Genomic DNA, 52,360 nt, shown 5'->3' with positions numbered 1-52,360 from the left:
TGTCACCACTGATAAATCTACAATAATAGATCATTTCAATATGCATTTTTCTACAGCTGGCCATGCTTTCCACCTGGCTACCCCTAACCCGGCCAACATATCACCCCCCCAAACATCTTAGTCTTCCAGTAAAGTAGCTAGCAGACCAAACCATGTAGCTACAATTTTGTTTGTCTATAACAATTCTGTTTGTATGACTTAATTGCTATGAATAGTGGATGTCACTTGAAATAATAACGCTTTAGGGCGTGGCACGAGCAAACGACACAGACTTTGGCCAATGATCGTGGAAAACGAGTTATGTGCAGGCCAAGAGCCAATCAACCGCCAGCAATAGGCTGCGATTCACTGTGCGTGGAATCTGTAGCTGCTGCCTGTGCAAGCGAGCGAGTAGTAGGAAGTGCGTGTCTAGTAGAGTTGAAGCAAACTCTGTGGTTGAAGTAGCGAACATTGGCGTCGATGTGGATCAATATTACTAGCGGATAAATTACTCAACCATACCATAGTAGTGAGGTGGGAGTTGTACGATAGGCTACGCTTCAAGCTTTCCCGGCGGCATCTGGGAGGGAGAAAGTGCTGTGGCTTACTGGTTTTGCCGGGGACGAAACGGCGTGGGTTAGCTAAGGTGGGCCTTGCCTGGGTATATGGTTGACCAGCTAGCTAGATAGCGACTTCAAATCATATAAAATCAAGTGTTGTTAACCAACGCTAGCTAACAACTTGCACGTTTTTCGCTGTGAATAGCAATTTGACAGCATCCTGATCCGAAACTGCTTGGAGTATCACTCACACTAGCTAACGTTACAGTAGCTAAATGGGTGAGTAATCAACATCTGATTCATAACGTCATTCAGTTGTCATTTAACGTAACTATAAAATAGACATACTTCGACATAGTAGCCCACAAATGCCAGGGTAGGGTATCGTAATTAGCCAAGCTCACGTTAACTAGTAGAAACATTTCCTTTGGGAGCATCAAACCAGAAGAGCGCACTCGGTGGCTCTAGCGTTGGATTCTAAGGAGTAACGTTAGGTGGGGTGAACGTGGAGAAAACGGCCAGCTAGCGGTTCACATGCCCATCGTAGGGTATACTTGTCAGACCGAGAATCGCATTATGTAACACGGGGCATTGCTAGACAGAACCTGCATTTTTGACAGCCATAAGCTGCTGCTGTCATTTTTGGGGACGAGCTGCGTTTGTTTCAGTTTGAGCCTCCTTGTAACGTGTGGATTTTTTTTCATTGATTCCTCAACTATGTATTATTTAGTTAACATGTGGTTATGACAGCCATACTACTTGTTTACCAACATCAGTGTACTAAACTGTCTGAGGCGCAGAGATGTATATCATCCATCTCACACTGTTACGCAATAGGCCTACGCACGCGCGTACACACACACACACCGTTTTGTATTGCTGTCCTTCTGGGGACCAAATAATTGATTCCCATCCTATTTTCCTAACCGTAATTCTAATTGTAACCCTAAACCTAACTCCTATGCCTAAAATATCATTTTTCCTTATATGGACCTGCAAAATGTCCCCATTTGTCTGAATTTTCCATGTTTTACTATCCTTGTGAGGACTTCTGGTACCCACAGGATAGTTCAACAAAAACACCCAGAGACAGACTGACACAAATCAAACTGTTCATGGCCACTCTTAGTAATTGTGTGTTTGACATTTAGTAAGAAATGCGGTGACTGAGGATGCTATCTCTTGGTGTAATGTAGTTACTCCCATTTTAACCAGAATAAATGACTTCTAGTGACTTGCATCGAAACATTGAGGATGTACTGTACTCTTGTCACATCAGGGTTTTTAAGTATTCCAGAATTCTAGGGTATATGTTGAGCCTCCATTGCTGTACAAGGTGCAATCATACGGTACTAGCCTTCAGAAAATGTTACGTGATTCAGCAGAAAGGAAGTCCGATGAACCCATCCATCCACAGACAGTATCTCTATAGGATGGGTGCTCCAGCTAAGCAGAAACACACTTAGGTCATTGCATTTATCACGGTAGTTCCACCAAATTAGTACCTTTTTAGCATCCCTTTTGATATTTTAAGTAAAAATTGTGCACCAATATTGAATTTTAAGAGCTGTTAAATTGAATGAAGTGGCCTTTACCATAGGCCACATGGAACATTAAATCTGAGTGGCCAAAGTAATGCATTTTGGCACGTCCTTCTGTGCGCCCTCTGACTTCTAGGAAGATTTTACCATTGTAAAACTCTTGTTGATTTGACAGTCATTTCTGAAGATTGTTATTGATTTAGTGATTCATTTAATTGCACAACGTCTGTCCTTCATTTTAAGTTCAACCCCGTTACGTGAACTGAATTCTCATTTTAGTATGGTGAAACTATTCCTTAATTTTTCTTTTTCAAAAGTGTCATTGAACAAAAAATAGTCGAATCATAGTATATAACTCAGATGAGCTGGTATTATACTTTTTGGCAATTTTCTGGTGGAAAACTGAGCAAGTCGATCATAACGTCAACCCTGTAACCCGTAGATACAGGCAATTAAAAACAAAACAAAAAATACTGGCAGTTCTCTACTTACCCACAGTTAGATTAACTTGTGGATACCATTTCTATGTCTCTGCTTGCAGTTTGAAGAGAGGTAGTTTGGCAACGAAGTCTACAGGTACAGAAGCATGCGCTAACTTTCTTCATACCGCGTGCAGAAATGTAAACATCCATGGTATCCACGTTTTTAACTTATATTTTTATCTGACTCTGGATAGGTAGAAAAACAGCCAAATTGCCAGTTTCGCAGTATCCCTTTTTAGCGTTTTTTGGGGTTTTGAAGTTTGCATTCAATTTCCCCTTCCTGTTGCGCACAGTAAGCTTCCATTCCCCCTGTCACAAGAGGGTTTAAGGCTAATTTACTGGCCCATTTGCAGCTGTTTTGTCTCAATATCAAATTATTTCTGTGTAACAATTAAGTACCTAACTGATTGTTTCCAATTAAAATGGTCAAAAATAAACAAATAGCTTCTTGGCAAAGAGCAATTTCTCAAGCAAGAATTTAGCTAGGACTGTCTGGGAGTGGTTTGAGTGGGGAGGGGAAAACTGAAAATTAGCTGTTATTGACAGATTTTTAGAACTAACTAATTAATCAGCTGGTGATGTCACCAGGCATGCTAAAACTCCATCCCACCAAAACAGGTTTACATTTCAGGCAGTCTTTTCAAGCAGCTCTTACACTAAAAGGGGCATCATCGTCACAATTTCACAGTATTATTCCAACCACATAGTGTGGAAATGTGTATATAAAACAGTGGTAAATGTATGTTTTTGACTGCACTTTTAAGATGATCTCCAACCCTGTTAGTCAACCTTGTTTCTTTATTTGGCACGTAATGGATACAGATGAAGTCGGAAGTTTACATACACCTTGGCCAAATACATTTAAACTCAGTTTTTCATTATTCCTGACATTTAATCCTAGTAAAAATTCCCAGTCTTAGATCAGTTAAGATCACCACGTTATTTTAAGAATGTGAAATGTCAGAATAATAGTGATTTATTTCAGCTTTAATTTCTTTAATCACATTCCCAATGGGTCAGAAGTTTACATACACTATTTGGTAGCATTGCCTTTTAAATTGTTTAACTTGGGTCAAATGTTTCAGGTAGCCTTCCACAAGCTTCCCACAATAAGTTGGGTGACTTTTGTCCCATTCCTCCTGACAGAGCTGGTGTAACTGAGTCAGGTTTGTAGGCCTCCTTGCTCGCACACGCTTTTTCAGTTCTGCCCACAAATGTTCTATAGGATTGAGGTCAGGGCTTTGTGATGGCCACTCCAATAACTTGACTTTGTTGTCCTTAAGCCATTTTGCCACAAATTTGGAAGAATCCTTGGGTCATTGTCCATTTGGATGACCCATTTGCGACCAAGCTTTAACTTCCTGACTGACGTCTTGAGATGTTGCTTCAATATATTCACATCATTTCAATCCCTCATGATGCCATCTATTTTGTGAAGTGCACCAGTCCCTCCTGCAGCAAAGCACCCCCACAACATGATGCTGCCACCCCTGTGCTTTACGGTTGGGATGGTATTCTTCGGCTTGCAAGCATCTCCCTTTTTCCTCTAATATAACAATGGTCATTATGGCCAAACAGTTCTATTTTTGTTTCATCAGACCAGAGAACATTTCTCCAAAAAGTACAATCTTTGTCCCCATGTGCAGTTGCAAACCGTAGTCTGGCTTTTTTTATGGCGGTTTTGGAGCAGTGGCTTCTTCCTTGCTGAGCGGCCTTTCAGGTTATGTTGATATAGGACTTGTTTTACTGTGGATATAGATACTTTTGTTCCTGTTTCCTCCAGCATCTTTACAAGGTCCTTTGCTGTTGTTCTGGGATTGATTTGCACTTTTCACACACGTACGTTCACCTCTAGGAGACAGAATGCGTCTCCTTCCTGAGAGGTATGACGGCTGCGTGGTCCCATGGTGTTTATACTTGTGTACTATTGTTTGTACAGATGAACGTGGTACCTTCAGGCATTTGGAAATTGCTCCCAAGGATGAACCAGACTTGTGGAGGTCTACAGTTGTTTTTCTGAGGTCTTGGCTGATTTTCATTAGATTTTCCCATGATGTCAAGCAAAGAGGCACTGAGCTTGAAGGTAGGCCTTGAAATACATCCACAGGTACACCTCCAATTGACTCAAATGATGTCAATTAGCCTATCAGAAGCTTCTAAAGCCATGACATCATTTTCTGGAATTTTCCAAGCTGTTTAAAGGCACAGTCAACTTAGTGGATGTAAACATCTGACCCACTGGAATTGTGATACAGTGAAATAATCTGTCTGTAAGCAGTTGTTGGAAAAAATGACTCGTCATGCACAAAGTAGATGTCCTAACCGACTTGCCGAAACTATAGTTTGTCAACAAGAGATTTGTGGAGTGGTTGAAACACTTAGGTTGGAGTCATTAAAACTAGTTTATCTTCTCTAGGGCCAGTGGGACGATTTCGTCCCACCTACGTAACAGCCAGTGGAATCCCGTGGCGCGTTATTCAAATACCTTAGAAATGCTATTACTTCAATTTCTCAAACATATGACTATTTTACACCATTTTAAAGACAAGACTCTCGTTAATCTAACCACACTGTCCGATTTCAAAAAAGATTCTCGTAAAAAAGCGATAATATTCCGACCGGGAATCTGTGTTTTAGTACAAAGAGAGAGAAAATAAAAACATGGGATCCCCTCGTGCACGCGCCTCAGTCTCATAGTACTCTGACCGACCACTATCCAAACGCGCTAATGTTTTTCAGCCAGGGGCTGCCTCGACATCATTCAGCTTTTTCCCGGGTTCTGAGAGCCTATGGGAGCCGTAGGAAGTGTCACGTTACAGCAAAGATCCTAAGTTTTCAATAAAAAGAGTCAAGAAGCCCAAGGAATGGTCAGAGAGGGCACTTCCTGTACAGAATCTTCTCAGGTTTTTGCCTGCCATATGAGTTCTGTTATACTCACAGACACCATTCAAACAGTTTTAGAAACTTTAGGGTGTTTTCTATCCAAAGCCAATAATTATATGCATATTCTAGTTTCTGGGCAGTAGTAATAACCAGATTAAATCGGGTACGTTTTTTTTTATCCGGCCGTGTAAATACTGCCCCCTAGCCCTAACAGGTTAAGTAAACTTACGACTTCAACTGTACTTACTATAGTCATTTCTTTTTAAAATGTAACCTCCTGAGATGGGAACATGTTTTTTTATTAAGTTGAACATGCGCTCTTTATAACAATGTTGGATGAGGTTACATGACCAAAAAGGTACTCATTTAGTTGAAGGACCCATTAATCCTTTTGATTTAAGTAGATGAGTAGAATCGTCAGTAGGCTATCTTGACTCCTTGGAACAGAAAGCTAGGCCTAATGCTTATGGAGGATTGACTGGCCCTGTCATGTCTTTATGCAAACATTGCCTGTTTTTTGACGTGTTATGAGAACACCTGACTCAGGCCTCATTGGCTATAAGGAGGGACCCTGACAGATACCATAATCTGAAAGGCAAGAAAAATCCATTATAGGATGGAGGCCTGGGGGAAAAGTCTCGTTTGACTGGTTTTAAAATCTCATACGATTTTAATCCTAATCCTCACTGCACACAGGAGAACATCTGCGGAATGGGGAACGTCAGGGTCTTTGTTTTCTGTCTCTCTGTGTCACCGCACCTCCTGTTGGCCCCGTGCAGCCCAGAATCCAATTAGCTGAGCACTGTAACAGCTCCAGACACCAAAATCTCTAAATTGTTAGTTGGCCCAGCATACCAGGTGTACGGTCTAGACACAGAATGTCCATTATGATAAGGACCCATCACAAAATACTGGCGGATCCCAACATGACTTGAACTCATATTCATATTTTATTGACATGTTGGTGTTTACCCGGTGAGTATGTTGACGCAGTCGTAATGGTTTGATACCCGCTGCCTAGAGCTGGGACAATAAACCAAACATTTTAGGCGCCGGCCACTTATCGTGGACATTTTGCTGATATCGTTCATTATGATAAATGACCTATAGGACCCTACTAGAGAAATGTGCAGTTTGAAATGAAATACGTTCGCTGATATGGGTGGTTATGAACTTAATGTTCAATTTAGCGTAATGAAGATAAATCTATTTCGCATAAAAAAAAAAAAAAAAAGATTTTTGTCCATATTGCCCAACTCTACCGCTGCCACGTGTCAGCTGTGCCCTAGGTTGTGGAGCTCCTCAGGGATGAGTTCAACATCCGCTCATGTCCTGATTATACTGGGGCTCACCACTGTATGACCTCTAGACTGTCTATCATAGTGTTGTCTATAGCTACCATTTGAGAGGGAGAATGAGGAAGGGAAGTGATGATGCGGCACAGAGCTGTGTGCATTCTTATTTAGTCTAAGCCTTTTGGCTCCTCAGACTATCAGGGGAAATCTAAAATTACAAAAATTATGCATGTATTCAGGACCATTTGTCATGCGTCTCCCTTGATTTTGTAATACTGTTTGAGTCACTCCGATAGCACAAGAACAAATCATAAGCCATGGCAACATTTTTTAGAATTGAAGGAAATTGGCTTTAAAATGGCAAAATTGTCTCCGCGGCCAAGTTATATATATTTTTTTACGATTGTCAGTTTCCGACTGTGCCCGATACCACAACCCTGCCACGCCTCCCATCTAAGCCCCGTTTTGACCCAGAAACAATCCTGCTGTCTGTCTACCTTTCTGTCTTGCTGTGTAATAACGTTACTGAACATGACGGATGGTGGATTTAGTGTCGTCTACATGTCTTCTATCACACAGTAAAACGGTATATGAGGACTTGTGGGTTGCTCTACTGTATGGCCCAAGGTAGCTGTGGTCAAATCTAACATCCAGCCCTAGTGTGTGATTTTAAAAACGTTGAATAGCATAGGCTACCTTAGACCGAGGAGTAAATTGACAGGTTAGGACCAGTGCTCATTCACCTTTGCCCTTTTTCCCTCTCCCAGCAGATAACCTGAGCGACGCGTTGAAGAAGCTGAAGCTAGCCTCAGCGGACAGCGCCACAGACAGTGTGGAGAGCTGCCTGGACTGCTTGCTCAAAGCACTGGCCCACAACAGTAAGTTTGACCCACACTTCTCAGAGTAAGTGAAATACACAGTACAGGATGGAGGAAATGGAGAGCCTAGTTAGACTAAACATTCTAGTCACCAGGCTCACATTTGTTTTCGTACAAGGCCTAAGTAAGGATATCTCTGTCAGTGTTATTCACAAACCTGTCTGTCCTCCTTAGTTTGGGAAACATAACCAATACGGCTGAGAATTGCCAGTGATCTCACAATACAATATTATCACGATACTTAAGTGCCGATATGGTATGTATTACGATTTGATACTGTGATTTTATTGCGATTCGTTGTTCCAAACATATTGATCACCATGTCTGCTGTAGAGGGAAAATGGAGTGGCATGAGAAAACAAGTTTGGATCAGTCATGGATTAAGTGCTGAAAACAAATTCTCTCTATTTAAAAACAAGATGGAGAACAAGCTATGAAGGAAAAAAAATAGAGTTTTGATGCAGGTATAGCCAACTAGCGCAAAAATATTTCAGTATTGTCATAACGATGCAAAATATTGTCAGAAGTCATATCCCCATATGTAACTCTATTGAGCCCCTCCCCACCATCACTAATAACCATCTGCATGATCTGGCTCTGCCTATCAACTATCTTGTTTTTGGAGCAGTGTAATGGCCTTACTTCTGTGCTTTTAAATTCATTGAGTTGTTGGCTTTCTGCATCCTCTACTGTCTTTTTAGCTTTGTGCTCTGGTGTAGCTAGGTTTAATGTTCTACTGCACTTGGAGTGACAAGTGATGAGTGTGCAATAGTCTGTTTGGGTGAGGAGATGACCAAGAAAACCAAAAGGCACACATTTTTGCCGACGCTACCTTTAGCCTAATAGTAAAAATCCAAGTGACGGTGATAATAATTTCATTGGTTAACCCTGCAGGTCTAAGATCGCAACATCTACTAAGCTTACATATGGAATTGTTTTAAGATGGTCATAAAATGTACTGTTTAAGCTAAATATTTTATCTTTTTAAATGAAACATTACATTTGACCTTTACTGCTATAGCCCATAGAAAAGTATTGAATTACACATTTGTATATGACAAAACACAGTCAAAATGTATTGTAATGAATATGGTTTTCAAATGCCTGTCCTATATCTGAGAGAGATAAGAAAACTCAGACATTTTTAGACCCGTTTGGTCGCTTCATTTGTGGCACTTTTACCCCCTGTGCACGTGGTGCTATTTTTACAGCCTGGTACCAGGTTACCTTGAGACGACCCCTTTAAGCTTGTGTGCGTCGTAGAGAAAAATAACTGACACCTTTGTGTGTGTGTGAGAGTCTCCCCTTTGTAGCTCAAACGGTTCTGGTTTTAAAGACCATTTCCTTGTCTGGAGCCTCTTGTGTAGAAAAACGCAGCTTTTAGAAGCCTCATGTCATGGAATAGGCACACACGTTATAATGGCGGAAAGAGGGGGTTGAGCTGCAGCCACTACAAGGAACGGTAACTAGCATAAACACACAGGGAGCTTTTCAACATGTCATGTGTGACGCCTAGGGGCGGCAGGCAGCCTAGGGGCGGCAGGCAGCCTAGGGGCGGCAGGCAGCCTAGGGGCGGCAGGCAGCCTAGGGGCGGCAGGCAGCCTAGGGGTTGGAGTGCTGGTCCAGTAACCGGAAGTTTGCTAGATTGAATCCCCTAGCTGCCAAGGAATAAACTGTCGTTCTGCCCCTGAACAAGGCAGTTAACCCACTGTTCGTAGGCTGTCATTGAAAATAAGAATTTGTTCTTAACTGACTTGCCCAGTTAAATAAAGGTAAAATAAAAAAATCCAAAATTGACTAAGAGGTTATAATCATTTCAGGGCTGCACTGTCGTCCCGCTAGTAATTTGATTTATATGGGCCATTGTCTGGAGCTTGATTTAGGATGATCATAAATAACCCCAAAAATGGAATGACCTGGATGGGAAGGGATTATCTTCCTCTCCTTGCCCAATTCACCCCATGGCTTTTTTTCAATGAATCCTTCCTCGATTCCCTACAATCTTTCCTCTTTTTCAAAAAGCATTAGAGAAGGTCAGATGGGAGATACCTTGGATCTTCTCCTCCAATATGGTTGCGAAGGGGCCAAGGGGATTGGATGCAAGGAATCAATGAAAGACAAATTGAGAGAGCCCTTGTCTTTTTTCCCCAACTTTTTTTCCCTTTCTCCCCTCTTCCTCCTAGATGCTGATGCCAGTGAGAAGGTCCAGGAGATGGGTGTTCTCCCCCTGCTTCCCACCCTGCTGGCCCCACAGTCCTCCTGCACCCCCAAAGTAGCCAACATCATAGCTGAGGTGGCCAAAAATGGTGAGGCTCCCGCCACTTGGTTTCTCCACATCTCATCCTCCCCAGGAAACATCATTCTACTCACTTTTGGTTCCGCCATCTTGTCAGTAAACCACTTAAAAAAAATAAAATGTTTTATTATATTCTCAGCTTTGTGGGTCTGTCATACAGTGGCGGTTTAGCATACATCTGTATTTCTCATTTAAGTGTCATGATCTTAATTTTGATAATTGAATGGGGTTGTGATTTATCTAGTTGTGGGCTGATGGTGAAGGTTATGGATGATTCTCTTACAGATGATCAATCTTGAGACAGTCACTTATGGGTGATTATTCTATAGCTGTTTGCCGTGTAGTCTAGATTGTGGTCTAGTCCCTGTGCTCATTTCTGTTTGTCCACCCCACTCCCCAATTCTGCCTTTACCCATTCCAATGGCAACAGATGGCTTCAGTCTCTCTAACAGAAGGCACCATAGGAGACCTGTCTGTTGGTGTTGCCATCCGTCTTGCTTTCCTAGACAGTAGTCGTTTTCACACAATGTCAGCACAGTGAATCATGCATTTACTTCCTGCCATACTGTAGCTTGGTCAAGGGAAAATGCACAGCAGTGAGTGGCTCATTTTGAGATTCAGGAACTCGTGAGATTAGAGGTTAGACTGAATCAATCAACCTAAGGCATTCATAACGCTCACAGAAGCACGTACTTAATAGACATGACATAACATCTGCATAGTGTCCTATTTAAAGCTTTATACTAAGGTTGAGATTGAGCATTCAAATAAATTGATGGCTTCTTGACTTCGCTCCAATTGTAGAGAAGTCACACATTTTCTTGGCCACATGTTGGACTCAAGCAGTCATCCATTGGCAATGTGGCAGATTACAGTATGCATGGCCTCTCAACTTGCATACTGCAGTTACAGCAACAACTGGGCCATACTTACTAAGTGCTTTTAGAGTAATTTATGAGTGGGTTTCAGGGAAGGCAGGCGCAGAGTTGAAGGGAAGTGACTTGAGAGTTGGGGGAAGACAAGTCTAACATAATGAATGGATTGCTGCCTGCTGATGTGCCAGCCTGAGACTTGGCACCGATCCGCTGGCATTTTCTGTCAGAGGCCCCGGAATTGTCTATGCCCAGTCCACAGTGGAAGGCTTACTGTGTCAAAGATACTGGACTAAAATAACCTTTTTCTTGCATACCTGAGTGTTTAAGCACTTTTATTTAAAACCTAGTCCGTATTATATGAAGGTTTTCTGTATTTGGCAGAACTTTAGGGCTGCCTTAAATGTATTTCTGACAAAGATCCAGAGTTGGGTTTCATCCAGAATTATTTTTTATATGCGTTCATATAAAAATTGTCAAATGTGGATGCACTTAAGAAGCATCCAGTCTTCCATTGACTAATCAATTGGAATTTGGCACACACAGTATATTTCTGAGCAAATTGGAGGTTATAGTGAAATCCATTTTATTTCCAGTCAAACCAGCAAATTAACTGAAACGCATTCTCTCAATGACAAAATCCTCAGAAAATAACTGGTCCGCTTTTCAGTCAATTTCAACTTGATTTTAAATCATCTCCTCAATTGAGACAGAATGGACCATGAAGATGGGTGCTGAGCGGTAGGAATAGGGTGAAGTTTCCCCTAGACACTGATCATGGGTCATTAAAAAAAAAAAAAAAATCCCCCACTAATGGTTAAGATTAGGATTGGGGAAGTTTATCCCAGGTCTGTACTGTCGGGCAACTTCACCCTGGAGCCTAATTACTAATCCTGACTGCTTCCTCTCCCCTCCAGAGTTCATGCGGAGCCCCTTGTGTGGAGGCAGGCCTCATCCCTCCCCTGGTGCAGCTGCTCCACTCCAAGGACCAGGAAGTGCTGCTGCAGACGGGCCGCGCCCTGGGCAACATCTGCTATGACAGCCGTAAGTTCATCCTGCTATAGGTCTCCCTCTCATAGGCTTCTCTTATACATTTCGTATAGGTTTCCTTTAAACATTTGTCATAGGCCAGTTGGAAAAGGACCCGGAATCGGTGTATATGGGTTCTGCCATAATTATTATAATTTATGGGAAGGGGAGGTCAACTTTATAAGGAAGGGGACTGCATCTTGCCTAGGTGTAATTAAAGGGGAAGTACTGGATGGACTTTTTCTTTCAACCGGCCCTCCTCTCTTCCCTCCCCTCCCCTCCCAGAGGTGCTGAATTGCATCATGCCGTGGAAACAGGTGTCAGCGGATTCTAAACCGGCTGTTAGCATTATCTGCTCTGTTTGATGACATTGATCTGCTGAAAATCTGTTTAGTCTTAGTTTATCATAATATCATGCAATATAACCTGTTTTTCATCTGGATATATTGGAGGTGGGGAATGCTCTGGCCGTAAATTGGAATGCTCTGGCCGTAAATTGGAATGCTCTGGCCGTAAATTGGAATGCTCTGGCCGTAAATTGGAATGCTGTGAGGTGACTACCAGTATAATATTATTGTCTGTGCTTCACCCCATTATCAATATGAAATCCATATTTCATCTGTGGACTAGCAAGAGGTTTCGCGAGGCAGCTCTGTCACTATTGTCCCGTGTGGCTCAGTTGGTAGAGCATGGTGCTTGCAACGCCAGGGTTGTGGGTTCAATTCCCACAGGGGACCAGTGTAGCGACAAGTACGAAAATGTATGGATAAGGGCATCTGCTAAATGTCAAATGTTCTATTGAGAATTTCTGTTCGTTTCAAGAGGCGACAGAGTGGCAGCCATAGTCAGTCTAGCCCTGAGCTCCTGCCACATTTCTTTCCCCAGACAGACACCTCAGAGAAATGTAGGTGACTTAATCAAGACTTTTCATGACTACATTTGAGGATAAAATGTCATTGTCGGGTTTTGCTGAGTGGTTAGGTGTCTGTCTGTGTTGCGTTGAGGCCTTAATGGCAGCTGTTTCTGGGGCATTGTTTCTCCCAGACGTCTGTGGTTTGATAGAATCAGAAAAGGTTTGAGTGTGGGGGCAACTGGTGAAGCCTCTTTTGGCATGGTGGCAGAAGTGTGTGTCAGTCAGAGCTGCAGCTGTTTTCATCTCTTAATAGGGGCACCACTGAAGAAATCAGTTTAGAGGGAGTCTGTAGCTGTCTGGTTGCTCCGGGTTCTGGCCCTTTCAAAATGTAATCAACCCAGCAACAAGCCTACCACTTCAACTGCATTCATACAACTTCCAGACCTAGCAACAGAAAAACAGTGGCAGCTTTTTGTCCGTTGTCCATTAACGCCATCCAGATTCCAGCCAGTTTGTTTAGTCCTTCTCCCTGGCTTTCTCTTTGTCTCTTTCTCCTGCACTTTCTCCATCCCTCTCCTGCACTCTCTCTCTCCAGTCTATGCGCATGCGCACACACACACTTGCACTCACACTTTTTTCTTCTTCTCTGTCTTCCTCTCTCTCCCCTCCTTTCTCTTCCTGTCCATGGTTGAGTGTTGTTAAGGAAGGTTGGATGTGGGGATCGTGGTTGGCTGGTATCAGGAGACGAGAGGCGAACCAGTCTGTGCATGTCCAGGAACGGGATGACTGATCATATAACACTTCCTCTGTCAGCAAGGCAGCTATGCTCCAGACACCCCATTCTGTCTGCCACCGCCATGCACACATAACACTGTATAATGTGTTGTGTTTCTGTGTTAAAACAGCTAGTACAGACAATGATATACTGACAAGGCCCGTAACGCTTCCTCTGCTAGCTACACTCCAGACATCCCCGTTTTAGTCTGCCGTCGTCAAGCGCACACTGTGTCGATATGTTCCTGTGTTGGCTAACGCAACGCGTATACAGACGTTGTGTTGACTTTTCTATGTCCAGCGTTGGCGTACAGTCACAGGATGTGGCTTGTAACTTTCACAAAGGGAAAATACTCTTCCATTCTTTCATTTGGACAATTAGTGTCTATATCTACTTTGACAAGGACATTATCCCCACCTCTGAGTTCTAAGAAAAGTCATTAATTCCTGGTCTGTGGAAATTCAACCATAATAGGATACCAAACATTAGGAACGCCTTCCTAATATTGAGTTGCACCCCCTTTTGCCCTCAGAACAGCCTCAATTCGTCGGCGTTCATAAACTGGTGCACCTGGCACGTAGTACCATACCCCGCATTCAAAGGCACTTAAAAATGTAGTCTTACCCATTCACCCTCTGAAAGGCACACATACACAATCCATGTCTCCTCTTAATCTACACTGATTTGAAGTGACTTTAACACGTGGCATCAATAAGAGATTGTTGCTTTCACCTGGATTCACCTGGTCAATCTCGTGGAAAGATGTTCTTAATGTTTTGTACACTCGGCGTATCTATCATCAGAGCACATGGCCGTCTTCCGGCTCTGCTCTTTCATGCTACGTTATCTCTTGGCACATCAAGCACTCCTTGTCTACGCGATGTCTGCAGGCAAAGGGGATGTCCTTAAAGTTCGAACCCTAACCTCAGGAGCACCAACAAATCTCCATTTTAGTTGACCACAACTAGCATTGTTAACCACGTTTCTATCACTGGTGAGGTTGAGTCCTATTTCCTTCAATGATTTCTAAATATGACCGCCTTATTCTATGCATTTTTTTTTAAAGATTGGATTTGCATGGCTGTAGTCGATTGTTATGTCGCGCAGTATCCTACAAACGTTCTGTGATCTGTAGTAATGTGGTGCTAATTCAGGCTACTCAATGAGGCTACTCTGCTACTCTGCTAAAAAGGATTTCATAAAAACAGACTAGTCACTCGGTATGACATAACTTCAACTCCCATGGTCCCAAGGCTGTCTGGTCTTCAGTTCCCAAGATGTGGCCTTTTATTTGCACAAAGAGAACAGCCGTTTTGTCTCCTCAATTCAGCTGGGTTTCAGTCGCTCCACCTCCATCCGTTTGCTGTTCAGTCTTGCTCATTTGCATAACATGACTCAGCTAAGTTCTGTTCAGCTGGACTCTATGGTTGTTGCTACCACTGACTATACTGTGTGTGAGCTTGACAGGGATTCTGACAAGTGACAAACGATTGTCTACCAATTAAGGCTGTATATTTTATTGAGTTAATCGGAAGATTTGCTGTGATTAATCGTGACTAATTGCAAATTCAGAATTTGATCAAATTGAACTGTAATTTACTTCTTTTTTTTTAATGAATTTTAATGAAAAGCATTAAGAATATTGACGTGTCGGTTATGTCAAAAGTAACGGTAAGCAAAATCAAGGGAAATTTATAAGGCATACTTTTTTTTTAACCTCAATGTCGACTTAAGACATCACATTGTTTTTAACTGTATAGGTGATGTATTTTTAGATTTAGCTTTCAGATTACGATTAATCGCAAAAGAAAGGAGTGCACTAAAATTGACAAACTGGAGTTACATGATTAACTCTGACAGCCCTGCTGGGGGTGGACATGACCAAAAACACACTGGAATTATGTCACGACTACCAGTTCTGTATGAACTTTGGTAATGCCAGTTATTTTATTTTTTGCCTCTCCTTTTCCATGTTCTGATTAATCATTATTATTCTTTATGGTTATATTTAAATAGCATTTTTGTGATTTTTGTATTTAATTTAATTTCAATTTTTTTACTGCTTGCTTAACTTTCTCTCTTTTATTGATTTATTTTCCAGGTTGCTTGTTGTGGTTTTTCCTTTGTTGATGTCCCCCTGACCTCTTTGTTTTGCAGATGAGGGCAGGAGTGCAGTTGACCAGGCGGGAGGGGCTCAGATAGTAGCTGGACACATAAAGTCACTGTCCCAAAATACTGACCCGGACAATGGAAAGCTCTTGACTGTCTTTTGTGGCATGCTGATGAACTATAGCAATGAAAATGGTAATGACAAACTCCCCCCGGATAAGCAGAATTAACCAATCTAAACAGAGTAAACTTTTTAAAGAATTAATCTAAGAGATAACGTGAGATGTTTTATTGTCACACACACCAGATAGGTGCCGTGAAATGTGTTGTTTTACTGGGTCAGCGATAGTATTACGGCGCCCCTGGAGCAAATTAGGGTTAAGTGCCTTGCTCAAGGGCACATCGGCAGATATTTCACCTTTTCGGCTCGGGTATTCAAACCTTCGACCTTTCAGTTGCTGGCCCAATGCTCTAACCGCGAGGCTACCTGCCGCCCTACTTTGGCAGTGTTGGTGACTGTACTAAACGTAATGTTGACACCTTTTATCCAGTCTTAATGTGATGGTTAAAAATGAACGTTTTGTCTGATATTTTCAGACCTCAAACGTAATCTAATGGCGAGACGAGTCCACGTCCCAGGCCATCTGTTGTGCTTGTTTATGTGGATCACCATTAGCTTTTGCAGCTGCTATGTGCCTCAAATCCAAACTTATTGTTATTTCCATATAGCTGAATCTACACAACTGGGACTTTTTAATAGATGGTGTAGGGGCATGGACTCATTAGCTGACTGTTTTTGAGGTCTAAAAATGTCTGACTACTTTAGATTTTAGCCAATGTTCAAGTTTATATTACTCAGCCTTTACTCACCATGGTGACAGGAGGTGGTGATAAAGAGGATTGTTCGATATCTGTCCCCTGGAGTGGTCTGTCTGATTCAAGTCCACGTCCATTGCTTTCTTGCTTGAGGCCTTGGTAATTTTCCTCTTAAAGCAGTGACTGCTTGTCCTTGTAATTGGTGGTAGGTAGGTGGTGATGGTGTCCCTACAGCTTATACTGCAGCCATTTCTTCCTCTTTACACAGCACTCTCTTGTTTTCTACTTAGATTGCCTATTCTCCCACAACCCTCCTTGCAAAGCCTATATGGTCTATCCAGGTGCGAGGTCCGGCGTAATCAATATGGATCACTTCTGCTGTCAACCTTCCAGCACCTGTTCCAGTTTAATTAGGCCGCGTTCCAAATGGGACCCTATTCCCTACATAGTGCACTACTTTTGACCAGAGGATAGGGTGCCATTTTGGACTCGTGCATAGACTCACCAAAAAATATGAATCTTTCATTCAAATGAACACATTGTTTAGAACCGTTTAACTGTGCTAGCTAATTAACTAGTCTTGTTATGATGATGCAACAGTTTTGCCACTGGGGATTAGCAGTGACTCATTTTCTTTTGCAAGTCACTTTACTGTACAACTCTTAACACTGCCTTTTATGACATCATACACAGCAGGGGGGACTTCCTGCTTACAGACATCAACATCAAATCTACCAAAACATCCACTATTGACTCTTCACAATGTGCGTCCTCACTTGAAGCCTGCCCACATTGGGAAGAGACAATACTCAAGTGTCAGTCTTGCCAGATTTGAAATTGGTTGAGGTCTGTAGCAGGAGTCTACATGTAAAACATTGCAAGTTGCTGCTGTGGAACCCTCTTCAAATTGGACCATAGAAAGTTAAGTTTTGGTCTTATTTGTTCCCCAGGAGTGTATTCACCTTCCTTCTAGTCTTTTATCGTCTCCCTCCGTCTCGCGTACCATTCTTCTTTTCTTTAACGTTTCCTTTTTCTTCTTGTACCCTCTCTCTGCCCATTTTGTCAGTATTGGTATTCTCTTAAAGCCAATTTAATCAACTCTTTCTGTTATCTATCTTCTCTAGGCTCTTCTAGCTGGTTTTCCAGAGCTCACTACAACCAGGGAAATACATCTGCACTCTGATATCCTGTATTTGAAAAATATATACTGTATAGCTAGTCTACATTTAGGAAATGGTAGTTCAACTGTGCAAATTTGTTTCCTTGTTTGCATTAACTAATTTCCCTTTTTAGAAATTGCCTTTTTTATAATCCTCTTGAGACTTGATTTTAAGACGTATGGCTTTATACCTTCCATTAGCCTTTCCACTTCTAATTATATTATTGACTAGTGTGGGTGTGTGTTTTGTGGCAGAGCGATGCTGGCAGACAGATGTTTTCATAGCCCAATGTATCTCTCTACATTTTAGGGTTGAGACAATAGTACCTTAATAATTTACACACACACACACACATCAGGGTGTTTCTGTTTAGTTAATTTGCCTAATTAGCAGAAACACTGCCCACCCTGATCTTCGTGGCCTAATTCAACCGCCCAAACACTAGATGGCAGTGCTCTTACCTATCCTCTGATCTCCTCTGTGTGTCCTCTCCAGACTCCTTGCAGGCCCAGCTGATCAACATGGGGGTGATCCCCACCCTGGTGAAGCTGCTGGGGCTCCACTCAGACAACACGGCCCTTACAGAGATGTGCCTCATCGCTTTCGGAAACCTGGCTGAGCTCGGTGGGTAGTGGGACATGTTAGAGCCGATCAGAGAGGTCATTATGTATTTTGGGTATATACCAAAGAAAAGGTATTCTAAATGAATTCTGCGGTACATTGAGTAGAATACTGCTGCCACCTCGCCATTCTGGACTTGGTTCAGCTTTTATACCATGCTGTCTGGGGCCTGGGCCTTGAGCATAAAAAAATGGTCAAGCCCCGATAAAAGTTGAGCCGTGGACTCTCCTGTCAGTCACATATTTTGTAAATCCATGGACAGAACTGATTCCGGTGTGTATGTCTTTAGCCTGGTGCCAAATCTTTGATCGTTATCATACCGTACGCTCGGCATGAAAATGAATGAACACAGAAGAGTTGGGCGGCGCCCAAACCGACTGGACCAGTCATTTCATCTTGATTTAACTTTTTTTCTTCCGTCTCTGCAGAGTCCAGTAAGGAACAGTTTGCCTCCACAAACATCGCTGAGGAGCTGGTAAGCCTGTTCCGGAAGCAGGCCGAGCACGAGAAGAAGGAGATGATCTTTGAGGTCCTGGCTCCACTCGCTGAGAACGGTAATTCAAGAACTTTTTTTCTTTATCCCCACAGGGGCAATTAAGACCGGCAAGTCAGGTTACAAATATTAAATATACACTATACATTACCTTCGGAAAGTATTCAGACCCCTTGACTTTTTCCACATTTTATGTTACAGCCTCATTCTAAAATGGATTAAATAAAATACTATTATCAGCAAGCTACACACAATAACCAATAATGACAAAGCGAAAACAGGTTTTAGAATTTTTTGCAAATGTATATAAAAACAAATACCTTATTTACATAAGTATTCAGGCCCTTTGCTATGAGACTTGAAATTAAGCTCAGGTGCATCCTGTTTTCATTGATCATCCTTGAGATGTTTCTACAACTTGATTGGAGTCCACCCATGGTAAATTCAATTGATTGGACATGATTTTGAAAGGCACCCACCTGTCTATATAAGGTCCCACAGTTGGTAGTCCATGTCAGAGCAAAAACCAAGCCATGAGGTTGAAGGAATTGTCCGTGGAGCGCTGAGACAGGATTGTGTCGAGGCACAGATCTGGGGAAGGGGACCAAACATTTCTGCAATATTGAAGGTCCCCAAGAACACAATGGCCTCCATCGTTCTTAAATGGAAGAAGTTTTGAACCACCAAGACACTTCCTAGAGCTGTCCGCCCGGCCAGACTGAGCAATCGGGGGAGAAGGGCCTTGGTCAGGGAGGTGACCAAGAACCCGGTGGTCACTCTGACAGAGCTCCATAGTTCCTCTGTGGAGATGGGAGAATCTTCCAGAAGGACAAGTGGCCAGACGGAAGCCGCTTCTCAGTAAAAGGCACATGACAGCCCGCTTGGAGTTTGCCAAAAGGCACCTAAAGACTCTCAGACCATGAGAAACAAGATTCTCTGGTCTGATTAAACCAAGATTTAACTCTTTGGCCAGAATGCCAAGCTTCATGTCTGGAGGAACCTGGCACCATCCCTACGGTGAAGCATGGTGGTGGCAGCATCATGCTGTGGGGATGTTTTTCAGTGGCAGGGACTGGGAGACAGGTCAGGATCAAGGCAAAGATGAACCGAGCAAAGTACAAAGAGATCCTTGATGAAAACCTGCTCAGGACCTCAGACTGGGATGACGGTTCACCTTCCAACAGGACAATGACCCTAAGCACACAGCCAAGACAACACAAGCGTGGCTTCGGGACAAGTCTCTGAATGTCCTTAAGTGGCCCAGCCAGAGCCTGGTCTTGAACCCGATCAAACATCTCTGGAGAGACTTGAAAATAGCTGTGCAGCAACGCTCCCCATCTAACCTGACAGAGCTTGAGAGGATCTGCAGAGAAGAATTGTAGGAGCTCTCCAAATACAGCTGTGCCAAGATTGTAGCGTCATACCCAAGAAGACTCGAGGCTGTATCACTGCCAAAGGTACTTCAACAAAGTACTGAGTAAAGGGTCTGAATACTTATGTATAAATTTGCACAAAAAGAAACTTGTCATTATGGGGTATTTTGTGTAAATTTGATGGGGGGGAAAAACCAGTAGCCTTATTCTAAAATGTGTCACATAACAATGTGGAAAAAGTTAAGGGGTCTGAACACTTTCTGAATGCACCATATTTACAAAAGTATGTGGACACCCCTTCAAATGAGTGTATTCTGCTATTTCAGCCACACCTGTTGCTGACAGGTGTATAAAATCAAGCACACAGCCATGCAATCTCAATAGACCAACATTGGCAGTAGAATGGCATTATTGAAGAGCTCAGTGACTTTCTACGTGGCACCGTCATAGGATGCCACCTTTCCATCAAGTCAGTTCGTCAAATGTCTGCCCTGCTAGAGGTGCACCGGTCTACTGTAAGTGCTGTTATTGTGAAGTGGAAACGTCTAGGAGTAACAACGGATCATTCGCAAGGTGGTAGGCCACACAAGCTCACAGAACGGGACCGTTGACGTGCGTAGCGAGTACAAATCGTCTGTCCTCGGTAGTGAGTTTTGCAACTTCCACAATGCCTCTGGAAGCAACGTCAGCACAAAAATTGTTCGTCAGGAGCTTCATGAAATGGATTTCCATGGCCGAAAAGCCACACACAAGTCTAAGATCACCATGCACAATGCCAAGCTTCGGCTGGAGTGGTGTAAAGCTCACCGCCATTGGAAACTCTTTCTCTGGAGTGGTGAATCACGCTTCACCATCTGGCAGTCTGACGGATTAATCTGTGTTTGGCGGATGCCAGGAGAACGCTACCTGCCCCAATGCGTAGAGCCAACTGTCTGGGACTGTTCTTTCAATGTTCGAGCTAGGCCCCTTAGTTCCAGTGAAGGGAAATCTTAAAGCTACAGCATACAATGACATTCTAAAGGATTCTGTGCTATCACCTTTGTGGCAACAGTTTGAGGAAGGCCCTTCCCTGTTTCAGCATGACAATGCCCTGTGCACAATGCGAGGTCCATACAGAAATGGCTTGTTGAGATTGGTGTGGAAGAACTTGACCTGCCTGCACAGAGCCATGACCTCAACCCCATCGAACACCTTTGGGATGAATTGGTACACCGACTGCAAGCCAGGTCTAATCGCCTAACGTCAGTGCCCGACCTCACTAATGCTCTTGTGGCTGAATGGAAGCAAGTCCCCACAGCAATGTTCCAACATCAAGTGGAAAGCCTTCCCAGAAGAGTGGATGCTGTTATAGCCACAAAGGGAGGACCGACTCCATATTAATGCCCATGATTTTGGAATGAGATGTTCGACGAGCAGGTATCTACATACTTTTGGTCATGTAGTGTAGCTGCGAGCAGCAATAATTGTGGTTCACAGGATGACCAAAAGGAAACAAGATCAGTTGGGGAACAAAGCAAGCACTCCATCATGTAGGAACTTTGTTTTTGTGCAATCAGTGAAAGCATTACCATGTTTCTCTCAATACCACAATGATGACACAAAGTAAGTTTAGTCTAGTGCTGTAAAATCACATTTTATTGGTCACATTCACGTGATTAGCAGATGTTATTGCGGGTGTAGCGAAATGCTTGTGCTTCTAGCTCTGACAGTGCAGTAATATCTAACAAATTTTATATATTTATTTTACATTCAAGTAGGAATGAATGAAGACTATATTCATATATGGACGAGCGATGTCAGAGGAACCGACTGGATACCCTAAAATAGCATAGAATACAGTATATACATATGAGATGAGTAATGCAAGATATGTAAACATTGTTAAAGTGACTAGTGTTCCATTAAAGTGGCCAGTGATTTCTAGTCTCTTCCTATAGGCAGCAGCCTCTAATGTGCTAGTGATGGCTGTTTGGCTGTCTGATGGCCTTGAGATAGAAGCTGTTTTTCAATCTCTCGGTCCCAGCTTTGATGCACCTGTACTGACCTCGCCTTCTGGATGATAGCGGGGTGAGCAGGCGGAGCCTCGGGTGGTTGTTGTCCTTGATGATCTCTTTGGCCTTCCATCGGGTGCTGTATTTGTCCTGGAGGGTGGGTAGTTTTCCCCCGGTATTGCGTTGGGCAGACCGCACTACCCTCTGGAGAGCCTTGCGGTTGCGGGCAGTGCAGTTGCTGTAGGTTCTTTTGACTGCACCTTGTAATCATTCTTAGTCATTACTTAATGTGTTGAGTTTATATACCAATTCTGGGGTACATTTTATTCATGTTTTATGTTAAGATTTGTGAAATATTTTCAGCTTTAGTGGATTAGTATATTGCAGTCATCTTTGAATGCTGGGACTTTATTTTGTTAAACTCAGATTAAATTCTTCAGTCTACATAACAAATATGGTTTGAATATTTGTGGTTTTAGGATTGTTTAGGGGTGAATTCAGTTATGTTTAGGAATAGTGTTTATATTGTAATATGCAAATGTTATTACACTACAGGCGAGTGTGTACACCATTTCTCAAGACAGTTTGTGCTACTGGTGGCATCTATAATGACATCTATAGTTCCACCAATTGATATCGTGCAGCAACTTTATATTCAGTCAGCTTCTAGGGACATAAACGTAAGGTTTACATGCCACATTTCATGGCCCCGTGTCCATCGGTTCAGTTCTTATAGCTCTGGTGCGATATAGTTCCATCTAGTGGTGTAGCGTGGTAAACTTTAAATACAGCAACTAATCATTCTCAAATTCATTAGAGGCTAATTCGACTCATGGTTTGAGAAGAGTTTTATATTTTCTTATTCGCACATGTGCTAATGTGCATCTTTTAGGTAAAAATGTTCTCAAAAACAGACTGATTTTAAACGTCTAGTTACAAAATCTGAAGTGTTGCAAAGGAAAAGACATATCTCAGACGGGCCATTAAAAAAGATTAAGATGGGCAAAAGAACAGACACTGGACAGTGGAACTCTGCCTAGAAGGCCAGCATCCCAGAGTCTCCTCTTTACTGTTGACATTGAGACTGGTGTTTTGTGGGCACTATTTGATGAAGCTGCCAGTTGAGGACTTGTGAGGCGTCTGTTTCTCAAACTAGACACTCTAATGTACTTGTTCTCTTGCTCAGTTGTGCACCAGGGCCTCTCACTCCTTTCTATTCTGGTTAGAGCCAGTTTGCGTGTTCTGTGAAGGGAGTAGTACACAGTGTTGTATGAGATCTTCAGTTTCTTGTTAATTTCTCTCATGGAATAGCCTTCATTTCTCAGAACAAGAAGACAGTCCTTTTGTTTCTGTCCATTTTCAGCCTGTAGTCGAACCCACAAATGCTGATGCTCCAGGTCCTCAACTAGTCTAAAGAAGGCCAGTTTTATTGCTTTTTTAAAAATCAGGACAACAGTTTTCAGCTGTGCTATCAATTAGCCTTTTAAAAGGATAAACTTGGATTAGCTAACACAACAAATCTTGTGAAATAGCACAGATACAAATCAAACTGGATGGACATCAGAAATAGAGGAAGGACTAAAGACAAACAAAATAGGTTGTGTAATATGTATAAACTGAAGGTAGAAGCCTAAGTGTTATTGTTATTAGTTTACTCCAAATGGGGGAGGGGTGGTAGGGTTTGCAGGGAATAATAAATGTATATTAAAAAAAAGTGTATTTACCAAAAAATATGGGTGATTTGGATATGACGCAGACAATTACATTGATGGAAGCAACAATCTATCTGCAACATTAAAGCTGATCCACCCCTTAAAAAAAAAAAGTGTGCCATTGGAACACAGGAGGGATGGTTGCTGATAATGGGCCTAAGTAGATATTACATTAAAAAATCAGCCGTTTCCAGCTACGATTGTTAATGTTGTAAATGACTATGTCCACTATTTCTGATCAATTTTATGTTATTTTAATGGATATAAATTGCTTTTCTTTAAAAAAAAGGACAGTTTGTCCTAAAATGTCTTTTTTAATTCATTCATTTACTTTTAGATTTGTGTGTATTGTTGTGAATTGTTAGATACTACTGCACTGTTGGAGCTAGGAACACAAGCATTTTGCTACACCTGCAATAACATCTGCGACCAGTAAAATGTCATGCAAATTTAAAAGTATTTGTAGCATACACTGAGTATACCAAACATTAGGACCACCTTCCTAATATTGAGTTGCACCCCTCCCCTCCCGCCCTCAGAACAGCCTCAATTTGTTGGGCCATGGACTCTACAAAGTGTCGGAAGTGTTCCACAGGGATGCTGGCCCATGTTGACTCCAGTACTTCCCACAGTTGTCAAGTTGGCAGGATGTCCTTGGGATAGTGGACCATTCTGCCTAGTTAACACTTAGTTAGTTAACACTTCTTGATACACACAGGAAAATGTTGAGCCTGAAAAACCAGCGGCGTTGTAGTTCCTGACACAAACTGGTACACCTACTACCTACCTCGCATACTCCCTTAAAAGATCTTCGCTTGAAGAAGGAGAAAAAAGCAGCAATAGTACTGTTTTAATTTTTGGGGGGTACGCCGCAGCCAGTATACACTTCCTCAACAGTCTGAATTTGTGTAAGAACTGAAATCTGTAATACATTTTTGCCGAGGGGATTTTGCATTTGACTAGGATGTTTGATGCAGGATTTATTTCTCAAGTGAGAAAAACGTGAATGAGGACAAGTCGTCTCTTTTGAATGACGACAGGCGATTTGTTGAATAATCCCTTTTGACCATTCGCCGACGTGGACTTCTGCTACTGGTTTCGGCTTGCCTCAAACATTTTTGTTTGCTTGAACAGCCGAAACAAAACCTTGCACAAGTCCAAAACTAACAAAAATGCCGTCATAATACTGTATATGCACAAACTGTTCCTAACTGTTTCGGCTGGGAATCATGTGGACGCCTTTACTCATGGTCTTTACTTTTTGTCACTTTTCTTTCTAATTTGGGACACAGTCTATGTTTGAGTTATTTGACATTGTCAAGGATTTCTTTTTTACGAATACAGAGAATAATTGGTTTTCAAAGCTTGGCTGTGAACCACTAAGTATCAGTCTTCCACCTGTAATACAGTATGCAGAAAACATTCTCAGATCCACACACATTTACATTATGACGTCACATTCCCTTGACAACCATATTACATTACATTTAAGTCATTTAGCAGACGCTCTTATCCAGAGCGACTTACAAATTGGTGTATTCACCTTATGATATCCAGTGGAACAACCATTTTACAATAGTGCATCTAAATCTTTTAAGGGGGGGGGTTAGAAGGATTACTTTATCCTATCCTAGGTATTCCTTAAAGAGGTGGGGTTTCAGGTGTCTCCGGAAGGTGGTGATTGACTCCGCTGTCCTGGCGTCGTGAGGGAGCTTGTTCCACCATTGGGGTGCCAGAGCAGCGAACAGTTTTGACTGGGCTGAGCGGGAACTGTGCTTCCTCAGAGGTAGGGAGGCGAGCAGGCCAGAGGTGGATGAACGCAGTGCCCTTGTTTGGGTGTAGGGCCTGATCAGAGCCTGAAGGTATGGAGGTGCCGTTCCCTTCACAGCTCCGTAGGCAATCACCATGGTCTTGTAGCGGATGCGAGCTTCAACTGGAAGCCAGTGGAGAGAGCGGAGGAGCGGGGTGACGTGAGAGAACTTGGGAAGGTTGAACACCAGACGGGCTGCGGCGTTCTGGATGAGTTGTAGGGGTTTAATGGCACAGGCAGGGAGCACAGCCAACAGCGAGTTGCAGTAATCCAGACGGGAAATGACAAGTGCTTGGATTAGGACCTGCGCCGCTTCCTGTGTGAGGCAGGGTCGTACTCTGCGAATGTTGTAGAGCATGAACCTACAGGATCGGGTCACCGCCTTGATGTTAGTGGAGAACGACAGGGTGTTGTCCAGGATCACGCCAAGGTTCTTAGCACTCTGGGAGGAGGACACAAGGGAGTTGTCAACCGTGATGGCGAGATCATGGAACGGGCAGTCCTTCCCCGGGAGGAAGAGCAGCTCCGTCTTGCCGAGGTTCAGCTTGAGGTGGTGATCCGTCATCCACACTGATATGTCTGACCAACATGCCAACACAATGCATCCTGCCAACTATAGATGGCTGAATAGATAGATATATAGATGTATTTATTTTTAAATGCGAGTGAGAACTTGTGAAAGAGAATGAGGTGTATGGAAAAGGAAATGATGGCTAGGGTGCAGAAATGTAGTGTTGAATTATAATGCTAATGTTGTATTAGCATAGCTAGGGAACGCATCCCTATGGCTATTTTACATTAACCATGCTAACATGTCAGATAAGCATACAGAAAAAGTGGCGTGTGGATTTAGAAAATGTCCAGTTCAGAATTCTGAAACTCCCCTCAGCTGTATCGGTCTATCAGAAATGAATAATGTGTTGGTTGAAGTCACAGTGAGGCGAGGAAACTGCTTTTATTTAAGTATATTATGTGGAGTCATCTGTGGCCTTGGTAACTGCTTATTGGAGTGAAGTGGCTCTCGTATCCATAGCTGCTGGGCTGAGGTGTATCAAGAATGGTCCACCACCATCCTGCCAGCTTGACACAACTGGGAAACTTTGGAGTCAACATGGGCCAGCGTCCCTTTCAACACCTTGTAGAGTCCATGTCCTGACGAATTGAGGCTGTTCTGAGGGCAAAAGGGGGTGCAACTCAATATTAGGAAGGTGTTCCTAATGTTTTGTACACTTGTGTGTTAGACTGACCGTGTGTGTGCGTGCGCGTTTTGTGAGAGACAGTGTGTGCGCATGTGACAGAGGGAGAGACTCACTGACTGTTGTCATCATTCTTGGCAGCACACTGGGTTCTCCCTTTCTGCCATGTTCTTAGCCAATGTCCTGCTTAACTCTACTCCAGAGAACTTCTCCCTCTCTCTGGCACACGCATGCATACATAGACACAATACGATCCCAGACTCAAACATCTAATCTCGCTCTCCCCTCACACAAACCCTGTATCTCTTTCGCCCGTCTATGACAGTACTGATGTAGTGACCTCTTTATCATTTACATTTTAGTCATTTAGCAGACGCTCTTATCCAGAGCGACTTACAGTAGTGAATGCATACATTTTTTTCCCGTACTAATGAGTGTAGCAACAGTTAGGCAGATACCAAAACCATATTCTATTAAATTGGGCAGCTCTGATGCCAGAACACCAATATACCACCAGTGAAGCAATGTAACACCAGTGGCACAATGTGAAACCAATGACAACACAAAATTATTTCAAACAAATTGTATACATTTATTAGTAATATTTTTTTAATTACAAACAATTTCAGATTTCATAAGATGGGTTAATATGAACAATAAAATGATGGTTATTGCTCAAAGATTAAGACCAAAAGATGAAGCCTATTGACTGAAATGTCTTTCATAACAACATTGTCATACAACATATAAAACATGTCCACTAGAACATTAAACATAAACTAAAACTGTTTTCCTAACCACACTGATACGAACATTGTGTAATCAGTAAAACATGTTCATGGAATTTTTCCTGTATTGTTCTTCACGTTTGTCTTTGTGTTATGTCCATCTCTTATCATCTCTGAGCCAATCTCCATTGCTTTCTAGCTACTAACGACTTCTTTACCTGTAGCCAGATCACATCTGCCACTTTCACACAGTCAGGTGCTCCTCCAAGGACTTCCAGATACTGTGGCAAATTTGAACTGATCTTTTGTTCACTTGCAGCGGCTCTGGCATCAGACTAACAAACAATCTGGTCATCCCCATACCAGTTGATATCATCTCTTGGACTTGGCCAGTAGAACTTGTTGACACCATTCCTGTGCATGCACTTTACTTCGACATTATGTTCTTCAACCTCCAGTATAATGCCAGGGTACGGTTGTTTGTCTTAGTTCACGATACACCACTGTCCACTGTGGTGAGACTCGACATCTGGACGAAATGGAGCTGAGGTATCCAGGTCAATGACATCTGGTTGATGTGGAGGTGAGATCACGGCCATTAGTGTATCGTGAACTAAGACATTGTCGGGAGGGTGACTTCTTGGAGTCCATAACATGGGCAATCCCACACGCCTGCCGCTGCTTGGCAGAGACAACTTATGTCTCTCTATAGCCACTGCCCAAGCCTGAAGTGGGGTTTTTTCTAACACGTACAGTCCACATTTCAACATTCCCAAAAGCCAAACGGCAAAAAGCAGAGATCCAGGGACATGGTGCAACAATTATATATATATATAATTTTATTTTCTATAGATCTAACAAAAGTGCATTTTCTGATCAATTTAAAGCGTAGATTACTGGAACCGTAAAGACGGACATAATATGGTCTGCTATGTATGTTCGAGACATGTCTAGCTAGGACTCCTACCGAACGCCCAACTTCTTCCATTTATCCTAGGCTACACACTTGCCACAGTACAATGAATGGGCAAGAGGGGGAGCCATATACTAATGTAAACTAATAACAGAATGAATAGATCAATCTGGTAAGGGAAAGGGGGATACCTAGTCATTGGTACAACTGACTGCATTCAAACAAAATGTGGCTTCTGCATTTAACCCGATGCCGTTGATTAAGACGGGGGGATGCCTTAATCGGTGCCGGGGGAGCAGTTGTTGGGGGTTAACTAACTTAAGGGGAGAACGGCAGATTTTTCCACCTTGCCGGCTCTGGGATTCGAACCAGCGACCTTTCGGTTAGTGTCCCAATAATCTTAACCGCTAGGTAAGTATAACTCATAAGTACACAATATTTCATCTGTTATCGCAGTCGCCATTCCAATTCATCCCAAAGGTGTTCGATGGAGTGGAGGTCAGGGCTCTGTGCAGGCCCGTCAAGTTCTTCCACACCGATCTCGACAAACCATTTCTGTATGGACCTCGCTTTGTGCACAGGGCTGAAACAGGGAAGGGCCTTCCCCAAACCTGTTGCCACAAAGTTGGAAACACAGAATGGTCTAGAATGTCATTGTATGCTATGGAGTTAAGGTGCCTAGCCTGAACCATGAAAAACAGCCCCATTTTTGTATCCCAGTCATGTGAAATCCATATATTAGGGCCTCATGAATTCATTTCAATTGACTGATTTCCTTATGAACTTTAACTCAGTAAAATCTTTGAAATTGTTGCATTTTTATATTTTTGTTCTGTGTGTTCTCTCTCGTTTTTAAGACACCTACTTATTCAAGGGTTTTTACTATTTTGTAGAATAATAGTGAAGACATCAAAATTATTAAATGACACATATGTAGTAACCAAAAAAGTGTTAAACAAATCTAAATATATGAGATTCTTCAAAGTAGCCGCTTTGCACTCTCTTGGCATTCAATTAACAGGTGTGCCTTAAAGTTAATTTATCTCCTGAATGCGTTTTAGCCAATCAGTTGTGTTGTGACAGGGTAGGGGTGGTATACAGAAGATAGCCCTATTTGGTAAAAGACCAAGTCCATATTATGTCAAGAACAGCTCAAATAAGCAAAGAGAAACAATAGTCCATTATTTTTTTAAGACATGAAGGTCAGTAAATATTTTTTTTTAAAGTTCAGTCACAAAAACCATCAAGCACTATGAGGCGGGAGGGGCGGCAGGTAGCCTAGTGGTTAGAGCATTGGACTAGTAACCGGAAGGTTGCAAGATCAAATCCCGAGCTGACAAGGTAAAAATCTGTCGCTCTTCCCCTGAACAAGGCACTGTTCCTAGGCCGTCATTGAAAGTAAGATTTTGTTCTTAACTGACTTGCCTAGTTAAATAAAGGTAAAATGAAACTGGCTCATGAGGACCGCCACAGGAAAGGAAGACCCAGAGTTACCTTTGCAGAGGATAAATTCATTAGAGTTAACTGACTCAGAAATTGCAGTCCAAATAAATGCTTCAGAGTTAAAGTAACAAACACATCTCAACATCAACTGTTCAGAGGAGACTGCGTGAATCAGGCCTTCATGGTTGAATTGCTGCAAAGAAACCACTACTAAAGGACACCAATAAGAAGAGACTTGCTTGGGCCAAGAAACACAAACAGTGGACATTAGACCGGTGGAAATGTATCCTTTTGGTCTGATTAGTCCAAATAGGAGATTTTTGGTTCCAACCACTGTGTCTTTGTGAGAACGGATGATCTCCGCATGTGTATTTCCCACCGTAAAGCATGGAGGAGGCGGTGTGGGGGTGCTTTTCTGGTGACACTGTCTGTGATTGATTTATTTAGAAGTCAAGGCGCTACCACAGCATTCTGCAGCGATACGCCATCCCATCTGTTTTGCGCTTAGTGGGACTATCATTTGTTTCTCAACAGGACAATGACCCAACACACCTCCAGGCTGTGTAAGGGCTATTTGACCGAAGAGAGTGATGGGGTGCTGCGTCAGATGACTTGGCCTCCACAATCCCCTGACCTCATCCAAATTGAGATGGTTTGGGATGAGTTGGACCGCAGAGTGCAGGAAAAGCAGCCAACAAGTGCTCAGCTTATGTGGGAACTCCTTCAAGATTGTTGGAAAAGCATTCCAGGTGAAGCTGGTTGAGAGAATGCCGAGTGTGCAAAGCTGTCATGAAGGCGAAGGGTGGCTATTTGAAGGATCTCAAATAAACAAATCAAAATATTTTAACAGTTTTTGATTCTGTGTTATTTAATAGTTTTGATGTCTATTATTCAACAATGTAGAAAATAGTACAAATAAAGAAACCCTTGAATGAGTAGGTGTTCTAAAACTTTTTACACTGAGTATACAAAACATTTAAGGATACCTGCTCTTTCCATGACATTGACTGACCAGGTGAACCCAGGTGAAAGCTATGATCCCTTATTGATGTCACTTGTTAAATCCACTTCAATTAGTGCAGATGAATGGGAGACAGGTTAAAGAAGGATTTTTAAGCCTGGAGACATGGATTGTGTATGTGTGCCATTGAGGGTGAATGGGCAAGAAACAAATGTAAGTGCCATTGAACAGGGCATGGTAGTAGGTGGCAGGCACACCGGTTTTTGTCAAGAACTGCAACGCTGCTTTTTTAAAATGTTATTTACGCCAAACCGTTTCCTGTGTGTGTCACCACCTAAAGGACATGCAGCCAACTTGACACAACTGGGGGATTCATTGGATTCAGCATGGGCCAGCATCCATGTAGTGTGCAACTCAGTATTAGGAAGGTGTACATGGTGCTCTGTATGTTTTTGGTTTTCAATGCAATATGTATAACCGGCTCCAACAACTTCTGTATGAGGGCTTAGTTATAAGTGAACCCTTGTTTTGTGGGTGACAACAGAACCAAGTCATCTGTGCAATGTAAGTAAGCACTTCATTTCTGTGTCATGTAGGGTGAGGCCAGAGACTTTTTGTGGCAACACTAATGAATTTATATAAATATTAACCGATGTTAGGACATATGCCTGTAATATACAGTACATAGACCTACATAATAATTGGAAATGCAGCATAACAAACTTACTTATTTACAGATGCATTCTGTACAGTTTATTCCATTTTGTTAGTGGCTTTGTGCATCATTACAAATTAGTCCAAGAAACAAAACAAGAAATGGTCACCAAGACCAACCCCCCCCCTTAGTTACACAAAAAGTATTTCACCATCACAGCCAGGATAGTAATAACAAACCACCATCTCTCTTGGTAAACCCCAGGTGACACGTCAGCACTATTTCCTGTTATAAAAAAAAAGTGAAAAGACAGTCATATTCGCTTTGCAACTCATTATCGACGTAGGCCTGCCTCTCTTTCTTCCTGTTTCACTTAATTTATAAACTACCTACAACCTACCTTCTCATTTTCACTATACAACAAATGCCCTGCCGTATAAATAATTATATTTCCTTGTCCTTTGTAAGTTACCTGAGATAAATGTGATGTTTCTCCTGATCTCCTGTCCCACTTCCTCGTTCTTTAAGACAAACGTCAGGGTCTTGTTGACCGCTCCTTGCATGGATACTGTGCTCGAAACCGTGTGTAGGCCCTGTGTGTCCTGGGAGAGGTGTGTGACTGTGTCGTCGGTGACGTCCTCGCCACTGGCAGTCAGCCACTGCACTGAAGGTCGGGGGTACCCCTCGGTGGTCAAGAGTAGCTCCACACCACAGGCAGACGTTGAGAACTTCAGGCGAGGCTCGTGGTAGAACGCTATACAGAACAATGATAGAATTGGATGTTAAAGTAGTATCATGACTAACTGTATGCTTTCTGCAGAAGTGTAGTTGCTAAGAATATGAAGGGGAGCATGACTGTGTAACAACCCCAATTGACTTCATTGGAGACAAATGGCTGTTAAATCAACAACATTTTCCACTGAACAACATGTTTGTAAAGAGTGCAAAATCATGAGTCATGCATACATGTATATAACTTATGCAAGGTGTTTGATTGTTTCTCAGCAAATTACAAATTGCTTCCAAAAAGCAGAAATAAAGATGTGGGTGTTACCTGCTAATTTAAGGGATACAGATGTCCTCTTTGGGCCCATTTCTGTGTGCACAGTGCAGGTATAGTTCCCCTCGTCTTCCAGGGTGGCGTGTTCCAGCCTGAGAGAAGCATTCCCCTTCTGTATATCATAGTGGTGCAGACTGGTTCTGTTGACATAGCGACTGCTCTGGTCGTTCAGGTGGTCCTGACCATAGTAGAAACTGTGGACCACCTCCTTGTCTAACATCCATTCAATCTGGTAACGCGTTCGATCCCATTGTTTGTCCACAGGGAAGCTGCAGTCTAGGACTATATGTTGCCCCAGGATGGCAAGCTGCGTCTCACTGGGAACAGTGGTCTCAAACTCAGCTACGAAGACAGAAAAATATAGGTTTTATAGAACCTCATTCTCATAAAAGGCATTATCCACTGAGCCAAAGCTGTTCTGTGAAAGATTTACATTTTAGTCATTTAGCAGACGCTCTTATCCAGAGTGACTTACAGGAGAAATTAGGGTTAAGTGCCTTGCTCAAGGGCACACCGGCAGATTTTTCACCAAGTCGGCTTGGGGATTCTAACCAGCGATCTTTCAGTTACTGTCCCAACGCTCTTAACCAGTAGGGTGGGTACCTGCCACTCCAGATTTAGGAGGTGGTTCAGGAAGTGTGCAGTTCCATTTCTTACTTCTGGAGTTTTAGAAATAGTTGAGTTTTGTACAGTACAACCATACTGTACATACGGTGCCATTTTTGCTAATCTAACCATCTAAAATGTCAAACAAACTTGCATCCAGCACCTTTTGAAAATGGACAAATAGGACAGAGTTTGGATATAGGGATATGTCCAAACATTCTTATCCAAAATGGCCAATTCATTACTGTGTTGAATGTGTCTCGAAACCGCTTTTGTTATTTTCAAACAAACCTTTGACCTTGCAAATAATTGACCACATAAATCTTGATGTTCTCATCTGCATATTTAGTAACACATTTTTTTAATAATCACTGTCTATATTATTGGTAAGATTATATTCATTGAAGATGATAACTGAATTGTTAGACTTACTTAACTGGGATAACTTGAAGACCAGAAATGAAACAACAAAAGTGAGACAGGATTTCCAGTTCATAGCCATGTTCTTGAGTGGACTGCGTTAATTCAGCAAATCACATGGAAGTCCTTCAATGAAGTTCAGCTGCAGACTCTGGGCGCTCATGTCTTAGAACTAAATGTAGACTTTTTTTCCCCCTTTTTTATATTTGTTTCTCAGTCTTACTCCGCCCACTCGGTCTCTGCTTAGTACATTAAGCATTCCTGTCATCAGTTCCCTGCCAGAGTGACTCATTTTGACTATACAAAGAAATTGGTCTCTGTCATTCCTCCAAGGGCATAGCAATTGTTCTACTATCACCCACATGACTAACATACATGTACAATTGTTTTGTTGAATGTCTTTTGGCTGGTTGACCATTCTTGATACACACAGGAAACTGTTGAGCGTGGAAAAACCCAGCATCATTGCAGTTATTGACACAAACCGGGGCGTCTGGCACCTAGTACTATTCAAAGGCAGTTGTCTTTTGACTTGCCCATCAACCCTATGAATTGCGCACACATTCTCAATTGTCTCAAGGCTTAAATATCCTTCTTTAACCTGTCTTTTCCTCTTCATCTAGTGTGTTGAAGTGGGTTTAACAAGTGACATAAGGGATCATAGCTTTCACCTGGTCAGTCTGTCATTGAAAGAGCAGATGTTCTTAATGTTTTGTACACTGGGTGTATGCTGAACCATCATTATCCATGTCTGGACAGTGGACACTTTTTTTTTTAGTTTTTAACTCTGACACTCAAGTAGGAATTGGGTACACAAAGAAAGCATCAAGATATACATCCTGAAAAAGATGAGGCTGTCAGAACACTGGGATTTTGTGTCTGAGAATTTCAGATGCAGCCAATGCTTTTTCAATGCGAGTCATTTCAAATCAAACTTTATTGGTCACGTGCAGATGTTATTGCGGGTGTAGTGAAATGCTTGTGTTTCTAGCTCCAACAGTTATTGCCGGATGAATGACAACGGTTAATGATTGTCCGACAAACGCACACAGTCCGAAAAATTGTTGACTCAAGTACTTTTGACGGACAGAAATGGACAATGATTGGGGTGTATAGTCTAAAGGAACAAACGTGGGAGAGCTGGCGTGTGTGTGTGCGTGCGTGTGTGTGTGTCATATGTTGATGATAGCATTTCCCGGCGGTGGATTAACTGTAATTTCTAATTTTGTATAACTGTCTCTCTCTCAGATGTGATCAAGCTGCAGTTGGTGGAGGCGGGCCTGGTGGAGTGTCTGTTAGATGTGGTGAATCACACCGTGGATGGGGAGAGGGATGAGGATGTGGCCCAGCTCAAGACTGCCTCCGATCTCATGGTGCTGCTGCTTCTGGGAGGTACTACACACACACATCGCGATTTCCGTTAGCCAGCAATTGCCGGCTTTTGGCCCAAAAATAATATGAAAAGCAGATTATTCTTTTTTAATTTTTTTGTTGAATTAAATGTATTTTATTTTTTTAAATAAAAATTACCGGGAGAAAGAAAACTACATTGCAAAATAATGCTTTTTATTAATTGATGGAAATACCAATCGATGGAAATGAATTTGACCGTCATGCTTATCGGTCTATAGGTTCAATTGCATAATTTTGTGTCATTTAAATTGGCCTGTGTGTATTTCCCGTTAGTTGTGTTGGATAAATAAGATAAACGATGACTATCTTACGCGCACAGCATACTATTTTGAGCGGGATTTCTCCTGCTGCTCCTCAGGTGATTGTTGCTGGAGTAAAACATGCTTTATAAACATATACCAAGTCCCTTTTCATCCTTCATTGACCCCAACATATAAACAAAGAAACGTCCTCTCACTGTCAACTGCGTTTATTTTCAGCAAACTTAACGTGTAAATGTTTGTATGAACATAAGATTCAACAACTGACATAAACATGAACAAGTTCCACAGACATGTGACTAACAGAAATGGAATAATGTGTCCCTGAACAAAAGGGGGGGGTCAAAATCAAAAGTAACAGTATCTGGTGTGGCCACCAGCTGCATTAAGTACTGCAGTGCATCTCCTCCTCATGAACTGCACCAGATTTGCCAGTTCTTGCTGTGAGATGTTACCCCACTCTTCCATCAAGGCACCTGCAAGTTCCCGGACATTTCTGGGGGGAATGGCCCTATCCCTCACTCTCCGATCCAACAGGTCCCAGACGTGCTCCATGGGATTGAGATCCGGGTTCTTCGCTGGCCATGACAGAACATTGACATTCCTGTCTTGCAGAAATCACACGCAGAACGAGCAGTATGGCTGGTGGCATTGTCATGCTGGAGGTTCAAGTCAGGATGAGCCTGCAGGAAGGGTACCACATGAGGGAGGAGGATGTCTTCCCTGTAACGCACAGTGTTGAGATTGCCTGCAATGACAAAAAGCTCAGTCCGATGATGCTGTGACACACCGCCCCAGACCATGACGTACCCTCCACCTCCAAATCGATCCCGCTCCAGAGTACAGGCCTCGGTGTAACGCTCATTCCTTCGATGTTAAACGCGAATCCGACCATCACCCCTGCTGAAACAAAACCGTGACTCGTCAGTGAAGAGCACTTTTTGCCAGTCCTGTCTGGTCCAGCGACGGTGGGTTTGTGCCCATAAGCGACGTTGTTGCCGGTGATGTCTGGTGAGGACCTGCCTTACAACAGACCTACAAGCCCTCAGTCCAGACGCTCTCAGCCTATTGTGGACAGTCTGAGCACTGATGGAGGGATTGTGCGTTCCTGGTGTAACTCGGGCAGTTGTTGTTGCCATCCTGTACCTGTCCTGCAGGTGTGATGTTCGGATGTACCGATCCTATGCAGGTTTTGTTACACGTGGTCTGCTACTGCGAGTACGGACATTACAATTTATTTCCCTGGCCACATCTGCAGTCCTCATGCCTCCTTGCAGCATGCCTAAGGCACGTTCACGCAGATGAGCAGGGACCCTGAGCATCTTTCTTTTGGTGTTTTTCAGAGTCAGTAGAAAGGCCTCTTTTAGTGTCCTAAGTTGTCATAACTGACCTTAATTGTCTACCTTCTGTAAGCAGTTAGTGTCTTAACGACCATTCCGCAGGTGCATCTTCATTGTTTATGGTTCATTGAACGAGCATGGGAAACAGTGTTTGAACCCTTTACAATGAAGGTCTGAAGTTATTTGGATTTTTACAAATTATCTTGGAAAGACAGGGTCCTGAAAAAGGGACGTTTCTTTTTTTGCTGACTTTCCATTCCTTTTACATGGAAAGTAATCAATAAGTTCTAGTATGGTAACATGAAGTATATTTCGAGCTAGAATCCAACACCATTCAAGTGCAGGCAGCAGGCTATTAGTGCATCACCAAACACTTTACAATGTGAGCTGGAGGCAGTATGCATTTTGAAAACTTACTTAATTGGATGAATCCTGACGTTTTTATTTTCGTGTTATGGGGCATGTCTCAATGGTAGGATTGGTAGATGGTAGACATGCCTCATAAAATAAAACATTCAGGATTCAAACAATTAAGTATGTTTTCAAAATGCTTCAAAGACTTCATAGGCGGCTGGTGAGTTTCAAGTTTGTGGAAGCTTACAGTTGACCCTACCATTTTCTGCCGTTCTGCATGCCAGTTATGATTTTAATATGCACATTTTTGTGGAACAGTTTCATTTCAATAATAATGTTTTGGTTTCTAAAAAATCATTGCCACGTGGTTAATCATAAAAATCGGAATTTAAAATGATAAAAGTTAAGTCAATAATTACAAGATCGCCAGCTTCTTCCGTTCTGGGGAGAGACTCTCCTGTATCGTCGCCACTCCCTCCCCCATCTTGTCTCAACATTTTTAAATTCTACTCCACACATTTTAGATGCTTTTCACTGACAGCCGCAACTCAATAATCGGCTAGTCCTATTGCCACGGCGCAGCCCAAATACTGGTCTTCTCAAATAGGCATAGATAGGCCTACGAGCTTGTGAAACAGTCTACAGCTAATGATCCTCTGTGGCTAAGTCATGCTTTCTGGTGAAGTATTTTGAATGATTTTATTTTTCTGTATAGACGAGCATGCGGAATGTGTATTTTTTGGGGCGTGCTTCTAGGCTATACGGTAAATAGGAGAATGACGTTTCGCACATGGCTAATAGGAGAGAGAAGAAACAAGACTCTATGCTGGTGTTGATTTATTCCCACTAGGCCCATAGAATAGGAAACAAAGTGAATTATGTTATGCTTACTGGATAAAGTTGGACAAGCATTCAGACAAGCCTTCCTGATTGAATCTTCGTTAACTACATTTTGGGCGTGCAGAGCAGCACCAGATTTAAAAACGTCGTACCTTTTTTTTTTTGTAGTTAAATAAATCAAACGTGGTAACTATAGTATCCGTTAATAGCGTTTGAAAAAGTGAATCCATTCTTCTCTAATTAAAAATCTCTCCCCATCTTCCAAATCACGCTCGTAAAATCAGTAGCCTATGCTTCGGAGGGAGTAGAGGCAGGTAGCATACAAACGTGCGCGCGACACACACTGGCAAAGATTTACAGCTGGCAGACAAACTGGAATACGTTAATGAGTGACAGTGAGGGCCTTGCGTAGGTGCTTTGTTGTGATGTTTTTGTGGGGCCTTTTTAAAAAAAAAATATTATTATTATTATTTTTAAATGCCCGGAATGTATGCTTTTAAAATAACGGTTCTGTTCCGGAACAGTATAGATCATTTCCGTTCCCGTTTCTGTTCCTCAAAACATAAACATGGCATTCTACTTGCCTTCCAATATTCCCTCACCACTTTGTTATAATGAAGCCAAGAAGTAGGACTTTTATCCTGTAACATTTTCTTCCAAAACATGTATGCTTATTTGTGTGTGGTCTGTTTTTTTTTGTTTAGTATATAACTGCAGTGACATTTTGATGGCCTCTCTCCCCTCTGATGCAGTAGACAGGTGTTTGTGTTGACAGCCTCTCCACATCTCTCTCTCCCTTCAGATGAGTCCATGCAGAAGCTGTTTGAAGCGGGCAAGGGCAGCGTGTTCGAGAGGGTCCTTTCCTGGGTACCATCCCACAACCACCAGCTGCAGTTGGCAGGGGCACTGGCCATCGCCAACTTTGCCCGCAACGGTAAAGAGATTACTGCACACGTTGTCCATAGTAACAGCTCAGTGGGCAAACCTGGTTGAAATTAAGTCATTGAAATTTTGAAAGGACATCATTACCGTGTTGAAATTACATTATGTTGAAATGACGTCGTTGCAATGTTTAACTGAAATAATTCAACCAGTTTTGCCTGCTGGGATAGGGAACCAACAAAATGGGTTATTCAGGATAAAACTGCCTTGACCTGCCTCGATATTGACTAATCTCATCACTCAAACTGGAAACATATCATGTAGAACAGATACACTTCTCTCTCTAGTAGTAAGCACCACAACACCAGTTGATCAATCAATCAAATGTATTTATATAGCCCTTTTTACATCAGCAGATGTCACAAAGTGCTATACAGAAATCCAGCCTAAAACCCCAAACAGCAAGCAATGCAATAATAGAAGCACGGTGGCTAGGAAAAACTCCCTAGAAAGGCAGGAACCTGGAGAGGAACCAGGCTCTGAGGGGTGGCCAGTCCTCTTCTGACTGTGCCGGGTGGGGATTATAAGAGTACATGGCCATTTAAGACCAGATTGTTCTTCAAAATGTTCAAACCTTCATAGATGACCAGCAGAGTCAAATAATAATAATCACAGTGGTTGTAGAGGGTGCAACCGGTCAGTACCTCCAGGAGTAAATGTCAGTTGGCTTTACATAGCCAAGCATTGAGTTTGAGACAGCAGGTGCGGTAGAGAGTTGAAAACAGCAGGTCCAGGACAAGGTAGCACGTCCAGTGACCAGGTCAGGATTCCTTAGCCGCAGGCAGACCAGTTGAAACTGGAGCAGCAGCATGACGAGGTGGACTGGGGACAGCCAGTCTTACTCAGGTCCTTCGGGAGGGGAGGGGAGAGGGAGGGAGAACTTAAATTCACACAGGACACCAGATATAAGACTGACCCCAGCCCCCCAGCACATACACTACTGCAGCATAGATACTGGAGGCGGGTGGGTTGGAGGACACTGAGGATATAACACCACCCACTTTGCCAAAGCACAGCCCCCACACCACTAGAGGGATATCTTCAACCACCAACTTACTACCCTGAGACGAGGCTGAGTATAGCCCACAAAGATCTCCTCCTCCCGCACAAGCCTGAGGGGGTGCAAACCGGACAGGAAGATCAAGTCAAATTGTATTTGTCACATGTGCTAAATACAACAGGTGTAGACCTTACAGTGAAATACTTACTTACAGTGGGGGGGGGGGGGTGGTATTTGATCCCCTGCTGATTTTGTACGTTTGCCCACTTACAAAGAAATGATCAGTCTATAATTTTAATAGTAGGTTTATTTGAACAGTGAGAGACAGAATAACAACAAAAAAATCCAGAAAAACGCATGTCAAAAATGTTAGAAAATGATTTGCATTTTAATGAGGGAAATAAGTATTTGACCCCTCTGCAAAACATGACTTAGTACTTGGTGGCAAAACCCTTGTTGGCAATCACAGAGGTCAGACGTTTCTTGTAGTTGGCCACAAGGTTTGCACACATCTCAGGAGGGATTTTGTCCCACTCCTCTTTGCAGATCTTCTCCAAGTCATTAAGGTTTCAAGGCTGACGTTTGGCAACTTGAACCTTCAGCTGCCTCCACAGATTTTCTATGGGATTAAGGTCTGGAGACTGGCTAGGCCACTCCAGGACCTTAATGTGCTTCTTCTTGAGCCACTCCTTTGTTGCCTTGGCCGTGTGTTTTGGGTCATTGTCATGCTGGAATACCCATCCACGACCCATTTTCAATGCCCTGGCTGAGGGAAGGAGGTTCTCACCCAAGATTTGACGGTACATGGCCCCGTCCATCATCCCTTTGATGCGGTGAAGTTGTCCTGTCCCCTTAGCAGAAAAACACCCCCAAAGCATAATGTTTCCACCTCCATGTTTGACGGTGGAGATTGTGTTCTTGGGGTCATAGGCAGCATTCCTCCTCCTCCAAACACGTTGAGTTGATGTCAAAGAGCTCCATTTTGGTCTCATCTGACCACAACACTTTCACCAGTTGTCCTCTGAGTCATTCAGATGTTCATTGGCAAACTTCAGACGGGCATGTATATGTATTCTTGAGCAGGGGGACCTTGCGGGCGCTGCAGGATTTCAGTCCTTCACAGCGTAGTGTGTTACCAATTGTTTTCTTGGTGACTATGGTCCCAGCTGCCTTGAGATCATTGACAAGATCCTCCCGTGTAGTTCTGGACTGATTCCTCACCGCTCTCATGATCATTGCAACTCCACGAGGTGAGATCTTGCATGGCCGAGGGATATTGACAATTCTTTTGTGTTTCTTCCATTTGCGAATAATCGCACCAAATGTTCTCACCAAGCTGCTTGGCGATGGTCTTGTAGCCCATTCCAGCCATCTACAATCTTGTCCCTGACATCCTTGGAGAGCTCTTTGGTCTTGGCCATGGTGGAGAGTTTGGAATCTGATTGATTGCTTCTGTGGACAGGTGTCTTTTTTACAGGTAACAAGCTGTGGTTAGGAGCACTCCCTTTAAGAGTGTGCTCCTAATCTCAGCTCATTACCTGTGTAAAAGACACCTGGGAGCCAGAAATCTTTCTGATTGAGAGGGGGTCAAATACTTATTTCCCTCATTAAAATGCAAATCAATTTATAACATTTTTGACATGTGTTTTTCTGGATATTTTTGTTGTTATTCTGTCTCTCACTGTTCAAATAAACCTACCATTAAAATTATAGACTGATCATTTCTTTGTCAGTGGGCAAACGTACAAAATCAGCAGGGGATCAAATACTTTTTTCCCCCACTGTACAAGCCCTTAACCAACAATGCTTTAAGAAAAAAGTGTTAAGTAAAACATTGAAAATAGAAAATAAAAGTAGCAAATAATTAAACAGCAGCAGTAAAATCACAAGCGAGGCTATACACAGGGGGTGCTGGTACAGAGTCAATGTGCGGGGGCACCGGGTAATTGAGGTAATATGTACATGTAGGTAGAGTTAAAGTGACTATGCATAGATAATAAACAGAGTAGCAGCAGTGTAAAAGAGGGGTCTGATTAGCCCTTTGATTAGCTCTTCAGGAGTCTTATGGCTTGGGGGTAGAAGCTGTTTAGAAGCCTTTTGGACCTTGACTTGCCGCTCCGATACCGCTTACCGTGCGGTAGCAGAGAGAGCAGTCTATGACTAGGGTGGCTGGAGTCTTTGACAATTTTTAGGGCCTTCCTCTGACACCGCCGGGTATAGAGGTCCTGGATGGCAGGAAGCTTGGCCCCAGTGATCTACTGGGCCGTATACATTATCCTCTGTAGTGCCTTGTGGTCGGACGCCGAGCAGTTGCCATACCAGGCAGTGATGCAGCCAGTCAGGATGCCCCCGATGGCGCAGCTGTAGAACCTTTTGAGCATCTGAGGACCCATGCCAAATCTTTTCAGTCTCCTGAGGGGGAATTGGTTTTGTTGTGCCCTCTTCACGACTGTCTTGGTGTGTTTGGATCATGATAGTTTGTGGGGATGTGGACACCAAGGAACTTGAAGCTCTCAACGTGTTGCACTACAGCCCCATTGATGAGAATGGGGGAGTGCTCGGTCCTCCTTTTCCTGTAGTCCACAATCATCTCCTTTGTCCTGATCACATTGAGGGAGAGGTTGTTGTCCTGGCCCCACACGACCATGGTCTCTGACCATCACGTTTGTGACTTAACCCACTCAAGTGACACACCCTTCCTAGGGACAGCATGGAAGAGCACTAGTAAGCAAGTGACTCAGCCCCCGTAATAGGGTCAGAGGCAGAGAATCCCAGTGCAAAGAGGGGAGCCGGCCAGGCAGAGACAGCAAGGGCAGTTCGTCGCTCCAGTGCCTTGCCGTTCACCTTCGCACCTCTGATCAGGGTGACTAAAATATAACACTCAGATTCTAGAATCACAGTGCATTTGGAAAGTATTCAGACCCCTTGACATTTTCCACAATTTGTTAAGTTACAGCCTTATTCTGAGAAAAAAAACAATGAATTATTATTATTATTTTTTGGAATCTACAGACAGTACCCCATAATCACAAAGCAAAAAACAGGTTTTTAGATTTTTTTTTTGCAAATGTATACAAAAAAAAATAATAATCACATTTACATAAGAATTCAGACCCTTTACTCAGTACTTTGTTGAATCACCTTTGGCAGCGATTACAGCCTTGAGTCTTCTTGGGTATGACGCTACAAGCTTGGCACACCTGTATTTGGGGAGTTTCTCCCATTCTTTTCTGCAGATCCACTGAAGCTCTGTCAGGTTGGGTGGGGAGTGTCGCTGTACAGCTATTTTCAGGTCTCTCGATGTTTGATCGGGTTCAAGTCCGAGCTCTGGCTGGGCCACTCAAGGACATTCAGAGACTTGTCCCGAAGCCACTCCTGCATTGTCTTGGCTGTGTGCTTAGGGTTGTTGTCCTGTTGGAAGGTGACCCTTCACCCCAGTCTGAGGTCCTCGGCGCTCTGGAGCAGGTTTTCATCAGGGATCTCTCTCTACTTTGCTCCGTTCATCTTTGCCTCGATCCTGACCAGTCTCCCAGTCCCTGCCGCTGAAAAACATCCCACAGCATGATGCTGCCACCACCATACTTCACCGTAGGGATGGTGCCAGGTTTCCTCCAGACGTGATGCTTGGCATTTAGGCCAAATAGTTCCATCAGACCAGAGAATCTTGTTTTCCATGGTCTGAGTCCTTTAGGTGCCATTTGGCAAACTCCAAGCGCGCTGTCATGTGCCCCAATTGCTCAGTTTGGCCAGGCGGCCAGCTCTAGAAAGAGTCTTGGTGGTTCCAAACTTCTTCCATTTAAGAAGGATGAGGCCACTGTGTTCTTGGGGACCTTCAATACTGCAGAAATGTTTTGGTAACCTTCCCCAGATCTGTTCCTCGACACAATCCTGTCTCGGAGCTCTACAGACTATTCTTTCGACCTCATGGCATGGGTTTTGTTCTGACATGCACTGTCAACTGTGGGACCTTTATATAGACAGGTGTGTGCCTTTCCAAATCATGTCCAATCAATTGAATTTACCACAGGTGGACTCCAATCAAGTTGTAGAAACATCTCAAGGATGATCAATGGAAATAGGATGCACCTAAGCTCAATTTCTTAATCATTTTTAATAATAAATCTAAAAACCTTTTTTTTTTTCTTAGTCATTATGGGGTATTGTTTGTAGATTGAGGATTTTTTTTTATCAATCCATTTTAGAATAAGGCTGTAACAATGTGGGAAAGGGGAAGGTATGAATACTTTCCAAATGTACTGTATATAGAACAAACACGCTTCTCTGTCATGTGGAACAGGGAATCGACTTTTCCACGTCCCCCCCCCACTTTCTTCCAGATTTTCTCTCTAGGTAAGTTCCCCCCCCCCAATGAAAACACACTCCCTCAGAGTGACCTGAATACAAGTTCCAAGCATAACAATTAGTCATTAGTCATCAGAACACATATTTTCATCTGACTGTGAAATTTTAAAGCCAGGAAAATGTTTTTTTATAAATGTGAGGGCTGTTATTACTTTTCACCCCTTCCCCCCCCAGATGGTAACTGCATACACATGGTGGAATCGGGCATCGTTCAGAAGCTTCTGGAGCTGCTGGATCGCCACGTGGAGGAGGGTAACGTCACCGTGCAGCACGCCGCGCTCAGCGCCCTGCGCAACCTGGCCATTCCTGGTGAGACGCCCAAGGCGCTCCATGCATGATTGAGTATACTGTCAATGTTCTATATGACTCGTAGGTTCAAGGCAAGTCTTTAACATTCATTTCCTGTCTGAAGTGCTTCCCCTGTACGTCTTTGTAATCTGTGGGTGGGGGCAGGTCTTGGCAAATGCAACAACAAACAACTTCTAGTCAAAAGTGCTTCCCTGTACTTATGTTCCTTCTTTGAGCCTTACGTTAATATTGGTTGAATACATAGTTACTAAGTTAGTGTATCGTTTATTTTCATGGTGTACAACATTGTCAGCTAAGAGCTTAATTGCCATGTACAGTCCATACGTAAGGAAACAAAGCAGATTATACATGTCTTTGAGGAGGGAGCATATTTTGAAGCGCGAATAGTTTGGATTTATTTCTTTGACATGTTTAATCTTTTATTCCTAATCTTTCCCTAAGTGGTGAACAAGGCTAAAATGCTGTCAGCTGGTGTGTCAGATACAGTGTTGAAGTTCCTCCCGTCAGAGATGCCTCCTGTCCAGTTCAAACTGCTGGGGACATTACGCATGCTCATCGACACACAAGGTAGAGCATCTTTATAACACATTGAATACACTGTTAAGCAACTTCCTAGTGATGCCCCTCGAGGTCTGTGCTTCGCGCTCTATTTAAATTGACCAGAATCAGCCATGTGTGAATGTTTCCACCCATTAACTCTGCAGAAAGATCTAAAGGAACATTTTCTGAAATGGAGGCTAGAATTTCTTTCCTAATGATGCTCTAAACTTGAATCTTTCCATACCTCACTCTTTGTCCTTAAATTGATCAGTATCAAATCCAGGTGCAAAGATTGTATTTATTCAGCGGAGTATTTTCGAGAGCCATGCGTCCTCCGAAACACGACCCTGCCAAGCCGCACTGGTTCTTGACACACTGCTCGCTTAACCCGGAAGCCAGCCGCACAAATATGTCGGAGGAAACACCGTACAACTGGCGACCGTGTTAGCGGAGCGCGATGGGACAAGGACATCCCGGCCGGCCAAACCCTCCCCTAACCCGGAAGACGCTGGGCCACTTGTGCGTCGCCTCATGGGTCACCCGGTTGCGGCCGGCTGCGACACAGCCAGACATCGAACCCGGATCTGTAGTGATGCCTCAAGCACTGCGATGCACACACCTGTGCCACTCGGGAAGCCATTGATAGGAAAGTACAGTATAAAAAAAAAAAAGCCAAGAATGCGATGTGTTTTCTGCCAAACGTTTGAATCTTCATCAAATAGTGGTTGGGGAGGACCGGACAAGGCCAAGTGCAGTCCATTTGGATCCAAAGTGACATGGCGATCGATGGAGTCCATCTTTGATTGAGTCGCTATGGACCGGAGTGTCACAGTGAGATGTTGACAGGGTGTTAGAATAGCAGGCAACTCAAGGTGATAGGACATTAATACCTGCATGTCGTTACAATAAGGATTTTTATCTCTTCCTTCCTGGAGTTCAGAGATTCATTATAACAAATTACAAATAATTTCAACAAGAAGTTACCAATTTTTAGGTCGAATCATTTCAAGAAACCAGTCATTTCAGTTTATATACCAGAGAGCTACCAATGGTAATGGGGATGTAAAATAAAGTGTTAGCTGTTGTTTTCTCCCCAGCGGATGCGGCAGACCAGCTGGGGACCAATGCCAAGCTGGTGGAGCGTCTGGTAGAGTGGTGTGAGGCCAAGGACCATGCAGGAGTCATGGGAGAGTCCAACAGACTGCTCTCAGCTCTCATCCGCCACAGCAAATCAAAGGTTAGGACCAGCTGCCATGGAAACACACACCATCTGTGACTGACTAGCTGGCTGGCTGTGACCACAGAATAAATTCTGGCCCATACTGGAACTGTTCAGATTAAATAAAAGGAACAACAGACTGTGATTCAATGTCTGACTCTTCCTGAAATACGTTATTTCTTGTTGGTTCATGTCTAGACGTAACATTGGCAGTTCTGCTACACTTCCCCTCCGGTCTCATCTCAAGAGAGAATGACTCAGGTGTAACTCAGACTGGGTTTTCTCCTTCTAATCTGTAGATTTGTGACCTCCACCCTATTTGCAGCTCTTTAGACAGAATAGCACCCCTGTGGCAGCGCTAGAGATGTCGTACCTACGCACGGTATCATTTAGAGCAGGGGTGGACTGGCCTAGTGGTCTCTCCTCCTGGAAAGTCACTGGGTGTGCAGGTCTGTGCTCCCACCCTGCTCTAACTAACACACCTGATTTCAGCTAATCAGAGTCCTGATGAGCAGCGGGTTAGTAGAGGGTTTGTATGTTAGGGCAGGGCTGGAGCAAAACCCTGCGAGGTGGATAAGATATCTCCGATTTAGAATTGTGCCCCATTGAAATGTTTGTTTTTGTGGTTTTAGGACGTCGTAAAAACAGTCATCCAGGGGGCAGGTGTGAAGCACTTAGTAGTCATGGCGACGAGCGAACACATGATCATGCAGAACGAGGCGCTGGTGGCTCTGGGCCTCATCGCCGGGTTGGACCTGGGTAAGAGTCAGGGGTCACAGTCAGGTTCATGTCACAGTGCAGCCAAATTCTGACTACTGTGTTAGCCACATGGTTTTGTAGCACTTCCTTTGACTGTGCCTGGGTTGTGTTCAGTAGGGCATACTGTAGTAAAATGTTTAGAAATTGAGGGGAAAAAAGCAAAGTTTCTGTTTTACTTAGTTTAAAAATAATTTCCATTTTCCATGCTTACTGAACATGACCTGATGTATTGCATGGCTAGAATCAACTGCAAGTAGTTTGATGATGCATAGGGTGAGTTAGAACCATACAATGGAAAGCAATTTGGACCTAGTGAGACGCACTGTATAAATTAAATTCACTGTTGAAGCATTTGTAACGGGGTGCTCAGTAAACCCTTTTCTCAGAAACAAAGCATTGACTCTGGTGGGGCATTGAAATGCATTAAAACAATTGGACAAATGAGTCTGTCACTTGTGTTTTTCATGGTTTCAGTGGAGGCTGAGAAGGACTTCGTCGGGGCAGGCCTGGTGCAGGTGCTCCACAAGCTGCTCTCAGACGAGAGGACCGCCCCAGAGATCAAATACAACTCCATGATCCTCATCTGTGCGGTCATGGGCTCAGGTAAAAGGGCCGGCCATTTTGAATCAGCCACTTAGACACAGCTTCTGCTCCAATATCCAAACTAAGGCATAGCAGAGTGGTATACTAGTATGGACATTGGGATGTAGCTCAATGTTCTGGTTTAGATTTGTGTTCTTCCTTTAAAGACTTCTGAATGAGACCTGTTATCTTTCCCTCCTCCAGAGCCTCTCCATAAAGAAGTGCAGGGCCTGGCCTTCATCGACGTGGTGTCCAAGCTGCGGTCGCACGAGAACAAAACGGTCTCCCACCAGGCGTTGCTCACAGAGCAGAGGCTAACGGCACAGAGCTAAAGGACTCTTAACGCCCACTATCCCCCACTCCCCCCAATGCCTGCCTCATAGCCAATCCCTGCCCCCCTTCCCTCTCTCCAGAACCTCCCTCTGTGTGTCCCATCATCACGTGCCAAGGTATCCTGTCCCTTTGTCCCTGTCAACAGCCAGCTGCTCCAGCTAAAACCTACCCCCTCTGCCTTACAGCCTGCCTTTAGCCTGCCTTCCCACACTACCGCCGCTCACGCATGCATACTCCTCCATAATAAAAACAAGACAGCCTTTTCTTTCTGCAATAGATAAACATACAAAGAGAAAACACTTTTTATGATGACCATAGCTGTGAAACCTGTTGAAAAACAATACAAAAGAACAAAAAAACTGTGAGTTAGGTTGGTCTGAAAACAAACTAAGCAGCCATGCATCCATTCTGTGTCCCATGTTAGCTTGAGTTGAAGACGAACTGCATGTTTTAGTCCAGTTGGTGGTGTATCCATGTTCATTTGGACCCTCGCATAGCCAAAACCCCAGCCCTGGGCCGATCTTCCAGAGCTGAGTAGAGTTCAGTCATGTTGTACTTAAACTAGCGTTTGAAAGGAGTTGGCTTGATAATCCCAACCGATCCCCCTCTCTTCCCTTAACTTACTGTCTCAAACAACCTAACTTACTGTCCCCAACAACCTTACTGTTATATCAGGGGTATGTTTAGAATGGGGAAATGTTACAGAATGTTCAGATGTAAATATATTACGTAGAACAGATATGACCGTCTGTCAAGTAGAATAGGGAATTGTGTTAACTAAATGTGTTAGATTTCTATCTGCAATGTTGTAAATGTTTAACCCCAACTGAACATACCCTAGGCTATGACTCCACTAGCTCGTAATAATTCTCACCTGACATTGAGGAATCTTGTGTAGGTAACAAGTTAAAGTCCCCAGATGAACAGTCACTGGTCTCTGAGTGTACAGTGAAGCAGTCAGCCATACCAGGTGTGTAGTATATGTCTGTATGGAAGACCGATGGGGGGGGGTGTTCCAGGGCATCTTTTTTTGCAGTAGCGCTGCACATTTCAGAAGATTTCTATATCATATTAATGTGGTTCCTCAGTTATTTAACACTTCTCCAGGTGTTGTGAGATCTGATCGTCTATGTAACGCGACCGCAAAAGAGATGACCTGGAACGTCACCGTCGTTTCACATAGTCACTGTGGTCTCCCTGACAGCTACGTGAACCTCCCCGTAACCCTGTCAGAATGGGCCGGTCCGGACAGCCAGAGAAGATCCCCCCGTCTACGTGTGGTACCGCTCTATGGTTTATCCCAGCCAGCGCTTTGTTTGCATGTGTGATGGTTTCTCTCCCACTCCAAGTATCGAGAACATGCCCATTCCAGCATGTTGGATACTGCGTTAGGCAACGTCTGGTGACATAGGCGTTTTTTTTAAATATAAATTATTTGTTTACTAAATCGGTCTTGTTAAATTTTGTTCTTTTTTTTTTGTCAGGTATGAATGGTAATTTCAGATTTGTAACTTTACAAAGACACAATCCAATCAAGACGTAACTACAATCTAACTGCGTTACGCTATAAACATAAATGTTTGTTGTAAATGTCATTGAGTTGTACATTTGGAAGATTGTAACTCAGATAATTAAAGATGATTGCTGGCGATAATGTATCTGTTGCTTCCAGAGTTTGTACTACCTGTTGATATAGTAAGAGGGTGACGTCTGTTTCATAATATTGATAAGTCACTCTAATCATGTTTCATTCATCGTGTCAAACAGGGTTTCCTGAGTGCATTGGCAAGGGCTATGGTGTCACCTAGGCTACATTCCATTCCATATGGTTGTCCCCTCCCATCTATCCTTGTTCACTTCTCTTCATGGATCTGAGACAATTAGGTTAGGGGTAAGCAGAAGCCCCATCTCCAATAGAATGCAGCTTCACATGCCTGGCTTTGAGGCGCTCTGATAGGCCTGGCAAACACTACGTAGTTTTGACAGTGGTGATGTAATGTCCATTGATCACACCTTTGTCACTGTTTCTGATTGGAATTCGTTCCATCTGACTGAGGGACTGGCCAAAGCACCATTGACCAATACATGAATGCGTAATGGAGTCCGAGAGAAAGAGGATGCCAATTCACTTTCTGTCTTGTCCCTTTATTCATTATGAGTACTATTAACACTGTCAGCAGGTCAACAAAAAGGATTTATTTCATGGGAATGAAAGAAAAACAAAGGGCTCGATTCAATCCGTATCGCGGAAGTTCAGCGCGATTTGACATTTAAAGGTAGTCAAATCAAACTTTGTCAAATACAACAAGTGTAGACTTTACCTTAATGCTTACTTACAAGCCCTTAACCAACAATGCAGTTCAATAAGAAAATATTTACCAAGTAGGCAAAAATAAAAAGTAACACTAAGAATAACCAGGCTATATACATGGGGCACCAGTACCGAGTCAGTGTGCAGGGGTACAGACTAGTTGAGGTAATCTGTACATGTAGGCGGGGGCAAAGTGACTATGTATAGGTAACAAACAAACGGCAAGTAGCAGCAGTGTACAAAAGGGGAGTGGGTATCAGTGTACATTTTCCAGTGGCTATTTTTATGAATTGTTCAGCAATCTAATGGCTTGGGGGTAGAAGCTGTTGAGCCTATATGCAAAGTTAACCATGAGTGCAATCTCCGTGAACATGGGACATTAAGTGTCAATCGCGCTATAGCACTGAACTTCCGCGATACAGATTGAATCAAACCCTTATTTTCTTGTTCTGAGGGCAGAAAGGAGTGTAATTGGTTAAGTTATTTTAAAAGCCACACCAGGAATCGAACCAAGGACCTAATGCATGGACACCCTCGTGTTACGACCTATGATTAGACAAGAAATGTGAAAAGTGATTGGGTAACTTTAGAAAGTCAGTTTAAGGTTGGAAAACAAGACATGGGGATCCTAAACAGGGACCTTGTCTGGCAACCTGCATTTAACTCTCCTGCCACCTCCCTACAAGCATTTATTTAACTTGACTCACTGCTGTACACTCTACTCACTGGTCATTGAGCTAGAAAACTGAAAGCACACAGGGATTTGAGCCAGGAACCCTCCACCACCTTACGCCCTCCACCACCAACAAATGTCAGGAAGTGAGTTAGTTTTAATTCACTCACTGGTCATTGTAAGCGAACAAATCACATTCAGCCCTCAGAACAAGATTGAATATGAAGTGACAGGGATTCCTAAAGATTGACATCACTTAGAGGTATTGAAAACAGAAGACCACCATAGCAAGAAATGGACGAAGTTTTATCCCTGTTTTTCAGTTCATTGAATGTATTGACAATTTTAATGTACAGTGTTGCAGAGATCAGACCTGGATCAAATACATTGATACTTGGAAGTGTGCTTGATTTAGCTTGTCTGTTACAATAGAACCAATCGATTAGTCCCCCCAAAAGTGCAAACTCTTGCTAAATCAGGCCCACCTCAAGTATGTAACGTACCTGTATGTATTTCACCCAGGTAGAGATGCCATGAAATATACTGCTCAAAAAAATAAAGGGAACACTTAAACAACACAATGTAACTCCAAGTCAATCACACTTCTGTGAAATCAAACTGTCCACTTAGGAAGCAACACTGATTGACAATAAATTTCACATGCTGTTGTGCAAATGGAATAGACAACAGGTGGAAATTATAGGCAATTAGCAAGACACCCCCAATAAAGGAGTGGTTCTGCAGGTGTTAACCACAGACCACTTCTCAGTTCCTATGCTTCCTGGCTGATGTTTTGGTCACTTTTGAATGCTGGCGTTGCTTTCACTCTAGTGGTAGCATGAGACGGAGTCAACAACCCACACAAGTGGCTCAGGTAGTGCAGCTCATCCAGGATGGCACATCAATGCGAGCTGTGGCAAGAAGGTTTGCTGTGTCTGTCAGCGTAGTGTCCAGAGCATGGAGACGCTACCAGGAGTCAGGCCAGTACATCAGGAGACGTGGAGGAGGCCGTAGGAGGGCAACAACACAGCAGCAGGACCGCTACCTCCGCCTTTGTGCAAGGAGGAGCACTGCCAGAGCCCTGCAAAATGACCTCCAGCAGGCCACAAATGTGCATGTGTCTGCTCAAACGGTCAGAAACAGACTCTATGAGGGCCCGACGTCCACAGGTGGGGGTTGTGCTTACAGCCCAACACCGTGCAGGACGTTTGGCATTTGCCAGAGAACACCAAGATTGGCAAATTCGCCACTGGCGCCCTGTGCTCTTCACAGATGAAAGAAGGTTCACACTGAGCACGTGACAGACGTGACAGAGTCTGGAGACGCCGTGGAGAACATTCTGCTGCCTGCAACATCCTCCAGCATGACCGGTTTGGCGGTGGGTCAGTCATGGTGTGGGGTGGCATTTCTTTGGGGGGCCGCACAGCCCTCCATGTGCTCGCCAGAGGTAGCCTGACTGCCATTAGGTACCGAGATGAGATCCTCAGACCCCTTGTGAGACCATATGCTGGTGCGGTTGGCCCTGGGTTCCTCCTAATGCAAGACAATGCTAGACCTCATGTGGCTGGAGTGTGTCAGCAGTTCCTGCAAGAGGAAGCATTGATGCTATGGAC

At 43.3% G+C, this 52,360-nt stretch overlaps 2 protein-coding genes across 2 annotated transcripts; one reads left to right on the top strand and one right to left on the bottom strand.

Moving 5' to 3' along the window:
* The first annotated feature begins 357 nt into the window (after window positions 1-357).
* On the top strand, window positions 358-49,417 carry LOC106608640 (rap1 GTPase-GDP dissociation stimulator 1). The gene is given in 17 exon segments (XM_014206710.2): window positions 358-625; window positions 745-818; window positions 7,508-7,618; window positions 9,802-9,924; window positions 11,704-11,714; window positions 11,716-11,830; window positions 15,601-15,747; window positions 18,024-18,152; window positions 18,578-18,703; window positions 34,759-34,902; window positions 38,520-38,651; window positions 44,196-44,330; window positions 44,772-44,897; window positions 45,968-46,107; window positions 46,722-46,848; window positions 47,323-47,451; window positions 47,635-49,417. Coding segments are annotated over 16 exon segments (1,827 nt in total). The 5' UTR covers window positions 358-625; window positions 745-814; the 3' UTR covers window positions 47,763-49,417.
* Window positions 31,493-33,707, bottom strand: LOC106608642 (CD276 antigen). The gene is made up of 4 exons (XM_014206717.2): window positions 33,523-33,707; window positions 32,479-32,826; window positions 31,897-32,178; window positions 31,493-31,709 (listed from the first exon to the last, which is right to left on the bottom strand). The coding sequence occupies exons 1-4, from the start codon at window positions 33,590-33,592 to the stop codon at window positions 31,612-31,614; spliced, it is 798 nt and encodes a 265-aa protein (XP_014062192.1). The 5' UTR covers window positions 33,593-33,707; the 3' UTR covers window positions 31,493-31,611.
* Window positions 49,418-52,360: the final 2,943 nt, after the last annotated feature.

Source organism: Salmo salar, chromosome ssa07, assembly GCF_905237065.1.
Source record: "Salmo salar chromosome ssa07, Ssal_v3.1, whole genome shotgun sequence".
NCBI classification, from domain to species: Eukaryota; Metazoa; Chordata; class Actinopteri; order Salmoniformes; family Salmonidae; genus Salmo; species Salmo salar.
Note: the sequence above shows the minus strand (reverse complement) of the source record. Positions and strands in the feature narration are given on the sequence as shown.

What these genes read in the sequence shown, in the direction of transcription:
- LOC106608642 (XM_014206717.2), bottom strand. Translation starts at nt 33,592, where the DNA reads ATGGCTATGAACTGGAAATCCTGTCTCACTTTTGTTGTTTCATTTCTG. An exon ending in TGTATCCCTTAAATTAGCAG is followed by an intron (nt 32,179 to 32,478) that starts GTAACACCCACA and finishes TGTTCTGTATAG; the next exon opens with CGTTCTACCACGAGCCTCGC. An exon ending in AAACATCACATTTATCTCAG is followed by an intron (nt 31,710 to 31,896) that starts GTAACTTACAAA and finishes TTTTTATAACAG; the next exon opens with GAAATAGTGCTGACGTGTCA.